The sequence below is a fragment of the Thermobia domestica genome, chromosome 5 (genome assembly GCF_964235325.1).
Source record: "Thermobia domestica chromosome 5, izTheDome1.hap1.1, whole genome shotgun sequence".
Taxonomy (NCBI): Eukaryota; Metazoa; Arthropoda; class Insecta; order Zygentoma; family Lepismatidae; genus Thermobia; species Thermobia domestica.
In genome coordinates, this window is record NC_137458.1 from 285,315,934 (window position 1) to 285,388,022 (window position 72,089).

At 33.3% G+C, this 72,089-nt stretch overlaps 1 protein-coding gene across 1 annotated transcript; it reads right to left on the minus strand.

The window, feature by feature from the left end:
• Window positions 1–18,951: 18,951 nt before the first annotated feature.
• LOC145685558 (uncharacterized) lies at window positions 18,952–58,672 on the minus strand. The gene is made up of 5 exons (XM_081757955.1): window positions 58,625–58,672; window positions 56,510–56,689; window positions 34,734–34,817; window positions 32,404–32,583; window positions 18,952–19,191 (listed from the first exon to the last, which is right to left on the minus strand). Exons 1-5 carry the CDS (start codon window positions 58,670–58,672, stop codon window positions 18,952–18,954), a joined length of 732 nt encoding a protein of 243 aa, XP_081614081.1.
• Between the last annotated feature and the right edge of the window lie 13,417 nt (window positions 58,673–72,089).

Below are 72,089 nucleotides of genomic sequence, written 5' to 3' on the forward strand. Positions count from 1 at the left end.
GTGTTGTTCAATTTATTCCTCACTTATTGATAAACAATGATTGTTCAAATATACCAAGATACATTAACTGATTGTGAAAATTTTCTACCACAGTGTGCACATTTTATTACAAGAAAGTGCAACATTATTCATATTTAATTATTATTCTGATAATAATACAACAACATAATGATCAGTGGTCACGAATTGAATTTTCTGAGTATTTCTGACATATGATCAAGTAACTATTAGCTTTGGTAATCGCATCCTTTTCGTTAAAGGAAAAACTCTCATTCTGTAAATAACACTAACTGTAATTGTTAAAAAAAATCTATCCAATATATGGCGCTGTACGTCTGACGCTAGTTGGTGATGCAGCAAAATGTAGATTTAAAACATTTTTTTGAAAATTTTATTGAATTGTTTTATAATGGATTTGTTTCTAAACAAAACGCAACAGTGATTATACTTAGATATCATAATTAACATTTCGCTATTTTTAAAGCGATTCATTGTTACGATTTAGTTGAAATTTGAACCGTATTGATTCAGTTAATAGAGTGAAAGTGAATTCCAATTGGCTGGATGTTAACATTTTCGATGTTTCCTATTTATCACATAAGCTATGAAGGCACTTGGATTCAAACATTAAATGAGTTAATGGGCAAACTAAAAGCTACAGCTTCTCATGGACGATTTTATCCTACAGTGTACAGCAAGCTGAGGGCTAAGGATAAAAAACTGTCTTGGGATGAAGTGACAAAAGAAAATAATGAATAGTGTTACTGTGAGTTGCTAGCTAAGCCTACGAAGTAATGTGTCATTGATCGCAATAAGTGATAGATAGACCAATGTCTGGAGAAAACGGAGGATGGGACATGAATTCCCATTACAACGTTTTAGAGTATATTTTGGCGGGCTTTGCAACATGGGGTCGAGCATTATCATCCTTCATAATCAATTTATCGTGTCTTACGTTGTATTGTTACTGTACGTTTTTAAATGCTCGAGTTTAACGCATTAATGGATTTCGATCAGACTACCTATGATTGTTTCAGTCGGCTTTAGCAGCTACTAATACACTCTACTGAGCTGGTCCTACCAAATACAGAGCGTGACATTTCAGCTGTGAATATTCGATTTGGTCGTCGGCATTTAAGAAAAGTAGGGAAGTCTCTATGATATTCTTTGCTTGAGGTTATCGAATTGAACCCATTTTTCGTCCGTGGTGACAATGCGATGTAGAAACCCCTTCCGCCTTTGCCTTTGAAGAAGCTGTTCACAAGCAAACAAAAGCCGTTCAACATCTCTCTGTTTCAGCTCGTACGGCATCCAATTTCCTTGCTTCTGAGTTATTCCCATGGTTTTGATGCATTTTGAAATAGTTTATTGAGTCACTCCTAATGATCCTCCTAATTCTTCTTGCGTTTAACACGAATCTTCAAGAAGTAATGTCTCAAATTCTGCATATTTGAAAATCACCTCTCTTCCACCGACGTGTCGACCACGGACATGCCGTTAAAATCACCATTCTTGAGCGTTGAAACTACACGTGAAATGTTCTTTGATTAATGGCGGTCTCCGCCTCAGATCTCTTCATATTCAAAAATAGAATAAAGACCTCATGCAAACGGCGAGCATTTTGCTCGCAAACTGAGAATAACTTTACGATGTGGTTACAAATCGACTAATACTTCGATGAAGTTATGTTGGCAAATGCCAAAGGTTATATGTATGAAGTCTACAAATTTCTACATTTCTATCACCAGTTGCTACTAGAGCCATCTATTGAATAACGATGTAAGCAAGGTTATAAACCTAATAGAGACAAAAGTATTTTGCCAAGCCCAAGGCATGAAACTTATGAGGTGTAAGTAAAAAGGAAATTATTCAGAAATTTGTTCTTCCTCTTTTGATTAGATAGCAAGATTGAATGCTGTTTCTATGTTATTTCCCTTTGAAGGCATTTTTTTTTATTCAACTGCTATACTAAAGTGGATGCAGATTGAGGTTTCCGTGCTTGGAAAAAGGAAACTTGAAGTGCATTCCTGATTTTGTGCATTAGAAAGTTTTAATTGAAAAATAAGAAAACCACTCATTTTATAGACAATAGCATAATAAAACTGATGTTAATATCATAATAAGCAATAAAACGTGTTAAGAGCTTAATAATATATTAATTCTACTTTTGTAAGACTGTAAAACTCTCTGTCAAACTCTAACTGCCTATGTGATAGTTATTTGAAGCTTCCATTTATTGCAAAATTAAATTGTAGCTCATGCATAAAATTAATTTTTGATTTAAGTGCCTGATAATGGTACAATTTAGAAAATAGAAATATCGTAATGTATTACTCACAAAATGTAAAATAAAAGAAAACACTTATTACACCAGCACCAGACGTGGCTAGATATTTTCTGATTACACCTGGCATTGTTCGTCAAAGAATATGATGGTCACAACTTAATTTACCCATACATGTTAATTCTTAAATAAAGGCATATTCGGCATGTATATGATTATAAATGTGTAGTAAAATTACAATGCACTAATGCGTGTTAGAATTTAAACGAATACTTACAGTGATTGAGTTCATTTTTGTTGTTATTGAAATGAGATTATCTTACACTGTGATGAAGTGAGAGATTTTTGCCAGTTTTATTCAGTAATGAACGGAAAGAAAGTAGTAATTAGTATCTTCTCCAAGGAAATAGCTAATTAGCTCCCTAACTATTTGATCTAATTTTAACTTTTTATAATAATTGAAATATTTCCAGATTGTAAATATCAAGTAACCTCGTGGACGAGGAACCTGATCAAATGAAGGTCATTTTCTTAAGAAGAAAGGATTCATATGATTTCAATATAATCATCGTATTTGCTGTACTATAAGATAAAATATTGATAAACGGAAAGTAGTTTCTATATCATTTCATTTGTTTTAATTAACTTTCTTTCCTGGTTTCCGTAAATGTTGGTATATATAAAGAGTAATTTATTCAAATATTACAGTTCATTTACAGCAACACGAAAGTTAACTTTAACAAAAAGGTAATGTATATGTGATTCTTGTTTAAACGATTATGAAAATAGTTTTTATTAAATTTATTCTTTATTAGGTGTTTTAATTATATTTTGTGTTTTCCGTCCCAATTTGCTGACTGGGTGAATTTACATTGGATATTATCTGTTCCACAATAAAATAATTCAGAGATTTCTCTGGATATCTTCAATGAAGAAGATGCTTCTATACCTATTGGATGTACCTTAGATATTTTATATAGTTTTATTGTCTTATTACTTATCTCTATATAAACAATATAGACGTAAACCATCATTTACGCGAGGGTAGTTGAGCTTGTACTGTTTAACTTGGTCAGCATTTCTGTGTGTTTATGTTTGTTTGCTTCACGATGAATATCGCAAAACTTATTCAATTTAATTAAATTTGGAACTTGCATAAGTAACCCTGTTTTCTGGATTTGAAACTCAACGAAAATAAGTGTTCAAATATATTGCTTATAGCACATTTGCATATATTTATTAAAGTTATTTATCAGTATAAATTATGTAAGGAACACGATTGGTTTCGATTAAAAAAAAGGGCATACTTTCAATAGGGTATTTTGATTGTTGCCATTGGTTACGGTTCTGATCCGTCAAAGATAATGAGTAAAAAAGAAGATAACTAACTCAAAATTTCTCAAGATTCCTTATTTCAAGAGTATAAAATACAAAATGTCCTTGATAATACTCAGCAAAATTATTTTAACTGACGCATATGAGATATGTTTTCTTTAATGCTAACGAGGCATAAAAAATACCTGTTGTCGAAGTTTACAAAAGAACGAAGGGTTCACTTTAATCACGTTTGAATATTAGGTTAATAATAATAACAATAGTAAAGAAGTTAAAAAGCTTTTACTCTCTTCCATTACGATAAGCATCATCACTAATTTTATTAAGACAGAACTAGTAAATTTTGTCAAATGTATTGTTTCCGCAAATTCTCCTTTCAAGTTTAGTGATAAATCTACATGTAATATTTAAAAAATTTAAGAATGTAAGATGAATTACTAATTGAAGTTGTGTTGAAATGAAATGAAATGAAATTTTGAGTTTTACGTCCCACGGTTATGCTAAAGGAAACGGTGATAATGAGTAATGAATGAAAATGATGGAATGAAGAAAGTGGGAGAACCCCGAGAAAACCCACGCACAAGGTGTTTGTCCACCACAAAGTTCACTTGGCGGGAGCAGGGTTTGAACCGGAGACCCCTAGCACCAGAGGTGAACGCTCTACCACTGAGCCACCGCGGCCTCCGAAGTTGTGTTAATTTACGTTAGACGGACGTGATAAGATTTTGAGATATGTTTCCAATTGTTGAGTATCCAATCCATCCAAAACACGGATAACTCTTTTTCATTAGTAATGGATATAATTTATGAGAGATGTTCTATACCAAAAAAGTTAATTCTGAATTCGAAAAATTAGTTTTCTTTCGATTCTTTGTTTTTCTTAAATGTAGTTTTAATGCCGATTTACATAAAAATAATTTACATTTTCCTTTTCCAGATGTTCTCCACTCTCGTTTTGTGTCTTGGGTTGTTCTTTGGAACTTCTCATGGTATGTATATAGTATTCACGTATTTACTAGTGTATAAAGTACCTTTTTTGACATAAACATTTGTTCGTTTCAATTTTAGCGTACTTACAAGTGTGTTAAGTACCTATTTTGACATAAATATGTGTTCGATATAATGTATTTTTCAATAAATCATTGCAAATGTCCATTATCAAACAAGGCTGTCTTACGCTCCAGCTTTGCAGCGTAAACATTACTTTTGACTACCACTACAATAACTCTCTGCAGAACCAATTTTGTAATTAGATGATGTGCCTTTTGCTCAGTTCAGATTAAATGCCACCAATAAAGTACCTCTTTTCCTTTTCCTTTCTTATTTCCCTTGCAGTTTAGTATTAATCTCTAGCATTGAGACAACATGAAACATACACGTTTAGTTTGAGATTGAGCTTGTTCCGTAGTAATGTGTTACAGATTACAACATTACTTACTAGAGCAGCGAAAAAGTGCAGAAATTTATTTTTCTCAGAGTACAACAATCTAGTAAATTCATGCTACTGAATAGTGAGTTTATTCTCATTGCTTTAGGAGTTCAGAAATGAAAAAATCATTTCTTAAAAATTGAAATATTTCCATTATTAGCTGAGTCTTTCTGTCTCTTCAATGCATGTACTTGTGATTACATTGTTTGTTTATGATTTCAGTATATTCTTATTTTCAGGTCATCACACAAACTCGTGGGCAACAAATCAAACAATATACTTCACGGTGCTTTCTAAGCAATAGACGTTTATTGAAAATCAAAGCAAAAATGAAAAAAAGTAAGAAATTAATCAAAAGAATCTGATGATACGGTATGAAGACAATCATATTCAAATAATAAATTAGCGTCAACGTATCATAGCGAAAATTCAACATAATTTTTCATTATTTTTGGGATAAAAGGTCCGAAACATTTCATTCAAAATTTTTGTAGGCCCTATATCTGGAGAACTACATACGATGTAGCCAAATTTAAATTATCACTTAATTCAGTAAGATCTTTTTCCGTAGAAAATACGGAACCTCGATTTAGGGGTCATTCAAAAATTTTGTAGCTCCTTATCCAAAATCTAATTATTGGCCAAGATCGCAATCTTTTGATTCGTTATTTTTTTATAACTTCTAAAATTCTTATTGAAAATCGTAAGCTTCTGATCCATTTTTTGTATCATTTCTAAAATTCTGGTTTGAATAATATCTTTCTAATTTATTTGAGAACTTAAGTTTGAAGGTAAGAACACTTGACAAACCTTGGAATATTTACAAATTAACTAGAGGTCTATGATTTAGAAACTTATATGGAATTTCCAACATTTGATTTCCCATTCGTTCAGTCTTATCTTACCAAATATGTTTAACTTTAGAATTTATGATAATTTATATGCTGAATAACTCGTGAATATAATTCTAATTTTTCTAAAACTCTTTAGCTGTCCTCTACAGCAGTGGTGTAAGTAGTCAAAATAACAACCGACTTTCTCTCACCACACTTCCCGTAGTCGGTGCTTATGGTGGCTACGGACTTGGTGCCGGATATGGTCTTGGTGGTTATGGACTTGCTGGCGGATATGGTCTTGGAGGATACGGCCTTGGTGGATACGGTCTTGGAGCTTATGGACGTGGTGGATATGGTGCCTGGGGATATGTTGGACAAGGTCTTCGTGGAATTGGTTACCTTGGTTAAGAGATTGATAAATATGTTTGTTTGATAGTAAATTATAGAATAAAAGCATTTAGAAACTGAGTGATATTTATTTTCTTTCGCTTTAAAGATCTAATTACAGTAAAATAGTTTACAACTAACAAACCGAAAAAGTAGTTTGGTTTATTTCGTAAGATGATAAAGACTATTCAAAGAGATATTAGTAAAATAAAGATGAGAGGATAGCATTTCTGGACATATGGTCTTCACCATTATTATATTTGTCCCATATTGAATACAGAAAATTCAGTGCTACAAATTTTCATGAGTTGATTGTGGCTTCTTTGTACATTATAGTCTCCTTGGAGGTTGGTAGTATTCTGTGCTGTCACTAATTCAGTACGGTATAAAAAGGTTTGTAATTTGTTGATTTAAGAATGACAGTGTTACAAGGAATAAAGTAGTTTCAATTCTATTTAAGATCAGTCACTTTAGAAATGTTTGCAGAAATGTTGTACATAACGAGATTGACAGAGATTCTCATGGATGTAGTCTGTAGGACTGAAGGATTAAGATGATTGATCTTTAGCGACAGAGCAAGTAAGATGTAAAATTACTTTATGTGGAAGACGAGAGATTAATTTGTGTTTCTAAGAAACATATGAAAAGAATAATAATCAGTTGTACCAAAATTACTTACAGTAATAATTGTCTTTGAATTTATTTTATCTGCTGTCATAATAGTTCGGATTAATTGTGTATACCAGTTAGCACTGAAGACATTATTTATGAATGAACATTTATTTTTCAAATTCCTTAATACATTGCACTCATTAAAAAAATACAATGTAACACAAAGTTAGATATTTCATTATTTCAAACGAAATGAAGTAATGTATAATATATATAAATCATTAGACGGAGAGAAGTACGAAACATACACGCATTAACCCTAGATGGCTAGACTTCATAAATATCACGTAAAGAGTAGAGATGCGTAAAATTTACGTATTTTTCGTTTTTTTTTAGCTTACGCAAGTCAAACTTAATAATACAATACTTTCAAATATACTGGATGTATTATGGAAATGAACAACTGCAAAATAAATTACATTTAGAGTACAATACATAAAATACACAACACGCAGTAAAAATACACAACAAAAAAATACACAATTTTAGAATAGCAGAAACTAAATAATCGTGAACAAAGGGGCTTCCAATCCAGTCTCTTTTACATTTTTACTTTAATACTGCATTTACAGCATACTTTCTCTAAAATTGCAAGTATATAATTTTTGCACGAAGAAACGTACAGAATTTTACAGTAGCAGAAAGTAGATAATTGTTCACAAAAAAGTTCCCAGTCCAATCTTTTTTTTCTTTACATCTTCAGTTTAATACCGCACTTAGAGCACACTTTCAGGTGATGTTCACCACAGATAGGTGTCTTGCAGACTTTGCACCCTGTCGTGGTATGTCTCCGCTTTTGTAACTGCAGAAAGCACAATACTTCTTCTCAAGGGAGACGTTGCCTTCAGTTCCGGATCCTGCTGTTGAGGAGTTTGCTCCAGGTATATCAAGTTACTCCTTTATGGTAGTTCTCAATGACGTTCTCAGAGTTGGGATTTCCAATTTTCTTCGCTGGTTTTCTTCGATTAACTCGTCGTGCAGTTGCAACATGAAATTCTGGCGACTTAGTGGTTTCTTGTTTCCATTCTCCCTATAGTAATTATGTACGTAAATTACAAAACCGTTAATGCATGCAATGTTGATCATATTATAAAATACGCACATAGGCCACCTTTGAGTCTTCCTATTACAACACATGCTTTTGCACATTTGATCCATAGTGTCCACGGAGCCTTTGGAGGCGTTATAGGTCATGATAATTTCCGGCTTCTTTGATGTTGAGTTTATTGTTCCATTGTCGTGCATTGTTGAAATCAAATTGACGAGTTTGTTGGGCTTTGTCTTGTAAGAAACAGCAGTGACATTCTCACTGAAGAGGTAAGCAGGTTAATTCACTTTTCTTCCCAAATACTTCACATCAATGAGCTCTACGGGAAATTCTCTTTTGTTTTTCTTGATTGTATCCATTGTAATCAGCTTATGGTCACGAAGGAGATACTCTGCCAATGGTATAGTGTTGAACCAATTGTCGGTTGTAATATTTCTATTAGTTCCATTCACTGGTGATACCAAGTTCTTGACAAAATATTCTCCAGCATGTTCGTTAGCAGGCACCATCTCTTTGCCCAGATATGGAATGGCGTTCACCAGGTAGTTTGTAGCGTTGCCCCACATTGCAACTATTTTAAGTCCGTATTTGTCTGGCTTAGATGGCAAATACATTTTGAAGGGGCACCGGCCATGGAATCCAATGAGCTGTTCGTCAATGGTAAGGTAAGAACTGAGTCGGCACATTTTCTTGCAGTTTTCAATGAATATTTGGAAGATTTCTTATACAGGAGCGAGCGCACAGCGCACAATATTTTCTAAGATGTCAGTTGATAAAAATAACTTAAAACAGTCACTAGGCGACTTAGCTTGTTGTGCATCCTGCTTGAGGTCTGGTCGGATGTGGACTATGTTCTTTTGAGGAGCCTTGCCAGCAACTCGAGTTGTTTCCGTTTTCCATACATATTCATTTCTTCCTACAAGTTGGGAATCCGGAAATTTTAGTATGTACTCCTAGTCTAGTGTGGAGATAGGATTAGTATTTGATCTTTTTCCTCTTTATTCCCTTTGTTTATACGCTGAAGGCAGCCTCTAAAACCTTTCTTCTACTTGTTCTTCATTGATTTCGACAGCATCCTCCGCCCGATTATGAGGTGCTTCGTAATCTGGATCATCCACATCATCGTAGCTTAGGTCACTAATAACGTTATCTTCTTCTTCAAAAACATCTTCGCCAAATAATATCGCCAACGCATTCTCGTCAGGCACACGTTCCATCCCGTTTCTCTCGGGTTAAGGTAGACATGCGAAAAAAAAATACGTAGATAAATGTATTCGTGTATGGGTAGATATGCGTAAAATTTACTCACTCTTTTTCAGAAGAGACCCAGCGAGGGCAGCAGCTGAAGCAAAACTGGCAAGTTTTCTCGGCTGCAGATAGAGATTGTTACAGTGGAGGCATTCCTGGCGGTAAAGCCTCCTGCGCCAGCTGGGTGCGCAGTGCCATACATAAACACAAGGTGAATGCGTAAAATTTTCGTAGTCTACCCATCTAGGGTTAAACTAACGTCAAGAAAATGAATAAAACTCTACTCAATTTAACATGCTATCTGGAACATACTGGAGATTTGCTTTATAATATTCTTCACTATATTCTGGAAATACAAATATTTATATTTATTACAAGACATATTTTTAAATGTGTATTCACAGTATTTACAATCTTAATTTAGCTCATACTTCATTTTTGTGAAGTCACTTATTATTTAACTTTTCCGTTCTCTTCCTCAAAAATTTTTTTCTAAGCCACTACTTTCGCTCTTCTCTGTCATTAAGGGATACATAACTATGATATCGTTAATTCCAGTTCTGCTTTTGGGCATCAGCAGCACTATTATTTAATGTAGAGATTCATTTCTTCCATTACAACTTTTTCTTTATATCTTGCACACAAACAAAAGAAATAAAGAAAGCATACATTTTTCTCATATCAAAGCCCAAATATATGGTAGACATTAATCAATTGAATACTTGAGGTCAGCCATGCTTGAGCCTTTAGTGACAGTTATAAGTGACCAATCTTTCTGGATCGTTCTCTTCTCCTAATCTATGTTACTCCTTTCGTGTTTACATGAACACGGTTTTCGCGTGACTCAATTGACTTTACATACATCAATTATGGTTGATGAATGCTTTCCCACACGTGGTATTGAATTTTTATTCGATATAAATACAGATGTCTCTGGTAAGACGAGTAGTGATTTAGATCTGATCGGACCATCTGACATATCTTCGGTTCTAAAATGAGATGTTAATTAGAGTTAATGATCCCTGATAATCCATTTTATTATTGTGACACCAGCTGGCATCCTACTTAGATGCATGTTTCTCTAAATCTTACAGTGAATTCTTTCGTAGATAAATGCGTACCGTACGTTCCTTTGACAAGGGAAACTAGTTCGATTCCAAGTGGGTATGATAACTCATATGGTAAGGATCTATGTTAATCTGAAAATTCACGTATCATATAGTATCAATGCCTAGAGGCGCTAAACTTAAAATAAAACAACTATCTAAATCCTACATCACACGCAAGAGGTAATATCTTAGGTTTCTGTATAGAAATGGATATGACCTATAGCCATAACAAATTATAGTTTGTTAAATTCAGAGAATTTTGAAATAACTTAATTAAACGCTATTATACATTACAATTGCAATCAACGTGAACCACATAAAGGGGGAGCAAAATCAAGTAGATCAAGTAGACAAAGTTTACCGGGAAGTATTAATAGCGTAATAAAATATTGAAACTAGAACAAAGGTTACGTTTACCTACAACAACTTTAGAAATGGTTGGGATTAAATACAGAAATGCATATTTAGTGATAAAGAAATAGATATTTAATCGCTTCCAAGACATAATTCATAGTTGAAGAAGTGTTTACACGCTGCACCTTATTTCCAATGACTACGTTGCTCATTATTGAAAACATAATACCAAGGTATAACCAACACATTGGACCCAAACTGATGGAACATTGAGAACTGAGCCTAGAAGTGCAAAATTGCTAAACTTCCGCCCTTCAGAACGCAAGAAAACGTGATGACAGTTGTGTGTAGTTGGAGACGGACAGTAGACTCACAAGGGAGTGGAGTCGTAGTAGTAGGCCCATATTTGGTGGTCACGACCGCTGTATTACAGGGAGGAATAGAGAGGATGAAACTCTGAATGTTCTCCTGGAGTATAGCAAATCATATGTCCTTGGCAAACCACAACGCATTAACTGTAACTGGCGAATTTCACCAGTTTATGATGCGTTGAGCTAATACCTACCAGAAGTGTTTAATCAGTGAAAAATCGGGAAAAGGCGCAAGGATAAAAAGAACATTGGATCGAAGAAGAAATTATATGCGATTGCGTAATATCCTGCTGGAATGTAGTCCCTCTCAGAACTTGCACTACTGATGCCAAAATTAGGTGCAACACCTCGGTTATGTAACGTTGGATAGTCAAATATCCGTCAATAAGTAAGAGACATGAACGATCACGCAATAACATGCAACCCTACAACATAATTCCTATTGTCGGTACAAACTAGTGATTCAAAATATGGGAAATATGAAAAAAATAAAATGAAATAAAATATTTCTGTTCTACGTCCCACGCCTACACCAGGCAAACTGAGAGGGACAGTGATGATTAGAGTGAATGAAATGACACAATGAAGGAAGTGGAAGGAAAGGAGAAAACCTCGGTAAAACCAACACACGGTATATGCTCACTTCCTGGCGAGCTGAATCGAACCAAAGAGTCATGTACCAGAGGTGAATTATTTACCATTGACAAGAGAAGTTCGGAAGAAAGCACTCTCCAGCAGAGAAACTGAGCATGACACTTAAACGACTAATTCATGCTGATTAGAACAAGCTATTAAAATTCCTGTTTAGTTGAGAACCTTTGAGAGATTCAACTTGGAAGTTTATATGAAAAAATGAGTATATTCGCATTTAAGAGCGTTACGTACATCATTGTTAGCAACGAATATTGACATACGAATTAAAATACTAGGTAACAGAAAAATAATCTGTTTTGCTATAACTAAGGGGCTAGTTAATTAAAATTAGTGATTATACTGTCCAAAATAATGATAGGTTAGCGATGCAAATTGATCAGTGTTGTTTTTCTGTTCTACGAAGAAATCACAAAGACAAAATACTTCGTTGTACCGTGAACATGTTATATGCCCAATTGCCTCCACCAAGGATACAGTTCGCAAAAGCAAAGAGTAAATTCGACAGGTGATTGTAAAGCTATATAATTTGTTTGGTAACTTGTCTTGTGGAACACAAACTGAAACAATCCAATACGTCGTGGTGATTGCAACTGATTCATTATCATGTACAGAAACTTTATTAGCTTGTTTCGTAGTACATCATAAAGATTATGATGAAGAAGTTTCCGGATGAAGAAGTTTCATATGTACAAGTCTCCTGCCATAATCTTTGATCGTTCGTAATCCGATCACATCAAACGATTGTACAATTAATGTACAGTACTTTGGTATATTATCAATTATTACACCTGTGCCATCCGTCATACAACTTGTAATGGATTATTTGTCCGTAATTGGACCCTAGTGATCAAGCAGTGGCGAGTTCAAACCATCAGGTCTCTAGGAGGCGCAATAGTGCATGTAATGTAGAGTCACTCCAAAAGTTCTCAACCATACAGGGATTTTATTACCTTGTTATATTCAGCATCAATTGGTCTTTCATATGGCATATTTAGTTACTCTACTGCAGAGTGCTTTCTCCGAAAATCGCCTTGTAAGTAGTAGGTTTTGGTAAATACCTACTATATTGGTATTCTACCGAGGACACCCAGGTTCCAATCCATGCAAGTTCAAGCTACTCAAAGTGTTTCAATATCAATTTTAAATCATACTAATTTTGAAATGTAAGAAGGAAAGAAGTAGGAAGGAAAGAATATTCGAATTACAAAAGTGATCATTAATTAGAGAAGTTCCGTAAATCGAGATAATGATTTTCAATCTTACTTGTTTGAATCGTTCCGTATTTGATATTTTCAGTCAATTTCAACATTTTCTGAAATCCGCATATGATCAGTGTTTTTCTTTCTTCTCATATTCAGTATGTTTAGTGTGTAATGAAATAATACATTATGTACACAACGAATTATAATATTATAGATACGTGGTACATTTAGAAAGTCAAAGATTTTTTTCTTTTATCAAATTCAAAGAATAAACATGTTTCAGTGCTGTCGAGGTTGTTTTGGTTCAGTTGTTTTTGTTCTTATAATTCTACTGTGGAAGTTGGTGTTATCTGTCTAGGTGCTTGGCATACCAGGAAAATACTGGATCTGATCTAATGGAGCTATAACAATCAGGTAAAAAATGCTTTGTAGTGTACACTTTATCTTATAAATAGTCAGAAAGTGTTATGGTTATTTATAATACTTAACACTTGCTTAAATAGTCCTACGTACCCACTCTAACTGACGCCAATAGATGATACTGGCAATTTGAAGATAAAGAATATTGTGACGATTTAATTACAACTCAAAAAATACTGCTCTGATACCAAATATTTGTTTCTAATCATGGGAAATACTAGTCATATTTAAATTTGTGAATCAATGTTCGTGAGTTTTACAACATATACTGTATAGTTTCAATTAGTAATTTGAAAATGGATAGCAGGTAAGTTGAACGCGAAAGTAATTTTCTGTTGTATTTATTAAGAAAACGGCCATGACCTTGTTTACATTTGTGCAATAATATTTGTTGACCACAAGCTAGTTGGTGCGAAAACTAAGAACATACATAAATGAAACTAATTATAGGTTTCAATTATAGATATTTTTAACTTTTAGTGTACAGTCACCCACATAAGTACCTGGACCCCTGACTTTTATAATTCCATTACTTGGGGTCCAGGTACTTATGTGGGTGACTGTATATTCCGGAGCGTTCAGATAGAGCAAACTAGTTTAGGATAAAAATCATGGAGTTAAAGTTGACGTAAGTTTAAAAATTTTTCCTTAGAATCTGGATTGTTTCTTTTGTTTCTTTTTTAAAAAAAATTCTTCTCTAATTTGCGATAGTTTTACGAAAGACTCAATACGTGAAAATCATGGGATTTTAATAGAAAAAGTAATGTTATTCATCTAAATTATTTCGTCACTTCATAGCTAAATCTTACCATAGCATATCGTTTTTATGTTGGTTCCCTCTTCTTTTCTCAATCTTCTTTCATTTATTTTTTATTAGAGATTCATTCGCAAGGATGATGATGTTGCATATTGTGGTATCAATGTTTATGAAGAAGAAAATTGGGAGACTACTAATGACATCGTACATTATCCATCTGTACCAGAATACACAAGCAACATCCTTCTGCAGATTTTAAGATTATAATAGCGTTATTCAGATTAAAAGAAGACAAAAATATCCATATTGGGTTTACTTTATTTCGGTAAAGGAGTCAAATCATCTTTGTCAAATTATTTCTAAATTTAAAATTTAGTTTATTCGTAACATGAATTTTTACTTTTAACGACGGGAAATGATACAGTTTAGATAGGATAATAGTTGTAATTATTTACTCACAAAACGTAGTCACGCTGAATTACATCGGACATAATTAAGTATTTTTCAGTTATGTCTGTGGTTGATCGTAGCACAACATACTTGTTACACCTTAACTTACTCATGCATGAACTTATAAACAGATAAATATTCAGTATATATTATTTTATTTAAGTATCAATATAATAATAAGCTAATATTATAAATTATAGCGATACTTACAGTAAATGAGTTCATTTTTACTGTTGTGCAGAAGAGAGCTCTATACAGTGTGATTGAATGAGAACATACTGCAAGTTTCATTCAGTAACGAGCGGAAAGAGAGTTGTAATTTCTCCTGGGAAGTTGCTCATTAATTTCTGAATTCTTCTATCTAATGCTTGAAATAACTGAAATATTTCTAGATAACAATAGTAATGTTGTAGGCAAGGTTGTTCTTCAAATGAAGAAGGTTGTTTTATTAAGAAGAAAGTACCCTTATGATTCAAAAATTTACATCGTATTTGGTGTATTATAAGATAAAGTTTGTATGTATGAGAGTAGATTTCAATAGATTTATTATTTATTTTAATTAACTTCTTTTCCCGGCTTCCCTAGACGTTTGTGTATAAAGAGAGCAAATAAACCAATTTTCACTCTATTCGAAGCAACACAAAAAATAATCTGAAAAAAATAAAATGTATACGTGATCAATATCTAAACACTTAATAAACAAAATTGGTATTTTAAAATTGTGTCTTGCATGTTACATATTGTGAATTGTATATTGAAATTCTGCATATTCTCCTAGTACTAAGCCTAAATGAAACGTACATCTGCTGTTTAAAGAGAACTCGAAACTCAGTACCACGTTCTGGATCACCGGAAGCAATGCGCACACGCTACTCACTAGAACAGCGAAAAGTTCTTAAAACAACTTTTGGTTCCTAAGTTTCGTAGATTCATGTAATGCATAAATTTACTTTCATTTCTTTTGAGATGTAACAATTGATCGTTCCGAAACAATGACGAATATCCTTCAATTATCACCTTAGCTTTTACTATCTTTGCTTTATCAATACGTGTACTTGTGATTTCATTTTTTTCTGCTTGTTAGAAAATAATATAAATACGGGATAAATTATTCGAACGGTATTTTCGTCATGATGAATGTACCTATATCCAAATCAAGAGTAATCTTTAAAATGTCATAGCGAAAACTCGAGGAATCTCTTCAGAAGTACTTTTACATAACATGTTTGTTCGATCTTGACTTGATTTCTTTAGGACCAACGAACCAACAACGTGTTTAAGAATACACAGTCGATAAACTTTGGTACGGTTCTAAATTATTAAGAGGACTATGATTAAAGAATTTATAGTCGAAATTTTAATATTTTGTTTCCCATTCACTCAATATTACTTTATAAATACATTTAACTTTGTAATTTGTTTTAAATTATATATTATACAATTCGTGGTACTTTTGCAATTCTCATTTTTAATACTTTGTTTAGCTGTTCTGTACAGCAGTGGTGTACGCAGCCGAATAACAGCCCGGTATCCCTTGTCAACCAGTGGTGTCAGTGTTTATGTATACTTGCTTGATGCTGGATACCGCCTTGGCTCTTATGGATGCGGCGGATATGGAGTGTCAGATATTGCGTGACGTTGCTAATTTCGTGAAAGATAATTTTGTTTTGTAGTATGTCTACAGGTCAAATAACAGATTCGACGAATTGAGTTACTGAAAGATCATATAAAGGGCATTTTACTCAGCAGAGTTTAGAGGATGTGTAACAAATGTTTGCACATGGCGAGTTAGGCAGATAACGTTAACATCTTTGGAACTGTATATAAGGAAGATATTCTTTCCAAGACTAAGATAATATTTTGTTTGAAGCAAAGTAAATAATATGTAAGGTTTCTATATAGAAACCGGAATATTAAAATTAAACAAAATATATGATAGCTTACTCTAACCGCACACCAGTATATGCGTAGGTTATTGCTAATAATAATAATAATAATAATAATAATAATAATAATAATAATAATAATAATAATAATAATAATAATAATAATAATAATATAACATCACAGCATTGCGTCCTTCCTCTTTGTTCACTGCACTGATATTAATGTGCGAAGTTTCCCCTCTACAAACCTGATGTTAGAAGAGACTCGAGACAGTGAAAGACGTCAGGGAAGACGCGGATCGTGATTTGGGAGAGAAGCAAGCATATCATTATCTTTGCTTGTCCTTTCCTGGTTAACGTCGTCAGAATGGTCCATTGATATTATCGCTACATGGCTGTGGAAGTTGAATATTTTAATGTCATAACTTCATTATCCCAATTCTTCTTTAAAAGCTTTCCACATTTTTTTTCGGAACGAGTGCGTGGATGATTTCAGAAATGAAAGTATATGGTTATATTCCTTGGTCGTTGTTAATGGATCCTAGTGTTATTAGTTGGTGGTTTCATTGGCATTTAGGATGTGATCTAGGAAAAAAAATGTAGACTGAGGGTAAATTGGAAGCTGTATTCATAATTAAACTTACAAATTTATAAACCTAGAAAAATAGACAATGAATTTTCTCCTCAGAGTCTATAGACATAATGTTGGACATAGTTCCTTTCCAGACGCCCAGGGGAAGATAATGGGAATTTAATGGAGTTAAAAACAGATGCTTAATGTCTGATTTTGACATAAATTCAGTCTCCATGAAAAGCGACTTCATTAAACATTATGGTAAGATTTAGTATCTACGGTATAATACTTCATGCATACTAGGATGAGTTTTACATTATTAAAAGTGCAAATTCTAAACGCTTTAAGAAGAATAAATAATAACCCCCCAAAATATAATACTATATTCTATCAAGTCCACCAGCACAATGCTGTCCACCACAAGCTTACTTGTCCGGCTATCGAACCAGAAACCCACTCACCAGAGATAAATGTAGTGTGGTTTAACGGAATTATGTACAATCTTCCTAGAAATGTAGGAAATTAAATGGAAAGTATCTTATCCTTTGTGTATGGTTTTGTCTGCTAGAATTGAAACCAGAATTTAACGGCAAGGATGTAAGACACTGTTATCCTTATAAATAATTTTGTCTAGAATTTAGAAGAAATTCCTTTTCTATCCTTGAAATATGAGAATCAGTAATAACCATTTTGAAACGTGTCAGTTAATCATTGAAGTAATTTAATAATGTTAAGACAAAAATGTATCGAGGTGAATCGTGTAGTCACAAAGGATGCAAGAGGTTGTAATAAAAGGCATATTCTCTCCATTATAATTTGACTTAAGTTAATTAGGCTGAAATCTATTATTTGTTATCTCTTATGAAGTATTGAATAAAATCTCGATATGTTCAACAGGAGAGAAGCAAGCCATGATATTGGAATTAATTGATTTGGCTGTATCGTGTCTTCTCAGTATTGTGGCTATATGAGAAAGAGATCATACTTAATGTGGCATCTGAATCTCTACTTGTGTTCACAATCCCATGTTTAGTATAAGCTATCGGTATATAACTCAAAAATACTTTAACAAAAGACGAGACATATAACCATTTGATTACGAGATAACATACATCCTACAGTATTTCCACTCGTATTAATGAAGTGAAAAGATGCAAAATAAGAAGTCAGGTTGTAAAATTATTATTATTAGATATATTTTTTTAGACACATTCACACAATTTATACCAGAATATCGTGGTTAAATCCATACATGGTACTAAATTCGAGATCGAGATACTTCAGCGGCACAAGACTAAAATCACTGTTAATAGGTATACATGAGGCTAGGATTATATCGTTTGATATTATTCTGTCCTGATTACATTCAAAATGAAACAGTATTATTATAAATGCTAAGTTTAGTAACATTTTGGGGGTGCTCTGATTTATTTAGAGTTTTAAAAGTTCTTTCTTATTATTGTTATATTAAGTAATATAAAGACGAACTCCGAAGTCTATTTTATAAACAGCATATTGAAACAAAATATAGTTTCTTCCTGTTATTCATAGGACGGTAGATATATCAACACAACTGCCAAAATGGCATTTCACTTCCAAACAAATAAAAATATAATGTTTTAATGAGACAACGACCGAAAAATGTTTGGAACAAGAACATCACAAACTACCACTGAGCTACAGTGCCTCACTTGGAGCAAAAAAAAAAATTAGCGAACATAATGTACATTTTAGCAGTATGCAACATAAATGTAAGCTATCGATTTCAGTTAAAATAACTACAATAAACGTCATGTGCAGTTCGATAATTGTTTAAACTTTCATAAATGTTTGGCTATTTGAATGTATTATGGAAATCACAAGTAACAGAAATAATGATAAACAATAACTTTGTTTTACTTGCTTAGAACAAATACATTATTACGTTTCAGAAAACTAGCCGAGATATCCATAACCTCCGACTCCACCGTGAAGATTGCCACCAACTCTTCTCACAATAGCATTAAATCCATTGATGCCGTCAGCGCCGTAAGTAACTTGTCTTACACTGCCATCAGGTTCAACAAGGCTGTATTGTCCTTCGACAACGTCGCCATCTCTCACTTCAGTTGGCTGTTTGTTGTCTCCTGTGAGGTGATCACTCACTGCGTATCCAAACTGGTATCGTGGGTAAGCCTTAAAAAACATATTTATATTATATTTTTGGAAATGTTACTTAATTTGTCATTATCGCTGTTATTAGTTAATTTCACTATTAAAAATACAAACTGCTAAAAATATATATGCTCAATTGTATACTTATTACAAAATGTATAGCAGAAAATATATTGTAACAATTTCTCAGATAGATGTAAAAAGAGTAGAATAACCGGCGGTAAGAGATAACGATATTTAACTTATGAGAATAATTCAGATTTTCTAAAATAAGCTCGTTAAATTTATAGTTCTATTATAATGAAATTTGTCAACTATTGATTTGAGATAGTAAAAGGTACTTTCCAATGTTGTTTGGATAATGTAAGAGCATATGTAATTTTGTTTTCTATTTCTTTTCTTAGAATAGTCTGAGAACTTCAATATTAGGATACTATAGATTGGTTACCTATTATATGCGTAAATAATGAAGCAAACTTTAATTATCTTAACAAATTATGGATGCGTACAGATCATTCTTAGCAAAGACAGTGTACTTTTTGCATGAATGTATTGAAATCTGAGATAGAGCATTGTTTACTATATTTTACATAACATATTTTACATTGTTTACTATACTACATCCGTATTCTCGACTGTGAAACGTCATACAACCTAATAACTGAAGGATATTGTACTGATGCGTGCAAGTGAAGTTGTGGGTAATAACACGGTTATTTCTCGATTGTATATTACTGATATCTTTTTCCAACTTCAATTTTTAATGAAATAAACTCTTCAGAAGAATATGTACCTATGAGTTTTCAGACTTTTTAAATAATTTTAGTTCATTACCTGCTAAGGGTGAAGAATGATTTGTTGTACTGAATTGATACAAAATTGATCGATATTAGTGCTCAGTTCATAATGTTCGGCATTGTTGAGATTATTATCAGCACTTTTAACGTCGCTGAAGTCCAAGCTAAGCCTTATCGATATCAACTAGTGTAGTACGCATGTTAAAATAATATAGAACATTCATATAATTGTTCAATCCATGAGATGAGTAGTGACACTATTCATGCCGCTTATATCCGAATTCAAACTTCATACATATCCTAAGGGATGGATGGGTATCAACAAATTTATATAATGGCGTTTTCTCTGTGTGAGGAATGGTCATGTCTGCTAGTAATTGCATAAATACAAATTCAGTCATTATAATAATTTTAATATTCAATTTTGTAACATTTTTTCTAAATTATAAGTGGTCCTAATACAACAAATAGACATTTTTACTTAAAATATTGTCATACATTTAAAGATCATTGCATACGAATTTTCCGAGTTGAAAATCAGGCATGTACGTAAAATTTGAATATCAATGATCTACTAAACTTTTAATAAATATTTATACTAGGTAATATGAATTCTCATTGCACTTACGTAGTAATCGAGCCCTCCACTAATTCCACCAAGAACACCAACTGCATAGGCAGAGGATGCAATAGTAACGAGAGTGAAGAAAATCTAGAAAAGAAAAAAATGCTTACAATATTCAACATGAAATATAATGTCTACAAATTAACCAAAATATAATACTAACATTGGATAACATTGGAATATTAGAAAAGCATATATTATATTTTGAACGTTAAGTTTCTTTATAATTAGGATACCATAACAACAATATACAGTTTATATGAAATTCTAAACCCATAGTATATATAACCACACAGCTATACTAACCGTTATTACAGATTGTTTACAGTAATTGTATTTAAAAGGGAGTTTTCAGGTGTTGCTCAATGTATTCAATACTTGTTGATAAACAATGAAAGTTTAAATATAAAAATATACATTACCTGCTTGTGGCTATTATAATTGTAAATATTCTTTTAATATAAAGTGAAACATTATTAATATTTTTGACGCAACAATATGATGGTTAACAAGTGCATAGATTATGAATTTTCAGGAATTCAGTTTTCTCTGCCAGTAGTAATCATTTTTGACACATAAACAAGTAACTTTAGCCTTGGCAATTCCACATTTATTTTAAAGAGAAACATCTCATTCTGTACGTAACGCTAATCACTTTTCTTAAGATACGCTCTAATAGATGGCAGTCTATCTGGCGCCAATTCGTGATGCAGTAAATTGCAGATTTGAAACAATTGAACAATTTCAATGAATTGCTTTAATAGTTAGTTGTTTCTATGTAAAACAGTAAAGTGATCATATTTAGATATATTAACATTTATCTATTCTTACAGTGATTTATTGTTTCGATTTAACTGCAGCTTCAACTGTATTGATCCAACTAATTAATTGAAAAAAAAATTGTGCTGGATATTAACACAATTTGATATTTCCTATTAAGACATAAGCCATGTAGAAATTTAGGTTTCAGCATTATTTTCGTTGAAACCAGGGGTTAATTTTTCAGCAAACTTAAAGAAAATACTGCCTTTCTTTATGGACAATTTTATCCTATAGTGTAGAGCAAATCAAACGGATTAGCGTAAACAACTGCCTTACTTTAAATTGACAAAGGACAATAAAGTACCCTGTTGTAGTGAGTTAGTAGTAAAGTCTACGAAGTCTAAAATATTTTTGTAAGGAAGAATATTTTAAACCAAATCCAATGAGTGAAATTATGAGGCGTATGTGAAAAGGAAATTATTCTAAAATTTGTTTGTCCCTTTTGAATAAATCGTAAGATTTAATCCTGCTTGTATTTTTTCCCGGTGGTGGCATACATATTCAACTGCAATAGTGAAGTAGTTACTGGTTGCAGATTCTGGTTCCTGGGACATTGCTGATTTGTTTATTTTTTTTTTTTTATTTTTATATTATTATTTTTTTTTTGCGTTAGCCAGTTTTAACTGCGACAATAGACCATCCATACATTTTATACAAAGTAGCATAGTCAAACTACTTTTTATGTCATAATAAAGGATTAAAAGGTGTTAAGACCTCTTCAATATATTTATTTAAACTGTGTAAGACTACCACTACCTCTAACTACCAAATTATTTTATAAATTAAAATGTAGCTCTTACATAAAATTAATTTTGATTTTAATCCTGAAAATTATACTATATAGAAAATAGAAACATTGCCATTCATTGTTCATGAAACGTGAAAACGCTGTATTTCACATGGACCAGAGATGATTAAATATTTTCCAGTTATACCTGGATTGTCAAAGATCACGCTTATATTTTATTTCATATACATGTTCATAAATAGAAGTATATTTGGCATGCGTATGATTTTATACGAGTGCCAAATTATAACATACTGATGGGTATTAGAAATGAAAATTATACTTACAGTGAATGAGTTCATTTTTGTTGCTGTTCAAACAAGATTATCTTGCACTGTGATTCAATGATAAAAATTCTGCCAGTTTTATTCAGCAATAAACGGAAAGAAAGCTTCTTCTCTAAGGAAATTGGTAGTTAGTTTCCGACTTACTTTATCTAATGTCAGCAGTTTGTAATATTTGAAATATGTCCATAATGTAACTTCATCCTCTATGATCCTGGTCAATTCAAGGTCATTTTCTTATGAAAAAAGTTTCCGTATTATTCAAATGTAAAAAACGTATTTGCCGTAGTATAAGATGAAATGTTTGTACACGGAATTTAATTTCTACATAACTTTTAAATTATTTTAATTAATTTCCTTTCGTGGCTTACGTAGACGCTAGTATATAAAGGAAGCAAGGTATTCATAGTTTACAACTCATTTAGAGGAACACAAAAATTAACCTTAGGAAAATGGTCATGTCATAATAATCTAAACACGTAATTATGAAAACGGTTCTCACTAAATGTATTGTTTATTAGATGTTTTTGTTATGCTTTGTTTATTACATTACAAAATTATTGTTGTATTTGTATTTGTATTGCATATGGTGTTTTCCATGATAAAATTATTTAGATGTCTCCCTGAAGATCTTTATGGAACAAGATGTTCCCATTGCTATTGAACACGTCTAAAACACTTTTATTTATTTGAATTTTCTTAGTATTTATCTTCTATATAAACAATAAGTACCTAAACCATAATTTACTCAAGCATAGCTAACATTGTACCCTTTGACTCGGTCGGTATTTGCGTATGTGTATGTTCGCTTGTTACAGGACAAATATCATTAAAAAAAATATTTACTTTAATTAATATGGAACGTGCATAAGGTTGTTGTTTGCTGACAAGCGTGTGGGTGACATACACTCTCTATAGAAATTTTGCACATATGCATAAAAATAAATGTGCAGTGTAAATTACGTAAGGAACATATACGATTTTGATACACATAGAGTGTATTTTTGCTAGGACATTCTAATTGTTCTTATCGGTTTCAATTGGACTTCGTCTAAGATAAACGTATAAAGGAGAGCAACTCCCTACAAATGTCTATATCTTTTATTTACATAGTAAGGAAAGAGAGGGATATCTTCGAAAATACTCAACAAAATTATTGTAACTTTCACGCAAGGTGGAATGTGTTTTCTTATAGCTATCGAGTAATCAAAATTGCCTGATGTTGAAGTTTGGAAGGAACAAGTGGGTTTGTTTCGTTCGCTCTATCGATTAGACAAAAAACAACATCATCATCAACAACAACAACAATAATAATAATAATAATAATAATAATAATAATAATAATAATAATAATAATAATAATAATAATAATAATAATGTATTTAAGAACTGAATAAGTTTTCGCTCTCTCGTAGAAGGAACACCAACACTCTCAATTTTAAAAGACAAAACAAGTAAATTTTTTCAGGTCCTATTATTACCACCAATTCCTCTTTTGGGTGCCCCCGCCAAGTGGACTTTGTGGTGGACAAACACCGTGTGCGTGGGTTTTCTCGGGGTTCTCCCGTTTCCTCCCACTTTATTCATTCCACCATTTCATTCATTACTCATCATCACCGTCTCCTTTAGCCTAACTGGCATAACCGTGGGACGTAAAACTCAAAGATTTCATTTCATTTTCCTCTTTTGGGTTTAGTGGTTAATCTATATCTACAATTTAAAAAATTTAACACTGTGAGATAAATTACTAATTGAAGTTGTATTAATTTGCACTAGACTAACATAGCATTTTGAAATATCTTTACATGGTTTTGTTATGACTGAAATGGAGAGGGAGAAAGGAATAGGGAAGGAAGGAAGCGGCCTGGGACCATTACTCTGGATACCATCTCGGTAGTTTTCTGGTGTGAGTGAGAAAAACCCAGGAAAGCCTCGTTTAGGATAGTTTACCTGAAAAAGCTGTTACACCTTTACGGTTAGTAGAACCTCCCTTCGTGATTTAAATATCATTATTAACCCTTACATTAAAAACATTGTAACTTTGTGCCCATTTGTTAAAATTAAATATATCTAACAAAAGAAACTAATTAGAAACCCTCACAAAATCTAGAGGGACTAAGGTGAATAGTAGGCAGGATGAGACTAACACTTATTTACTATGCTGCCATCTAGAAATCCCAATTCTAAATGTCAGTCATATCTCCTACCAACGGTTAAAATAAAAAAAAAAAAAAAAGACACTAACATTAAACTGAAAATGAACAGTACACGGTATATAACTAACCGTCAATAGTCATAAAAGGAGGAATACTTCTGTTTATTTTACTCTCATTTAGGAGAGAGACTACTAAATGTCAGCCATATGTCCTACCAACGGTTGGTACTTTGTGACACTAACTAAAAGTAGCAAATTTTATGAGACTCACATACATTCAGTTTGAACGACCGGATATACCTTAGCTAAACGTATTGAGCAATAATGTTTTTCTTTCTTTTTTTCTTTTCTTTTCTTTCTTTTTTTTAAATTTTAGACCTTTAATTGTCAAACATTGACAGCATTATCATTAAAATTTTTAGTTTGCTTTTATGGTTGAACCATGTCTTCCTGATCACAATTTTGTAATTTGTAGTGTTTTTGTACTTGGCTTGCAAAATACAGGATGTTTATTTCAAAGTAATATTGCCATAAATAGGTCTTATTTGTTGCTAGTGAGCAGCATTGCTCTAACATGGTCAAATATCGTAAGATTACTTACAGCAGCTAGCAGCAGTTTCGTTGAAATATCTTCCCACAGACCAAGAAACAACAAATAGAAAAAAAAAAAACATTCGCGGAAGGTAGGAGATAAAGCTTCTACAATGCGAAGTGTGTCTGTCCCCTGTTGATGAAGATTAAAAATATCTAAATAAGCGAAAAGCAAGTCTTGTATATGAATGTTGTATGAAAGCAATAATGCGAATTAAATGACCACTGAAGTTATAATTGTTGCGGATGACGCAACAGAATACGATGTTGCTTGACAGCAACAGTGCTAAATAAAGGGTTAAAGAAATGATTAGAAGAGCAATTACAAATGTATATATATATATATATATATACTAAGGTTAGCACAAGTAAACCCCGTTGGTTGTCCTGGTTTATCTTTTCTGTTTGTTATTGTTGCTGAAATTTAATGTTTCTCTGTATCACGGAGACTGAAATTTGCAGTTTGAGATGGAACTCGAACGATGGTAATGCGTCTCGTGCTGTACCAGCGGCAAATAAACTCGTGACCACCTGCATCGATGCGCGCACACTACTATACTGCTGTTAAAATGTCTTGAGCCGTGGCAAAAATGCGAACTAAAGCTCACACCCTCACACACCCACACGTTGAGCCAATAAGGGTTCAGCTGTTGCTAAGCGAGAGAAAGCGAGTGGAATTCCTTCAACTGATAGCAGCGCTTGCAACGGAAAAATAGGGATCAAGTCAATGTGGTATATCTTCAACTACATCAGTGGAAAGTGCTTAATCGTACTTTTCTCTCAGTGCAATAATCTTGTATTCAACTGAATTCAATTTTCATTTGTTTCGCAGTGACGCACTAGAAATGTCAACAAAAATATGTGTGTATTTCCATCATTGCCTGAGTGATTTTTCTCCCATTCTTCAATTCATTTATTTGTGATACCTGTGTTTATATTTGCAGTATATTAATATTTTGAGGTCATTTCATACCTCGTGGGCAGCAAAACGAGAAGTATACTTCATTGTACTTTAAAAACGGTAGAATTTTAATTCAAAATGAAACAAAAGGACACAATGAGAAGGAGAGTAATTAATCAAAGAATTTCGTGATATGGTATGAATGTACCATGATCAAATAAGAAATAAGTGGCTGTTACAGTAATTCAATCTTTCGTATTCGAAGTCTTAGTTACATTATATTCCAGAGAAGTTACCTAAGGTATCAAAGTGTAAAATCGAGGTAATTGTCCATTATCTTTGAATAATAATTTTGCAATTTACTCGAGAACTTGAATCTGAACTTAGTAGTGTCGTGCCTAAGAACACTCGATAAAGTTTGGCGCTTTTATAAACTAATGAGAAGTCTATGATGAAGGAATTTATACATTTAATTTACAATCTAATCTCTTACGAAATATTTTTAGTTCTAAAAGAAGCGTTAATTTATATATTGAATAATCCGTAAATAACCATTCTCAACCTTCAAAATTCTGTTTAGCTATCCCGTACAGCAGTAATGTAAATAATCAAAATAACAACCGGTTCCCCCTCGCCACAATCCCAGTAGCCGGTGCTTATAGTGACTACGGACTTGGTGCCGGATACGTTCTTGATGGTTATAGACTTGCTGGTGGATATGGTATTGGATTCTACGGGCTTAGTGGAATCGGTTTTGGTGGATACGGTCTTGGAGCTTGTAGGCTCGGTGGATATGGTGCCTGGGGATATGGGGAACAAGGTCTCCGCGGAATTGATTATCTTGGTTAAGAGATCGGTAAATATGTTTATTTACCAATAAAATATAGAATAAAAGCATTTCAGAACTCAGTGGTTTTTATTTTTCTTTCTTTTAGAAACCAAATCAGAAACTGTAAAACAATATATATATATATATATATATATATATATATATATATATATATATATATATATATATATATATATATATATATATATATATGTATGTATATATATATATATAAGGTAAGTTTGGGTGAATCCGGATAGTTCTGATGTTTCATTCTTTTACTACTACCCTGCTAAACGAAAATATCCAATACTTCGTCATATTATTTAATGATATGTTGGTATACATGTACGACTGAAATAGTTTTCCTTGAATCGTATGTTAAGAAATAAAAAATAATTTTCTGAAAGTTGACAAAATCTTTGATTGGCAAATTTTGAACTTTAAATCCGGACGATAGGTTGGCTATTCCGAACACTGAACTTTGAAGGAAGATATATACATGATAGGTATATTGTAGTTTACTATCTTGTTACACTAACATTATAACATAATAAGTACAGCATATAAAAATACAGATACATGACAAATACATACAAATTACTAACATAGCAATTTCTATACTTATTACTGTTGAAACTGTAAGTTAAATGCACAGTAGTGAAACTACCACTATCGTGTTTAATCATTAAACATAGTAATCACATTGTTTTTCATTATAAGTACATTATACTACTATTTTTTGCTAGTAGCAACCAAATTATTAGTAAAATGTATAACATATGTGCACTGAGACTAGCATTTATTATTATTATTATTATTATTATTATTATTATTATTATTATTATTATTATTATTATTATTATTATTTGTATTTTATTACATATTATATATAATATTATATATTATTAATATAATATTATAAAGTTGGACCATAATATATATACAGGGTGTTTCAAAAACAACTCCTTTTTCTAAGTATAAATTTAATTTAGAAATAAATGAAAACTTACATCAATGAATACATATTATGAAAGAGATATCCTTCAAGTTTTGTTTAATGTTGGTAGACTTCAACGTGAGATCAATTTGTGGCCCTGCACACGTCGAGACGATATTCCACTTCTCGCCATGTATTCACCAACATTTTAGATGTAACTGTCCCAACCGCCGCGACGATTCTTTTGCGTAAATGATTGATATTCCTTACATTTTCACTGTAAACGACATTTTTATGTGGCCCCAAAAGAAGAAATCCAGTGTGGTTAAGTCTGGGCTTCGTGGTGGCCAAGTTATTGGGCCAGCCTAGCCTATCCACCTTCCTGGAAAGCGGGTGTCAAAAGCCGCAAGCATGTAATGATGTTACTGTAATGAGGTGAGGCGCAATCTTGTTGGAAAAACACAAGCCCCTTTTCCGCCTCAAGGCAGTCCATTTCGGGAAAGACATGCCTTGTCAGCATGTTATAGTAAACGTCACCGTTTATTGTTTTTTTCTACAAAAATGAAAGGACCGATCCCACAATCTTCCATCAAACCGTACCAGACATTAAGTTTGGGAGACCCACGTTAATGTTGAATTATGTTATGTGGGTGCTCTGTCTCCCAAATTCTGCAGTTATGACGATTAACTGTTCCACAGACATGAAATATAGCCTCATCAGAAAAGATATTTTTTTTAAATGACATTATCATCAATTCTGTGTAGAAAGTCAGCAGCAAACTCATAAATTTCGATTTTATCAGTAGGTTTTATTTCATGTAACAGTTTCAATTTGTAGGTTTTAAGTATTTTACGCAACTCAAGTCTTTTACGCACAACATCATACACAGTGTCTTTAGGCACTCTTAATTGTACACTACGTCTGGTCAATGACTTTTTCGAGCTCCGAACACAAGAAAAACGGATCTGTTCAACAACATCTTCAGAAGTTATCGGTCTACGTGGTGATTTTGTTTTTAAAACTTTACCGGTTTCCTTGAAACACTTTAGCCAATGATGGAGAGTTTTTGCTGTAGGTGGTTCAACACCATACTGATGATTAAAATTATGTTGCACTGTTATAACTGACTCAGTTTTCACAAGCTAAATAACACACTGCGCTTTTTGTTGCGGAGTACGCATTGTTGCTGAGTTGTTCTGCAGTACACGCTTGCCTGGACTGAACTGTGGAAACAGAGGAAAAAAGCAGCACTGGTGCCGTTTCAAGCTCAAGCAGACCTGTCAACTGCAGGGGAGTCAAAATTGGAGAGTTGTTGAATCAACACCACTAACTAGAATAGTCTATGTCACTTTGTAGAGATTCTAGAACACATTAAAAGTAGGGAGTTCTTCTTCAAACACACTGTATATATATCCAGGGTGTTTCAAAAGAACACCGACAACGATTAGGAAGTGATTCCCCACACAAGATAAGACAAAATGTATAGACCAACTTGGGTGCACAAATGCTTCCTTTCGGAGTTATAGGCTGCCGAAGTCATGAAAAATGAAATTTATAGGTCCATAGCTGCAAAACTATGGGGCTTACCGTAGTCCGATCAAGATTGCACTTAGGAACTGGTATGTGCTCTATCCGAAAAAAAAAATAGAATTCTGCGATATTTCCGCAACATATTTTATCGAGGTATTTTGTGAGTGCTTTAAATTATAAGACCCTTATGCAAACTACCTCTATAAAAAATGTTGCACGAATTCCTTAGGATTCTGAAACATGGATTTTTAGGTAGGACACATTCCAGTTCCTTAGTGGAGTCCTGACCCAACAACGGTAGGACCAATACTTGTGGAGCTATGGACCTTTAAAGTTCATTTTTTATATATTTTCCGGATACGGCAACGAAAGGAAGCATTTGTGCACCCAAGTTGATCTATGCTTTTTGTGTTACCTTGGTATCAGGAATCAGCGCCCAAACGCTACCGGTGTTTTTTCAAACACTCGATATATATATATATATATATATATATATATATATTTGCTTTTACTTGAAAGAGATAATAGAACTGATCTAAAGTTGTTAACTTGAAAGTCGTAGAAAACAACGATCTACAGCTTTTACGTCAATCAATATAGATTTAAAGTTTAATTCAAGTATTTTTTTTTCTTTCAATTGCCTAAGCTTCCCAGAAGTGCCTTCCATCACCATCTACTAGTACTAAAACCACATTGAAAGAAAGAAGCTACGGCTTCCTGTTTCATTGCTGATCCAAATCTAAAGCAAAAACAACAAGATACATCAAGAAGCGTTTTCTATGAGTCGGTTTAGCATTTCAATATTGGTTTCATATTCTTTCCTAGTCCCGTATTAAAACAAAAGTCTCAATAACAAACTACTTTCGGTGTTAGTGTCGATATTCAGTTTGAAACAGCGCAATATTCTGCGGAAGGAGGTTTTATGTAATATATAAAATATCCAGAGAATATATATATCATCTACACTCTATTGCCTCTAGTAAAACAGAAATTGATACAAATAAAGCATTTTGATTGTTATAGTTGAAAAATATAAGAAATTACGAAACACAGTTGTCTCTAAACAATGAACCTTCCCAGGTACATATTTTACCTCCTTTCAAATCTTCCTATCGAAACCGATAGCTACACAGATCAATCATAAAATAGTATTCTCTATAGATTTAAAATTGTAATATCTAAAAATAACTTGTTACTGGCTATCAATTAAAATTACAGAAATATTTTGCATCTTCACACTAACATCTCTAAGAATACTAGAATTGGTAGAATATACTACAACATACTACTATCTTTGAGTTCAATATTAATTAAGAAAATATCAAACAATACAAACCAGACTAATTCACGTGGTAAACTGGCGTATTACGTGGTATTTGTTTCGTATATTCAGAAAAGGTGGAGCAGTAATCAATATAGAGAAAATCGTATACTTGAGAAAAAGTAGAAATTATCACTCTAATTTACCAATATTGCTTAATGTAGTGAAGATGGTTTTCTATGGGAAAAGCAGTCAAAAATTAAAAGGTGATAGTGTAAATCGTAACTTTTAAATTACAAATAATTTCAATGTGATAGTGGTGGTACCAAAGTTATTGTTTTGTCTGGAAGGGGTATTATACAATACTAATTTAACAGGAGTGAAATTAGTTACAATAATGGAAGGAATTGATTAGAGTTGAATGTACCATTTACGTTCCAATGTAACAAAAAATACGATATAAGCTTTAAAGTGGAATCCAAACCACTGTTGGAATTTTAATCCAAAGATTGATATGCCTAGCCGGGATCGAATCCAAAATCAGGTGCACAGAAAGGACATGGGTTAACCATTTCGTTACTAAATTTACACTGCCTTGAAAAATTTCTCAATCGAGAATAAAATGAAAAAAGTAAAAGAAAAAATACGAAACATCAGGCAGTAAAAAACTGAAATGAAATCTTAGAGTTTTACGTCCCACGGTAATGCCGGTTAGGCTAAAGGAGACGATGATGATGAGTAATGAATTAAATGGTGGTATGAAGAATATAGGAGGAAACGGGAGAACCCCGAGGAAACCCACGCACATTGTGTTTGTTCACCACAAAGTTCACTTGGCGGGGCTGGGATGGAACCCGGGACACCAGAGGTGAACGCTCTACCACTGAGCCACAGCCTCCGTCATCAGGCAGTAAGTTTATAGAGCTTATGCGTTTGAGAAGAGAGTGACATGAGCATGTGCAACGATCGATGCGACATCAAGACCGGAATGACAAATTTTAAGCTAAGATAAGACGAAATCGTGATTGCTGATTGTAAGTCGAGACGAGACCCAGGTTCTATTAACTTCAGTTTTGTTTCGTGTCTAATTCATTCCGAGTAAAATTTCAAATTTCAAATTCAGTTACTTCTATAACTTTTGAAATATTTGTAATTCTTATTCAATGATGTCATTAATTTACTAAAATAATTGAATTACAGTATTGGAGTTAAATAGGGATTAGAAAGAACATAATTTTAAACTTTGTAGTTTAAGAAAAATAATTGTCAGGCATTGATAGAAATACATAAATATCAACTTACAAGAAGCTAAATCATTTTCAACTCTTTAATAACAATAATACAGCTTTATTTACTTACTCTCTAAAAGAAAATGATATGTATTCTTCAGCAAATATGATAACATATCACGTAACAAGACAAATCTATAGAGGACATTTCTGTCGTTTTAAAATTTCTCAATGTGAAGTCCTACCTTCTATATGGGACATTATTATTACAGTGCTTATCAATCGAAATTAAGTAACTATTTCAACTTTATTAAAAGTACCTTTATTCTCGTAAATTTAGGGGATGAAAAATAATAGCAATATAAAGCATTATTTTCATGTATATTTCCTTAGAATACATATATGATGATGTTTAATACAATTAACCAAGGATTCCATAACCTCCAACACCAGCGTGAAGGTTACCACCAACTCTTCTCACAATGGCATTGAATCCATTGATGTCATCAGCTCCGTATGTAACAATTCTTCGGCTGCCATCAGGTTCAATAAGGCTGTATTGTCCCTTTACAACTGGACCATCACGAACTTCAGTTTGTTGCTTGTTGTCTCCTGTGAGATGGTCACTCACTGCGTAGCCAAACTGGCATCGTGGGTAAGCCTTAAATGTAAATAGTTTATTTATTATCTAATACGTATTATTTTGTTATTAAGATAATTTTCAATTTATGTCTCTCACACATTATTACATACTGCTATAATAGGTAAGAGTAAAAATTATTTATATTAGTTTATGGTATTTGCTAAATATTATCTTATTACATATATAAAATGGTTCTTTTTAAACTTTATTAAAAATAAGTATTACAAAGTAAAGTGGAAATCTTACACTAATAGAGAACAAGATTTGAAATTAATGTATTCAGCATTCCAAGAATAGGGTCACTGAATTTACTTTTCCTTAAAAAATGCAGATGCATTCACTTATTTTAGATTATATCCACTAAATTGGAAATCATAATAATATAGCTACGAAAACTTTCTGATACGATTTGAAACAATCAAATAAAGGATTAACCTTCGTTCTTATAATGTTCTCCTTATTAAATTTGTCGATGTATTTCCGGTTTGAGTTTTCGTAGTTTTGAAACGTATCTAGTTAATAATACATTTAACTAAATTATTTAAACAGAGGGTACAGGCAAATATTAGCTATTTTCCTTTAAAACAGAATGCCTTCTAAAAAAAGAAAACTTACAAAAAATACTTTCAAATTAAAAATAGGCTGCATTTTATTGTCCGTATATAGCTACCATACTGGCAATGCTACGAAATTTGGAGAGAATATTTACCAATTCCACATAACACTAGGTAGTCTAAAATGTGGTGGGCCCTTAATACTATTCTGATTTAAAAATAAAATTATGAAACCTTAACATAATACAACTTATACAGAACTTCAGTGGTTTCTCGTACAGAAAAATAACTGTATATATCGTTTGCATTGGTATCATTTGAATTTAACTTGTCGTCGTTCTGCAGATACAGCAACAAGTAGTAGTCTAAGTTTCCAGTTCCGTGCTATATTTCGGATGTCTTGAAACCTCTGAGTCGTCAAATATGTACATGATCTTAATTTGTCAGTGGTGTATACGGCACACTTTGTGTTGATTAATTTCGACCCTTTCTTCTCAATAGCTATGTGTATTCGTTCTTATTGTCAACAGTGCAGATCTTGATGCACGTGATGTACGATTTGCTTTCAATCCCACAGAAAGCGCAGCATAACCTTCTTTAACATCACAGTTTGCGCTTTAACCACGCTGCGGAAATTCTACACGATCCATTTTGACCATTGCTATGGCAGATTAACCTCTTTTTGTCACTTGTGATCAACCTCTTCAAAAATATTTCAACATTTTTCTGCTCTATATTAGCATCCTTGTCGAAATAAAATTGTAAAACGTAACGCAGTTTTACGGAAAGTTTGTTCATTTTGACGGCGTAGTATTTTATGTCTAATTCTACGAATTACAATTTTGAACATTAACTAGCTTCGACCCTAAGCTGTCAAAAGACGTTAAGACTGCCCAGCTACAATTCATCCACTCTATGAATAGCTATACTAATGGAGCGAAATTGCATTTTTTCCTATTAGATATTTAGCTCGAAATATGTAGAAACGATAATATTGCTTGATATTTAATTTAGTTCAAAGGAAAACTATTTTACGTCCCTTGTATCTCAAACTGATGTTCTGACGTGAAGGCAGTGCAAGTTGTTTTCTTATTTAAGAATGAGTCATCAACAGATTTTCTATCATTTATAAAAGAAAAAATCTAATTAACGTTGGAGAAAAACTCAGTCACAGCACATTATCATTACACACGTATTTTCACGGAATACATGCGTTTGATTATAGTCAGGAGCTCAAATGGTTCGGGTCTCAGTGTTTAGCTGCAAGTTCATGTCTCATGTAGCTTTTGAGTTGAATGGGACTCATATTCCAAATAACTAACAAACGATGGTTACAGTCAAAGGAGCACTAACTACTTTCCTAAATAAATAAAACTTTATATCTCTTATTCACATAAATATGTAAAATCAAATATCCAAATATGTTTCAATTTATGAGGAAGAAACAATGTTAACAAAAACGAATTTTTCCGATTTAATTGACTTCAAATGAACTATAAATTTGTTGTAAATAAAGCTTGAAAGTTAAAAATGGCCAACGTACAACAATCTAAAACAACAGTATACTTGTAATTTCTAACACATATTATAATTGTAAATTATTATTTTACTTACGTAATAATCAAGTCCTCCACCAATTCCGCCAAGAACACCAACTGCATAAGCAGAAGATGCAAGAGCAATGAGAGCAAAGATAACCTTGAAAAGAAGAAAAATTATATTCTGAGTGAAACTTGAATTAAGATAAAATATCCAAGTTATATGTGCAAGAGAACTTAATCACCAAAGAATTTGGTTATGTTTTAAAATTCATCTTCGTTCACAACTAGGACTAAGTATAAACACTGCATAGTTAAGTCTTTCCACGCACGATTTACACATTCCTGTAAACAACTTTTCTAACTGAGGTGATTATAAATTAGAATTAATAGATGAGAATTTATGTGGTGAGATATTGTTTAAATTGTTTGTAGGTAATTTCTAAGCTATACTAGAAAGTAACGAATCTTTTAAGTTTTCTAAGTAGGAAGAAAGAAGATTATGAGCACCATTGTGACACTTTTTGTTTGATATGTCGGAGGTGTCAAACTGACCATCATTAGTTTTCAAGAGTTACCACATACCAAGAAACATCACGCAACAATAACATATATCGTGTGACTTAACCAAAGTGTAGATGATTTTACCTAACGATAGGATATCAACACCATCAACATGCATCAAGAAACGACCGTTGTTTAGGTGAGGAACGGTGTAGACAGGATTACAGTTAGAGGTTGAGATATCTGTCCACGTACGTGGAATGCCACTGAAGCGATCAAAACTTTGGTTGAAAGACAAGACCACGCACTGTTATATTCCAAAGAAAGAACTGAAATAAAATGTGATGTGCCATTAAAACGAGTGCATTAATAAGAGTAGAGCTGTAAAAAGTTTCTGCACGGAGAGTGCTGGGAAATGTACTACACACATAAAACATAATAAGATAAGCACTTTCGAACTTTGCTTGTGTACCATAAATGTGAAAGTGATGTTTTTTTTTTAACAGCATTTTTATAGTAATGCAACTTTTATGTATGAGTAGTATATCATCGAAAACAAATGACCATACGTAGAGAAAAAAAAAAAAAATCTTTGAACAAATAGTTTAAAGCTTTGGTACTAGCAGGTAAAATAATTCTGATAATCTAGTTTTATTATAAATCAAGCCCAAAATTACAACAAGTATATCTGATAAGGTCTTTTATACTGATTCAAGATGGAAATCACGAAAATGATTATTTTGTCCGCAAATTGAAATGAAAAAATGAAATAAAATATTTCAGTCTAACGTCACTCGATTATAACATTTAGATTAAAAGAGACGATATTACAGCAAGTGAATGATGATGGAAGAATTGGTGGAATGAAATGTGGGGGGAGGGGAACAGAAGACGACATACACGATGTTGTTAACGGCAAACTTATTTGGGTAGGTATCGAACCAGAGACCCCACGCATCTATGGTAAGCGCTCTACCACTGAGCCACTGTGCATCCTTCGTATGCAAAAGTAGACTCGATCAGCTAGCACGCGGGTGAGTGAGATAAAAACTGAGATCAAGCGTTTTTCCTTCACTGCTGAACACATTTAATACTCCCAGAACTAGTTTCCTTTATCATGTCGCATTGTTTAAACTCTACATTCCTACAATGGATGTGTCATTTTTCCATTACACAAAATAGAATATCTCGCGACTTTCCCTATTTCGGTCAGGCGATTTAACTCACAACATAAATTACTCAGTATATATTTATATTACAAATATAAATTATTTGTTGGGATTATGCTATGCCAATTGGATTAAAAAAGAAAATCCTAAGGGAAAACCAAGCATTCAATTTTATGCTAACGTATTGTTTCTTACAAATTTTGATCGTTACATTTTAATTAAATCCTGAGTGATTGAACCATCTTGTTTTTCTCGTTCAAAAAATAGGCATTTAAGCTAAAATTTTAAAGTGAAAATTTAGCTCATCTGTCAAATGAATTTTAACTTTTAATGACTTAAAATGCTACAATTAGAAAGAAGTGAATTCATTTAAATAACTGCTGACAATAAACGGTAAAAATGAATTACTATACTCACTGTTAGGATTTTCAATTAACACTTGATTGATCGAGTAATGATATATATATATATATATATATATATATATATATATATATATATATATATATATATATATGTTGTACCTTATGATACTGATAGACACAACAATTTGTAAACAAGCTCATATTATGATCATTTGAGTATATGGTGATTTTCCAATAATAAAATTATATAATGCTAGCATGAAATAATTTCATAATACTTACGGTAAATGCGTTCATTTCTGTTGTTGTTTAGGTGAGACTGTCTTAGACTGTAACAGAATATAAAATTATCCTGGCAGTTTTATTCAATAAAGAACGGAAAGAAAGCTGTTGTAACCATGTTATTCGAAGAAATACTAATTGTTCTCTGATTGGTTTCATTTAATGTCAAAAGTTTCTAACGTTTAAAATATTTTCATTCCACAATAGTACAATTATAACATTGTAGACAAGATTTCTAATCAAGTCATTTTAAAAATGTAGATGAAAGTAATTTAAATAATAAATTCAAGGAAACCAGTCGCTACAAAATAAAATTTATTTGCCATACTATAAGATGAAATGTTGCAGCAGAGAAAATATTTCCTATATCCTTTGTTATTTCCTTAGAATATGGTATATAAAGAGAGCAATTGGTTTCCATTTTACAGTGCAGTTCGAACAACAGAAGCTACATTCAACGAAAATTAAATTCTAGCAAAATGGTAATGCATTGTATATGTAATCATTAAAGGTAGCGGTTTATGAATTCTCATCTTTTATAAATAACTCATTTTTGCATTTAAATATGCTATTTATACTATTTTTGCCGGAGAGAAATATCGTGTAAATGAATTCAATCTACCCCTGATATTTGTTTTATGATTCTCCTTTCCAATATTTCATATAGAAATCAATGATTCTAAACAATTATTACACGATTTATTTGCAGCATCATATGTATATCTCTGTAAACTCTAGGAAACACACCGTGTTACATAATAGAACAAAATGCGGGAAATAAGTGAATTTTGCGCTGATAAATTTGTCTTAACCATTAATTTGTTTATTCATATTTTATATTATTTGTTATTTTCATTTAAAATAACATTGAAATATTTTAACTAAAGATGCTTCCTTTTTTTCTGGTATCGGGAACACGATGTGCATCATTAGGTACGTTTTTTTTTACTTTTTTGAGTTATAATTACAAATTGGTTCATTTTCAAATCTTTAGGTTATTTTTCATAACGTTTTGGTCATTTGGCCATGGTTTCTACAGCATTTTATAGGTTACGTATCTATATTTTAAGATCATAAACTTTTGCTACCTAGTACCCATATTATAATGACTTAAGTATGAAAAAATATTCAGTTATGTAGTTTCTCAATTTGGATATGAAGAGTTTATTTAACACTCCGTTATTATTTTTACATTAAAAGGCTTGGGTGATTGCATTGTTATTTGGTAAATTTTTAATAGCTTTGTTTTTGTACTTATTATCTCGTATATTGTAGTAAATTTTATACCATCTTAGGCATGCCATAATTAAACAGATTGAAGCAATGCATCTTCAATTCGACTCAGCTGTTTGTTGTGTACCTTTCTGTATGTTCCGAATTGATTCTCAAAACTTTGTCCAATTTTAATAAACTACTAATACTACTACTTCTACTTCTTTTGCTTCTACTACTAATAATAATAATAATAATAATAATAGTAATAAACTTAACTTCTTAATATAATAACTCACAACTTATTGAGACACGTTTCTTTCTGAAAATTCTCATTTTCACTAAAAGAAGTTTACCTAAATCGTTTTAATCTAAGCAGGAACTAAAAATATTATTAACGTTCACATATGATACTCGGATGATAAATAGCAAATTTAAGATTTATTAACACCCTATCCTAATTTCAAATAAAAGCTGTATTAACTTACGCCAGTCGCGAACAACTAGAATGCAATAGGCTTCCCTTAGCAACCGCAAAATATTGTGAAAATGTAGTTATCAGCTCAATTATTCTATTTCGATGTTAATCTTATAAGTTATCAGAAAGCTTGAAAAGTTGTGTGCATGAATTGCTGAAAGTGAATTTTTACTCTTCCATCCTCTGTCTAATTTTAATAATAAAAAGTACAGTATTAAAGCAGATTTAAAGAAAATGTATACTTTCTTATTCACAGATGTCTTCTACTCTCCTTTTGTGTCTCGCCCTGTTCTTCGGAACTTCTTACGGTATGTATTAATTTAACCATTTAATAATATGTTAGCTGTACAGCATGCTATTGATATATACATAGAACTAGATATTTATCACCACTAAAATAACTATCAACTAACAATAGTTCATACTCCGTTATATTGACATGATCATTTGCTTTTCACAACTGCTTCTATGAAACCTCTGTGCTACAATTGTAATCAGGTGTGACTTTACCACTAGGCTAGTTGCAAAAGTGCAACGCTCATAAAAAAGCCTGTTGGATGACCATTTAATAATCAACAAGAAAACAAAAGTCACGAGTTGAAGAATAATAATAAACATAATTAAAGTAATAAACATATTTTCTTATTGTGTTTTGTAAAATTCTTGTCTCCTGTTTCATTTTCCTTTTATTATGACTTTAGTATGAATAAGAAAACATGTAACATTAAAAAACTTGGAAAGGAAATCAAAATAGTTAATTTGTATTACAACTCTAAGTGAGCAAATAACACGAGATCATGCCCGTAAAAAAATACTCTCAGGACAATACCACAAAGGATGCTTCATTTATATATTAGCGAAATCTCTTAAAATAAATGCAGTTGATATTGAGTTTGAAGATTGAAGTATGTTTTCAGTTTAACTTATCTTGTTAAATAAGAGTAACGCCAAAAATACTATATTTTACCTGTTCTTTAATTCATTCATATCATTATCATCTTCGCGTTTTCTTCAGCCGTTCTCCTCAGCAGTGGAGTCAGCAGCCAGAATAATAACCGTATCTCACTCGCTACAATTCCCGTAGTCGGTGCTTATGGTGGCTACGGACTTGGTGCTGGATACGGTCTTGGTGGTTACGGACTTGCTGCCGGATATGGTCTTGGAGGATACGGCCTTGGTGGATATGGTCTTGGAGCTTATGGACGACTTGGATACGGAGCTTGGGGATATGGTGCACAAGGTCTCCGTGGAATCGGTTATCTTGGTTAAGAGTTGAAAAGCATGTATCGTTTTTTGAATGAAATAAAAGAAATGAATGCATCTTAAAATATAATGAATGCATCTTATATAAATCTTATAATAAGTTTTAGAAAAGGTTTCTGTTCGATAATTAAAATATGAATCTTATAGTGATGTTTACTACTAGGATATAATATTAAATGCATTACTTTTAGTGATTTCTGAAAGGGAGAGAAGAACCATAACAAATATACAAGCGAAATAATGAATATATAATAACTTAGCATTCATGCAAATCTTACATCGCATTCTGTACGGTATGTAGGCAAATGACATAGAAACTTTCACGCTGAGTCTATGATGTTTTTCTAAGTGTCAGCTACTTGGAGGTGCAATACCACTGAGTACCGTTCCTTTCTATTTATGTAAAAGACAATACGATAAAGTAATATGCTTAAATGTCAACAATAATAAACTATGCCTGGCATGGTAAGACCAATATAATTATAATACAAGGTGAGTCAAAAGTCCTTGGACACCTCCAAAAGTTTGAAAATCGACGGGAAAAGTAAAAAGTCATTATGGGAACAGAGGTTTGATGAGAGGCCGCAACTTTTGGAGTGAATGTCATTCATGACCGCCCTCTTGAAATCCGCCATTTTGGATTCAAGTCTTTTTTTTCAAATTGGAAGTGGGTGTATGACACATCAAATAACACTAGCTTGAGCTCAGGAATTTAGTGGTGTAATTTGATTTTTTATCTTGTACAGTTTAGAAGTTATTAATGTTCAAATGTGGGAAGTTACCTTGATACTGAATGCTACAACAATGTCCATCCCATGCAATGAGAACGGTAGTCGCCGCAACCACTCTGACTACACACGGAGGAGAATGTCTCCTGAAATTTGGTCACATGCATGTTGGATGTCTCCTCTCAATTCAATTCCTCTAGGTGTCTCAATTCACGGATTATCTCAGCATACACTATCTGCTAAAGATGACCCCATAGATAAAAATTTAGGGACGTTAAGTTAGGGGGTCTCGGCGGCTACTCCACGGGACCACGGCGACAAATCCACTTCTCTGGCAGTTGATCGTCCAACCATTCACGGACACCAAGTCCATAGTGTGGAGGGGCTCCATCGTGCTGAAAATAAGATGGGAAAATGCCGTCAGCGTTCAATGTGGCAGGGAACACAAGGTCCTGCAGCATCATCAAATACTGTGGTGCAGTTAAGGTGTTGTAAATAAAAAATTGCCCAATGATGCGGGTGTCCCATATGCCACACCACACCATCACCTTCGCTGGACTATGTTCTCGACTCGGGTCAACCCAGTTTCGGATTTGCGTCACACTAGTCTCCATAATTATGTCGATTAGCCTCCCGTTCAAAGTGAAATAAGCCTCGTCGCTGAACAGTATGCCCTTGGCAAACGCAGAATCCAGTTTGTGTTTCTCACTAGCCCACATGAAGAACTCCAACCGGCGTTCAGGGTCATCCTCGTTCAGTTTATGTTGCATGTGCAGCTTGTAAGGATACCACTAATTCGCGTGCAATATTCGGACAACTGAGGATTGGCTTATTGCACATGCTAGGGACACACGACGGGTACTTTGTTTAGGATTTTTCACAAACGACGCAATAACCGCCGTTGCAATTTCCTCATTGATGGCAGTCTCTGCTCGCCCACTACGTGCCCTATCTTGAACAGAGCCCCTCTCCCGAAATTTGGTGATCACATGAGCCACCGTGCTGTGCGATAACGTTTCTCTATCTGGGTGCCGTCTGTTGTAGTCAGCTGCTATTGTTCGGTAGCTGCACTTCCATGATATAAGGATGATTTCGATCTTCTGTTCATGTGTCAGACCCATTTTAGATATTCTGGAACAAAGAGAGAACTAGGTCAGTATCAAGATAATTTCCCACCTTTGAAAATTAATAACTTCTAAACTGTACAAGATAGAAAAAACAAATTACACCACTAAATTCCTGACCTCAGGCTAGTGTACCCCTTCCCATTTAAAAAATTGACGTGAATCCGAAAAAGCGGATTTCAAAATGGCGGATATGAATGACATACACTCCAAAAGTTGCGGCCCCTCATCAAACCTCTGTTCCTATCATCACTTTTTACTTTGGATTTTCAAACTTATCCATGTGTCCAAGGAATTTTGACTCACCCTGTATATCCTGCTTCACGATGTTAAGGTTTTGTTCTTACAAGTTAGAACAAAAATAAGTTATTGAAAGAAAAAATGAAATGGGATAATATAAGGAATAATATTAAAATGAAATCAAATTGGTAGAGAAAAACTCGCCTTTATGTCAATTTTGCGATCTAAAATAAATGTAAAAAATGGTCGCAGGAATTTGGTTCAAATTTAACTCAAATTTAACCTTACTTTTCATGCGCAACACATACGTCAACAGAGATTCTAATTCTATTTAGTTTAATGTACTCTCTGTGTATTCTTCTACTTAATATTTTGCTTTACTTTAGCTTTCACTTTACAAGTGAATTATTAAACTTTCTATTTATAAAATAGTCTTTAATTCTATCTGAATAGCGTATAAATCAATGTAATGAATATTTTTCGTAAAATTCTCCATTCATCCACTAAATATCTTTCTCAGAGGCAAATTCAGGAAACCATGATCTCAGTTTATATCTGTCAGTAAGTAACCGAGAATTATGAAGTCATTAATTCACTCTTATATTTCTAATAATAAAAGCAATATATTTTTTCTTTCTTTCTTCTTCTTATCGATACGAAGTAGTTTGTTATATTTTTACCACTAGAATCTCCTTTATACAGCTTACAGAAGTTGTTTTCCTTTTCTAGAGGTCAAGATCAATAGGTAACATTATTCAAGGCAAGAGTAGGACTACCTTCCCTGTTCACTCTTTTCACGTGGTAATTCCTTCTAAGAGTTCCATATTCAAGTCCTTCCATATTCAAGTTTTGACAGGCTTCATGCATCTGTTAAAGGTAGTTTAAAGGCAGTTTATACACAGTTTAAACACTTTACACTGCTAACGTTGGTTTATCTTGAGCATGTGATTCCACTCTCGTAGTAAGTTTTCTTCTATATAATTCAAATTTCATGTAAATGCAGTATGCACCTTTAACTACTCTGGTGAGCCTCACAGACTCCAGATATCATACGTTCCTTTCTAAATTTAGACATTCTCAGGAGATGGCGCTGATTTCTTTAATACCTCACAGTTCAACGTGGACTATCATTCTGTTAATAGGAACGCAAATCAATATCGCTAATTTTCCAATGCAATGTAGCAGAAATCTGCGGTGTCAAGCAGTATCTTTTTATTAAATGTACTAAATGATAAACTGAGTTCATTTAAAAGTTATATAATCGGATCTTGAATCTTTGAACTTTGATATTTCCTTGTCTAGGCTGTAATCAAGAGTTTCGAGCCTAAACAGTTCGTCTGACTACTCCAGAAGGCACCGTGCTACATTATAAATCCTGCCCTTCATTTAATTCATAGTGCATGATGAATAATAATTGTAGTATTAACGATGATGTATCACATTTTAAGGATGTTATATCTTTGTTGTTAAAAACTTTGTCCCGATCCTAAAGACTCACATCAATTTCCTCTGTGGTTTGATGCAGATACTTGTTTTGGTCTTCAAAATAAACATCGTGCTTGGATGCTGTGGAATAAGTTTCCAAGTGAACACACTTATAAGTCTCTTTCGAACATCAGGTACATTTGAAACATCTCCTCCATATCAAATATAAGAAATATGTGAAAAATCTATCATATTCTTTCACTTCTTAGCCGATTTGTTTTTCTTCTTTACTTTTCTCTTTCTTTTTCTTTTTTTTTCTTGACTCTCATAAATTCCAAAAACCAACAACCCTGAACCTCGCAAAAAATAGAGTACAACTCGATTCGGTTGCATATATCATTAGTATTTCATTAGTGCTCATTAGTGCCGCAAATCACATAGTACTCCACAAGTAACGCTCACTTTTAAAAAAATCATTATCGGCTCTCTAACTTTGTACCACTTGCTTTAAAAATATCAGTATTGGCATTTTAACTACATGCCAACCGGCACGGCAGATCATCTACAGCGAAACACAATTTATTTCCACACATAGTTATTGCTTCGCTGTTGCCCTTTCTGCCGGAAATTCCATCGTTAGTGTTCCAGGAATGACTCCAGCTCATTAAAATAATATCTAATTGCCTACATGGCACTAGGTCTGGCAAGTCACCTACACCACACCACAATTTCGAGTTCATAAGTGCTCGGTAGTGCTACAAATCTCACTGGTAGTCTCCAACAAGTATCGCCCGCTTTTTAAAACTTCATTACCGGCCTTCTAACTTCGTGCCAACAGGCTTGGCAAGCCACACACAGTGGATCACAATTCTAGTTTCACACATCGTTAATTCTTGGTTAGTGTTCGTTAGTGCCGGTAATTCCATCGTTGGTGCTCTACAAATTACGCTAACTTAATAAATAATATCGCTAGGGCAGCAGATGCCTTCGTTTGTACTTCACATGTAACTCAAACTTTTCTTGGAAAGGAACGCTAATTTCCTGCTAACTTGATTACAAGATTCCTGACACATCGCATACGGCAGACTACAATTTTGATTTCTCACACCGTTCGTGCTACATTAGTGCTAATTTTTTTTACGCTAATAGTTTGTCAATGTTCTACAGATAATGCCTATTAAAAAGGGCTATTCGCCTTCTAACTTACGGTAGACAACAATTTCGAAATCACGCATAGTGTAAGGCCTGCCAGGCATGACAGACCTGTTGGAATGAAGGTAGCAGGCAAATAGTGATTACTTTTTTAACTACAGAGACCTGACGATGGAACATGCAGCATTAACGACCACTAACTAATCACTAGTTTTCGGATTTTTGCAAATTTGCATGTTTTTTTTTTTTCTGATGTGATATTGATATGCTCTTTAAACAGAAATTCGTTTCAGCTGTTTTCGGGTAAAATAGTAGAGTTTTATAGTGCATATATTTGCATATTTCGGAGGTTAGTGCATGTTTATGTCGTTATTGCCTACACATGCATATTTAAAGAAACGACCAAATTGATAATTTTTAACGTGCAATAACTTTCGTCATAAATGGAATTCCAAGTTTCTAAAATAAATAGACTCAAGACTTTCAAATGGTTCTTTGTTATCGGTTTATTTATATCGTTAAGATAAAATAACCGTGTCAAATCACCTAGAACAAAATTTTCACGTCACCCATTCTGTGTGTGTGTGTGTGTGTGTGTAGATTTGAAATTGTGTGGTCCTGTGGCAGTATAAAAATACCTAAAGAAAAATATTCCAGAAGTTATCTCCTGAAACGGGGTCCATTTAGTTGTAGTGTGACATCTTCAAATTCAATTTTAAATAGCCAGAATTTTGTCCAACTTAGAATAAATTTTGTAACATTCAAATTAACACAGAGAGAATATTTCAAGATTTGGGTCACTTTGATGATCTCTAGTGCCACATCTTCAAATCTGAAATTTAACTACCTCAGAATTTTGTTCAATTTTTGTCCATTCTTGTTCACCGATGAAAAACTTTACGTAAAATTCAAGTAAGCGAGGGAAGGCTATTTAAAAATTTGGCCACTTTAATGACCTGTAGTGAGAGGTCTTCAAATTTGAAATTGTAGTTAGCTCAAAATTTTGCTCAAGTTTCGTTCACTTTTGTCCACCCAAGAATTTGTTTTATAAAATTCAAGTAAAAGAGGGAAGGCCATTTCAAAATTTGGCCACTTCGATCACCTGTAGTGACAAACCTTCAAATTTAAAATTTACTAACTCACAATTTTATCCAATTTTCGTCCATTTTTGTTCACAGAAGAAAATAAACGAGGTAGAGCCACTTCAAGTTTTGCCAACTTCAATCACCTTTAATGCGACATGTTCAAAATATGAATTTTAAATAGCTCATAATTTTGTCCGACTTTTGTACATTTTTGTACCACCAAGAAAAAATATGTACCATTGAAATAAACGAGAGAGGGCCATTTGAAATTTTTGCTACATCTATCAGTGTAACATACTTAAATTCGCATTTTAACAAGCTTAGAGGTTTGTCCAATCTTTGTATCATATACAAAACATTTTGTACCATCCAAATAAACGAGGAAGGTCATTTCAAAATTTGACTAATTAGATCACCTGTAATTTTGCGTTTTCTAATTCGAATTTTAATTTGAAGATTTTGTCAATTTTTGTACATTTTTGTACCACCAAGAAAAATTTCAACACTCAAATTAACAAAGGAGGGTCATTTCAAAATTTTGGCCACTTCGTTCGCCAATAGTGTAACATTTTTAAATTCGAATTCTAACTAGCTTAAAATTTTCACTGTTTTTTGTTTAGTTTTGTACCACCAAGCTAGTTAAAATTCAAACTTGAAGTGTCTCACTACAGGTGAACAAAGTGGCCAAATTTTTAAATGTTTGTCCCTGGTTTATTTGAATTGTACGATTTTTCCTGGTGGTAAAAGTGTGCAAATATTCAAAAAATTCTAGCAAATTAAAATTCGAATTTGAAGTCTCACTACAAGTGATGGAAGTGACCAAATTTTGAAATGAACCTCCCTCGTTCATTTGAATGATAGATATCTTTTTGTCGGTGGTTCAAGAATGTGACACGTTGGAGAAAATTCTAAGCTTGTTAAAATTCGAATTTGAAGATATCGCACTACAGGTGATCGATGTAGCAAAATTTTTAATGGCTCTGTCGTTTGTTTCAATTGTAAAAAAAAACTTTCTTCGTAGTTTGCCAATGTACAAAAACGGGACAAAATTATGATCTAACTAAAATTCGAATTTGAAGATGTCGCACTAAAGGTGATCGAAATCGCCAAATTTTGAAATGGACCAACTTTGTTAATTCATATGGTGCAAATGTTTCTCTTGGATTGAAAAAAATGGACAATAATTGGACAAAATTATGAGCTAGTTAAAATTCGAATTTGGAGATGTCGCACGACAGGTGATCGAAGTGGCCCAAATTTTGAAATGGCCTTCCGTCGTTTGTTTAAATGGTACAACAGTTTTCTTGGGTGAAAACAATGGACCAAATTCTTCTCTAGTCAAAATTAAGATTTGAAGGTGTAGCACTACATTTAATGAACCCTCTGAAACAATCGATTGAAGTCGAGAGACGTTAACAATTCAAGGAGAAAATATATTTTTAACTGATACTATGTATATAATCGGGAGGTGTATATTTGTGGTAAATTTCATAGGAAAAAAATTACAAATACGAAAATTAGAATCAATAAAACAAAATTACTTTGGTTATTATTAGAAATTATATAACGGGAACAAAATAGTACTTGTTACTAATTTTTGCAAAGTGAATGCTAAACAAGTAATATTTTCAACATAAGTATGCTTGATTTTAGAAGAGGACATTTCCATTTTTTTTTTCGTTAGCAAAATCTTAAACTTCAGTAGCACCCTAATTTTTGGCCTTCTTATATAAGAGTTTCAAGTCTGGTAAGGATTTCTACAAGTATGAAACAATCCAGGTGTGGATTTGTTTTAATACTCGACAGAGTTCATCCCAATGAAACCCTTTAAAATGTATTTCGGGACGAAATGAATAACCGTTTTGAAAATAAACTCTACAATTAATTTAAATATTTGCTTTACAAAATCTAAAACTTGTCGCAGCAGTCACTTTTTGAGATAAGTTTCCGAGTTCTCCTTTAAGGAGTTTATGAGATTATTTAAATATAAGCTTGTGTTGCTTTGATATGCACCTCAGTCTATCAAAACCTAACTTACCTACTAAGTCTTCTGTGATGTTTTCGATAACTTAACCTTCTTCCCATTCATGCTACATGTCTCGCTCAAATCAGTTTTCCATTTAAAGTATCAACATTATACATTGTAAATTATTGCTGTTCAAACGGACAATGTTACGTTAGAAGAAAATATTCTAGGATTAACACATAATTGGATAAAGAAATTAATTTCAAGCGGATTTATTTTCTTTTAAGCAAGAACATAGGGTTTTAAATACAGGCTTTTAATACAGTAAAAATTGCCTTTAAAAGGCCCCTTATTAAACGGAAATATTTCCGGTTTCCCCTCTTAAAAACAAGTGTTAAATTCTCTTGATTAGTCGGAACCTTTGTTGCGAACAACGGATGTTAAAATATACCTTTTAACGGAAATTTTCAAGTTCCGGAATGCAGCGTTTACAAAATTTTTAGACATTCTGTGAGAGTTAACGTATATGAACTACGTTGTTTGTAAAGATCTTCGTTTACCTGTTACCCTACATATTTAACCTTTCGTCCCGCCATATAAGGCCCTAGATACAACGCAACTTTTTGAACGAAGTGCAATTTATATAATAATTTCCAAACCAATAACTATTTCTCTAGATGGTCTATAGACAAGGAACAAAAAGCGTAAAATAACACAATAGATCAAAGGGAGCCAAAAGCAGAGGGAGGAACGCTGAAAAGGGTATAGCATCTAATTTTTGCCTTAGCCTTGGAAAACGTATGTGGGCTTTTCTTTTACTTTATTTTATTTATTTATTTATTTATTTTTGTTCACTGTAAGTTTTATGTGTAGACCCTATTAATTTGTAGCAAAACTAAATGCTGTAATTTAATACGGTATGTATAACATTTTATCTTACCATGTCCATTATTTATTTATTTATTTATTTATTTGCATAGATCTATCTCCGTTAACTTTAAAACCTTTAAGATATATATATATATATATATATATATATATATATATATATTTTTACGAATCCTGTTCAATTTCTCTAAACAGATTTTAATATATGCTTATGCCAGAAATATTTATTTACTTCTTTGAGTTTTATTCTTTATTCACAGATACTTGGCGCATTCTCTCTCTCTCTCTCTCTCTATATATATATATATATATATATATATATATATATATATATATATGGGTAGATGAATTTATATTTCACATACCGAACTGTTTCAACCCGAAGAAACCAAATATATTCAAGAAGTCATGGATACTTGCGGAGCTGAAAACATTAAAAGCGAAATTCTGTTTATCAGTATACATTCAGTTCAATTTCAAAGATCATGGGAGATGAGAGGAGCGATGAATAGGAGTTTGTAGTGCATTTGAGCTGTTTGATTCAATAACGAAACAGGCTCCGCCAAGACCGATCGGAGAAGCATTTTTTTCGAAAAGCACAGTCAATAGACGAGACAAATCCTATATTCCATAAAATTATTGTCTAATGCAAATAAAGTGTTCCTGGGAACAACGACGCACGAATTACAGATTTATCGGCAAATAACATTGCTTCTTTGAAACACTATCCCTTAACGACCTGTGACACGGAAAGGACATTTTCGATGTTCAGTAATGCTTTGACTGACAAATGTAGGCTTTTGCCAGAAAATACCGAAATCTACATAGTTGTCTATTGTAGCATGAATGCATCATAGTTGTACACCAAGTATATGTAGTTTAACTAATACAACACTTTTCTTTACAGATAATCAAATTTCTCATTTAACTTTAGTTTTTGATTGGTGCATATTTATCCTTTCCAGTGCACATTTGCATATTTTCAGTGCATATTTTCGTGATTTTTAGCGCATATTTGCACCCATATTTTGCCGTTTTTTAGTGCATACCGATCCGAAGTCTACTAATCACTAACGATGGGTGAAATCGAAATTGTTGTCTGCCGTAAGTGTCGTTCCTGTTATGTTGGCATGAAATTAGGAGGTCATTAATGGCTTTTGTTAGAAAATGCAGCCATTGTCTCTGGAGCACTAACGATGTGATATGTGGCACTAACGAACATTAACAAAGCACAATTGACGGATGTAATCAATATTGTGGTCTGGAGAAAGTTTGGTCTGGTTTGCTGACATGAGTTTGCAGACTTATAAGGGTTTCTTCAAAAGTGTAGGCGTTAGCATGGGACATGCTGGCATGAACGATGGGACATGCGCACTAACGAAAACTAGCAATGTTATAACGATGGTTGAAATCGAGATTCTGGTTTGTTGTAACTTCCGTGTGGCTTGCTAATATGAAATTATATGGGGAAGTGATTTTTTGAAACAATATATATCCGTTGTGTTAGAAGGATTAATGATGTGATATGCGGTACTAACCAGCACTAAAAAAGCACTAACAATATATGAAGCCGAAATCGCGGTCTGGTACAGGTGACCAGCCAGCTCCATAAAACGGACCTAATTTGTTAAACTAAAACCTGTATAATAAAAGGAAACACTACCTTTAATGTTTATGGCACTAGCTCTGCTCGAACCGGCAATTTCATTTATGGGATGGTTTTGATATGTTCACCTGTTGGTATTAAGTTAGCAGGCCAATGTCGGCTCTTAAAAATTGAGATATTATTCTTGTAGAACTAACCAGGGCCGCCCACATGGGGAATGTATGGCGCAAGCTGCACCATTGAGAAAAATTTTGGGGGGGATTTTACTCTACTTTCGAACTAGCAATTTTACTGTCGGAATAGCATTAAAACACGATTTTGAGAAGCTAATTTTCAAAAATTTTCCGGGGTGAACCCCCGTACCCCCTACTTCGATACTCGATGAATGAAGTACCGCGCAAGTAGCCGTATGAAAGGAAAGGTTGGTTCGTTTTAAGAGAGAAGGGCCGCCCACAGGAGCGATTAATGGCGCAAGTTGTGCCATCGAGAAAAAAATGGAGAGAATAAAAAAATTGGGGAAGAATTTTACTCTAATGTCGAATAAGTAATTTTGCTGTCGTCAGAATAACAATGGAACACGATGCGATTTTTTTTTAAATCTCGAGAATGAATCCCCCTACCCCCTGCTTAGAAACTCTATGAATGAAGTACCGCGCAAGTTGCTATATAAAAGGGGCCGCGGTGGCTCAGTGGTAGAGCGTTCACCTCTGGTGCTTGGGGTCCCGGGTTCGATCCCAGCCCCCGCCAAGTGAACTTTGTGGTGGACAAACTCCGTGTGCGTGGGTTTTCTCGGGGTTCTCCCGTTTCCTCCCACTTTCTTCATTCCACCATTTCATTCATTACTCATCATCACCGTCTCCTTTAGCCTAACCGGCATAAACGTGGGACGTAAAACTTAAAGATTTCATTTCATTTCATTTTTTGCTATATGAAAGGATGGCGCCAAGTTCTGGTGAACAACAGTTACAAACACGCAAGGAATCACTTTCAAATTTAGATTTAAAACTTGCCTATGTTGTCTGTTGAAAATTATAAAGTAGTTTGACATAATTGTGAGCTAGTGGTAACCATACAGACAACAGCCAAGTTTCAAATCTAAATTTGAAGTGAGCCAGTGAGTGTTTGTAACTGTTGTCCACCAGAACTTGGCGCCTATTTTTGTGATTTCAATTCTTTTTAAGGCCACTCATACTTGGCTGTTTTGCAAGAATGTTTTTTGTTGGATATCACTTCTTTTTGTAGGCTAATTTCGAGGATAACATTTTCTTTTGGTATCAAACTCAATAACTTGTAACTTGCGTCTTACTTTTCATGTACAAGGGAATTATATCAATATTTTGTAAAGAAAAAATAATACTACTAGTTGTAAAAAAAGAATATCTGTGCCATACACAGTATGTAGAAGCTTTTATATCCTTCAATATCCTTATAGAACATATTTAGTGTTGTACACTACCAAGACTACTAATAAAAGTAATGCCATTTTTATAATTACTACTGCCCCTACTACTACTACTAGCATTCTATAATACTACTACAGGAAATAAAAACAACAACAAAAATAACAATTACTAGTACTATAAAAACTACTGCTACATTGGGCAATTGTTTTTAGAGGACTTGAGTTTTGAGGAGGGAAGAGATTATTAGTTTTGGGGGGAGTGCGCCATCAGCTTTGGGGGGATGGGCACCCCTGGAACTAACGATGGGATTTGCTGCACTAACGAGCAGTAACGGAGCACTAACAATGTGTGAAATCGAAATTATGGCCTGCCAAATTCATGGACATATTAAGCACCCCAAAAATATATTATTCCATCTTTACTCTAATTTCTCTGAAAAAAAAAGCAGAAGTATCTGTTATCACTTTTAGGTTCAATATTTATTAAGAAAATATCACGCAATGCAAACCATACTCCATCACTGCTACTTGTTTTGTAAATTCGGCAAGGGTGGTGTAGAACACAGTTGAAGAAAATCATATACAATATCAAGCGCGTATAGTAGAAGTAATTGGTCACTATTTCTTAAGGTAGAGAGGATACTTTTCTGTGTTGAATATGACAATAAAAAATTAAAAGGTGGTAGTGAAAATCGTAACATTTTAAATTATGATTACTTTCAATGTAGTACTATTGGCAAAAGTAACTATGTTGTCTCGAAAGTGTATTACATACTGATAATTCAATAGGAAAGAAATTTGTTAGAGTAATGGAAGGAATTGATTAGATTCGATTGCTCCATATCAGTATGAATGTTTCATAAGCCACGCTCTAATCCACTACTTGGAATCCGAACCACTGTTTGAGATTTTAATCCAAAACTTGATACGCCTAATAGGGATCGAATTAGCAACCACGTGCGCGAAGGTCATGTGGGCTAGCCGTTTCATCACGAAATAGCACAATACAATAATTTCTCTGTACACAATAAAGTAAGAAAAAAATCCAAACGTCATTTAGTAAGTCTATACAGCTTATACGTTTATCAATTTCATTCTAGTTATTCCTTGGTGATTGAGATGAGGCCGACATAAGCAAATCATATGAATCGAAGCAAGATCAAGCCGAATAACAGTTTCCAACTCAAAATGAGACAAGATAGAGACTGCTGTTTGTAAGTCGAGACGAGTCCTATTCTATAGGGTTTAATTTATTTTTGAAATAAAATGAAATAAAATTCTTCATTTGAACGTCTCACAATTATACCCTGTAGGATAAAGAAGGTGACGATTTAAGAAAGTAAATGATGATGCAAGAATTGGTGGAACGAGAAAGTGCGAAGAAACGTTAGCACGAAGATAAAACCCACGGACACGATCTCATCCACCACAAATTAAAATTTACTTGGCCAAAAATAGAAGCAGGAACACCACTCACAAGAATTAAGCGCTCTACCACTGAACCACCCTGTCCAATACTTTAGTATTGTCTCAATTACTTCTCTAAGATAATTTTATATTTGAACTACTTGTTTAACTTATAAATTGTTAATAAAATTTACACTCAATTTTGTTATTAATTAGTAGCATTAGTGTAGAATAATTATATTACAATGTTGAAAATTACGCTGTTCTACAAAAAATGAAAGAAAAAAATATATTTCTGGGTAACAAATAAGTGATTCTGAAATTATTTTCTCTCCTGAATTCAAATCTGATTTTAGTTTTTCAGCATCGGGGATAGTTTTGGAATAATCAGCACGTAATTTTGTGTTTGTAAAGCATTACTATACATTGTTGACACTATACATTACATAGAATTGTAGGTATGCGATACAACAGTTGACCGTACATAATGGTTTACTTTTTTCTTTTGTACTAAGTGCCTCTCTTCTCTCTAATGATACACCAGCAATAGTCTGCGACCATGCTGGGCATCCACGAAACTTCATAGCGTTTTTCGATGGTGGATATATCTTTAAGAAATCTTTCTTCGTGTTCATCGGATATGTCACAGCAATTACTGGGGAAGTAATCCAGATGTGAGTCCATGATATGCACCTTCAAGGACATTTTGCACCCTAAATCCTGATACGCTTCAAGCATTTTGTCCACCATCTCCTTGTATTTAGGGTCCCATCTTCTCCCAAGGAAGTTTTGGGTTACTTTCGTAAAACTAGTTCATGCACGCTTTTCTTTCTATGTGAGACATGCCTCGAAACCTCTATCTTTCTGCAGTTCACGTTTCTGCGGACCTACTATTACGACCTCTTATTTTTGCAGCTGACAGTCGAGACAATTTGTCAGCAAGATATGCAAAAGCTGACCCATTGGGATCCATTGCCTTCACAAGCTGTTTAATAAGTCCAAGTTTTATAGGTAGGGGTGGAACAAGAACATTTCTACGATCTACAAGACTATCCCGGTGCACATTCTTATTTATTTATTTATTTATCGTTATTACCTATTACAGAACTATTGCTCCCTTTACAATAGGTATTACAGGTATTTTCTTATAAATTTACACAGTAAAAACCAACTGTCTTTTCACCAACTGTCCAATTGCGTTTAGGCCACTCCTTTTTCACATAGTGGGAAGTTCTTTCCCAACTGTTCCATTTACACAAAAAGCATGCATACTTCGTGTAACCTTGTTGCACCCCTAATAATAATGCTATTACCTTGAATTCACAACACAACTTCCACTTATGTTCACTGTACTTAATTAAGGTCAACATCTGAAAATTTCATAACTCTCTTTGGTAAAAGTGGCATATGCAACTCGGATTGAAGGCAATTTATTCCCGATATGCAGCAATACAACTTTTAAGCTATTCTTCGAGGCATCCAGAAATAATCTCCATTCACCAGGTTCGTATGTTATGTACAAGGCTGTCATTAATCCATGAACATCATTGCAGAATATCACGGAACTATCACTTGCAAAATAAGACACAAAAGCACGTTCTCTGTTCCTGAAGGCTATGCTGGTTGTTTCGTGGAGAAAGTTACATTCCTGTAACCTGGAGCCTAACAATTCTGCTTTCTGTTTACTGAGTCCTAAGTCTCGCACTAAATCATTTAAATCATCCTGCTGTAATACACGTAGCGTGGGTGTACTCGTGCCTTGATACGGGGTATCGCTTCTTTTTCCGGAGAAGATGTCAGTTCTGTAGTGCTACTTTCTTCACTATCACTCATCTCTTCTATATCTGTGGGCCTTGAAGGACCTGGTAAAGCTTCAGAATGTGCCACAGGTCGTCTTGCTGACGGCAGATACGGATAAACAATATGTGTCTTTGATTTGCTGTTCGTGAATCCCTCAATTTTGGTTAAGCAGAAATAACAGTCTGTAAAATGGTCCCTTGGTTGCCTCCAAACCATCTGTATAGCAAATAATGAAACATTTTTTTTCCTTGCCACCACTTAATTAATTTACAATAACATGTAGCACAACACATATTAGGTGACCGTTTACTATCAAAATCACCAGCTTCGACGCCAAAGTACTGCTTATATGCTTTATTGATGATGGGTTTGATTTTCTCCCTGTTCCTAACGAAGGTGAACTCGCCACAAGCATAATAGAAGTTGTTAGCTGAGTACTTACAACCACGAGTGCGAGGCATTCTTTTACTTCACTTAAACACAAACAAAATGAATCCACAGCATTCAGTTTACATACAGTAAGTAGTACTAGCACCCGATAAAATACCAGATTCACACGGTCAGTTTAACTCACAAACTACTCCCAACATTACATTGCAACAACAAAACACTATCGGGGCAAGTTTTGCCAACCTCTGAAAATCGAAAGCTGTCATTGTTGCAAGGTCTTACTTTCCAAATTCCCTTTTGTCACCATATACTGTGTTTGGCATGTATATGAATATATGAAGTACATGAATGCTGGATTTGCCCGTAAACTATCCCTGACGGATCAAATCGGATGTCTTACTTGAACTTCCATGTCACATTCCTTTCATAGTACAAAATTTCATTTCAGAAATACAACCCTTGTAAAACAGCGTTATTAAAGAGCTGAACATGGATCGTGACAAACAATAATTTTTAGTGTTGATAGATAGGCTTAAATAGCTCCTTACAAGATGTATTTATTTTCAAGGTTTTAGTCACAATATTTATAGCTTCATTTACTTACCTTTTAAAAGAAAATAATGTTTGTGTCTGAGTAACTGATAAACCGACCAATAAATGATTGCAACAATATAACAAGACGAATCTATAGAGAACGTCTCCTACACTCTAATAATTCCTTATATAAACGCCTGCCTTCTATACCAGACATTATTAATATCCTCATAATATATATCTGCACGGGTCCGGGATGTGCACAAGAGCTTAGACCCGTCTCGGCCCGTATGCCGAGAACGGACCTACAAAGCATAGATCACTACGGGCTCTATGCCGAAATGAAGAATTACAAAGTGAAAAATATTTATTAGTAGAAAATAATCGCTGCTAATGCAAACTGCATAATTAAACCACTAACTGTTGTAAATAAAAGTACAATTTTGCCTTAATTAGTAAGTTTCTAAAATTTTGGCTTACTTCGGACTCATTTGATTATCACATGGGTTCTGGCCGAGTTCGGGCCTAAAGGTTAAAACATATTTCGGACTCGAGTCTGGCCTCATATTACGAATTCTCGGGCCGGGTTCGGGCTAAATATTCCGGCCCGTGCAGAGCTCTACTACATAAATCACAGTTAAGTAACTATTTAAACTCCATTAGGTGTGCTATTATTTTAGTAAATTTTGGAATTCAATAATAATAACTGCAATATAAAATATTACTTCCATTTTATTTCCTTAGAATACATACAGGATAATGTTTAAAATAGTTAACCAAGATATCCGTAACCTCCAACTCCAGCGTGAAGATTACCACCAACTCTTCTCACAATGGCATTGAAACCATTGATGTCATCAGCTCCGTATGTAACAATTCTACGACTGCCATCAGGTTCAATAAGGCTGTATTGTCCTTTTACAACTGGACCATCACGAACTTCAGTTTGTTGCTTGTTGTCTCCAGTTAGGGCGTCACTCACAGCATAACCAAACTGGTATCGTGGGTAGGCCTTAAAGGTAAATAGTGTATTTATTATATAAAATGCTGTATCATTTTGTCATTGGAATAATTAGTAATTTATTTGTCTGTCATAGATACTTACTAGAGACCGGATGGTAGGAGAAAGTTTTAGAAAAATTAAAGATACCATAAAAAAATATCGTTTTAAGGTTTATATTGGGAGTTACAGTTTCAATTTAAGCCAATTGCATTATGCACATTTTGCATATTTGGCACATTCTTACCTAATTGCTTTAGTATTTACTGTTGTCTATTCTATGCATTTTCTTTAAAGTAAAACTTTATATTGGAACTTTATATAAAATTTGGTATTTCTAGAAGGAATCTGATCCTTCGGGGAAAAATAAGTGTTAATTGTAATGATAAGATGTCGTAAAACTTTACTGTTATTTGTACTGGTAAAGTGCTGTAAAACTTTGGACTTTTATGTGTACTGATAACTGTATAATATCTGCAAAGGGAATACATGTCAAGCTTCGTTTTTCTATATACAGTAAAAGAAGATTAACATATAGTTTTTTCTATATTCTTTGAGCACTATCTATGACTTGACTTTACTTTTTAATTGTACTGAGTATTTGTGTCCATTATTTCGAGTCTAATTTCAGTGTCTGACTTTTTCCTAGCGTTTAATGCCTAAACATCTGGCATCTATTTCTTACATACTCCCGAAAAAACTAAAAGTGAATAATTATCTATATAGTCTGTGGTATTTGCTAAATATTATCTGATTATATAGAAGAAAAACGTTACTTTTTGCAATTTTAGTTTTAAAAGAAGACGTGCGAGGTATCAGAAATCTTGCATTACAGGATAAGAAGATTTAAAAGTAGCCTATACGTCATTCCAAGGATAGGGTCACTAAATGTATTACTCTTTAACAAAACAATATTTTCGATATATTCATTTATTTTCCTATATTACATACACTTAATAGAAAAATATTACAGTATAGCGAGAGACACTTTATGATATGATTGGGAGGAGTCAACGTAAGTTTTATCATCGTTATTACGTTATTCGCTCTGTCAAACCCGTACTTGTATTTCGGAGTTTAGTTTTCGTAGTTTCAGAACTTATTTACTTTAATAATATGATAAAAACTTGTTTGTTTGAACTGACGGCACAGATGAATATTAGTTATTTTCGACTGGAGTGCCTTCAGAAAAAATAAAACTTTCATCTCAGAGAGAGAACATTATAATATGTATAATGGACCAAGATTCTCGACTACGAAACTTCGTAATATTGTAACGAAATGATTTTTGTACTAATTTCAGCAATTACACAATTCTTTCTTGAGAACAGTAATCCAAAATATCAACTTCTAATACGTTCGTCACCCCTAGAAATATCGCATTATTCCAATGCTTCCTAATAAGCACTAAGCGGAACTTTATCACTGTCCACCTACAATTCGTATACCCTACAAATAGAGACACTAATGCCATACGGTGCGCCAAAGACTAAACACATTTTAGACTATCTGTTACGAACATTAAAAACTCTTCACTACTAATTCTTGTTATCTGGACAGTTAACCTCTTATACTAGACCTGTCCCTTTTATTTAAAGAACCTAGACTTCTTTACAATTCCACAAACTTCAATAATCAACATATTTTCCATCCATATGCTTTTGTGGAAATATAAGAGGAAATATAACAGGAAATATAAGAGGTTAACTAAATAAAATGAGGACAGGAAAGTATCTACATTTTTGTCGGTGATGGGATTACCAGCATATGAGGAGTTAAGGAGTTTGTGCTCACCAAACCTGCCGGCAGAAAAGTCGTTCAACGAGTTAAAGCGACTGATGTTAGAACATTATAGCCAAAAGACGCATGAAATTGCTGAAAGATATAAGTTTCACAAACTTAAGCAATTAGAATTCCAGTCAATATCTCAGTTTGTAATGGCCTTACGGAATCAAGCAAGTTATTGTAATTTTGAATCCTGTTTGGAACATTCATTGAGGGACCAATTCGTTTTTGGATTAAAGAACAATGTGGCAAGACGACAGTTGTTGGCAGCAAAATCATTAACATTTCAGCAAGCTGTAGATATAGCAACTGCAGCAGAAAATACCGAAGAACTGATAGCAATTTTTAGTGCTTCAGATTTGGAGCACCAGCAGATTGGTAAAATTGAAAAAAACCAAGGAAGAGGGAAGAGAAAGGACATAAATCATTGTGGTAGTACATCGAGTGCTTACCGTTCACCTAGGAGCATGACTCAACGACATGGGTATTCGTCGTTGTCAGAGCCCACCGAACTAGAGGAAGGAAATTATGTTAAGTGCAAAAAATGTCGAAGAACACATGTAAGAACAGAATGTCCAGCTTACGGCAAGCGTTGCTTCCGATGTACAGGACTCAACCATTTTGCTCCTGCGTGTGTACTGCAGTCTGTTGAGAATAAGATGGAACAACTACAGATGAGAAGCTGCGAAGATAGCGATGACAAAGTTACAAAGCCCGGTGCAGATGTAGCACTATTAGACCAGGAGGATGTTAGTGATTTGTACCAAACTTTAACTATGAACACCTTGCATCAGCAAACTGAGGTGGATAATTTACAAGGAATCGTGCATAAGGCAGAAGACGATTTAGTAGATTTAAAAATGTTAGTAGGCGAATCGAAATTACTGCCCTCTAGTGGTATGAATATTGATGAAAGTTGTTCTAGTAATTGTTCACAGAAGGACGGCAATGCCCGACTAAAGATGCCTCTAGAAGAACGGAGAAAGTTAAAAAATCTCAGCTTTAAATATAGATGGTTATCTGATTCAAAAGAGGAAGAAGATAAATTTAAAAATGACAGAGAGAGACGCAGCAGTCATAAGGTTAGAAACATAAGAAGAGGTCACAAGAAGAAGGAAGACAGCAAGAGGTCTACGGTTCTTCAAAGTAAAGAAAAGGAGAAAGAATTGAAGTTAATATGAAACAGGAAATATTATTCTGTATGTTTTCAGAGCTTAGATGTAAGGATAGAGAAATACAGATTCTAAGACATAAAATTATGGAACTAGAACAAAAGTTGTTGAATTTAGAGAGGAGGAAGAAGAAAAGTAAACACAGTTAAAAAATGTTCTGGGTTAGGTTAGATGTTAGTTTATGGTAGTTTATCTTCTTTCTTTCTTTCTTTCTTTCTTGGCAAACCCCGGAAGGATGTTAGGGTTTGTAAAGCAGTTAGTAATTTTATCGGACAAAGTGTTAATTTTTAAAAGAGACAATTGAAGAGCGTAATTATGTTTACGTAGAATTATCGGTTGTGATGGATATGTAATGTTGATGAATTGAGTATACAGTGGTTGTAATATTGGTAATGGCTTTTGTGGAATTGTATGTTAGTATTAAAACTTCCTATGTTTAGTTCCACAGGTCTCTTAGGTTAAGTTATATTCCCCTAATCTGTAAGGTTAAATTCAGTTCACTTTCAAAACTCTTTTAGGTTCATCTTCCAAAATTCTAACCCATGAGTTACTAACAACACTGATAAAATATCCTCAAAAACTTCTGTTACACTTTTATTATTTCTCAAACTGGTACACTTAAAATTCTCTCTTACCATCACACTTTACAATTAACAACATTTCTTAATCTATCAAACCTAAATGCCAATAGATCCGTTCTTGAATCAACTCTAACATTACTACATTTTCAAATCAACAACATAAAACTGTCCATAGCAACATAAACATCTCTTTTCTTCCTTTTCTTCTTTTTTGGCTAGTGCTTTAATATTTTCTCAACGCTTACAACCTTTTCTTATAAACGCCTATTTTTTCTACCCCTAACACTACCTTATAAATCACATTTGTTTTCTATTTGATATTTAGCTAGAAATGAGTAAATACGATAATATTGTTTGATATTTAATTCGAGAAAAGTATTTTACGTCACTTGTATCTCAAATGTATGTACTGACATAAAGGTAATGCAAGTAGTATTCTTATTTTGGTATTAGTTATCAACAAATTTTCTATCATCTATAAAAGAAAAACTAATCAACGTTGAATAAAATAACTCTATACGGACCATTCGGATTTGGTAAATTCAATTGCTGAAAATGATTGCTGACACTAGATTCAGCAGCAAAAGAAACAGAGAAAAAGAAGGTGTTTAGTGGTAGACCTATGCAAGGTGCAAGATAAATGATGGCAATGTGCTAAGACATAACGTAGAAAATATCTAGAAATGTCATGTTAATTTTGAAATGAGAAGAGGGATTGAGGCCAAATGTTGCATGTGAGGAATTGATGTAGAGCTCCATTGAGTAAGCATAATGTGAACAGTATTTTAACTGCCTATTGTATGTAACAGTTTGTGAGAGAAGTCACCAGTGTTACTACCGCAGCGTTTTGTTGGAGGTAGTCAGTAATATATCAGAACTTTGAATGGGTCAGGTATCTTTCTGCATGGTACCACGCTAGCATTCCTCCTATAGAAATACTTCTCATTCTGTTAAACGCTGTAAACATTCTTCTTCATGTTCCATGAATCGATTCCATCTCTTTCTACCCTTTGTGTATACGTGCCCACGGACATTAATACAGGGTTTCTAGTTCCTCATTCACGTCACCAATATGGCAGTAATGTTACATTGCCATACTGTAGAACGCCTAGTGTTACAGAGGTTTCAAACTATATTGGCGACTATTGATTTCAATAGACGATGTGCGCGAGGAGCCATTTGTCATATTACCCCTTTCGCGTATATTGTTCTTGCGTTAAGTCCATTGTAACAGCTTTTCAGTTGCTCCCCATAATTCAAATTACTCCTATTCAGTGGAGCTCTACATACATACCATACATACTTCATATTCAACATTTGACTACAATTTCTCTACTCGTTTCAAAATTAACATAGCATTTCTAGACATTTTCTACGCTTTACCTTCGCACTTTGCCATCATTTGTCTTCCACCATGTATCCGGTCTGCTACTAAACACCCTCTTTTTTTCTGTTTCTTTCGGTGCTGAACCAAGTGCTTGCAATCATTTTCAGCAACTGAATTCATAAAACCCAAATAGTCCCTTCCCATTCATGCTTACATTATTATCATACGCGCATTTTTACGGAAGACGTGGATTTGATTATAGTCAAAAGCTGATGTGATTCAGACCTCAGTCTTTAACTGTACGCCCTAGTTTCATGTATTAGTTCATGTGCGCTGAATGGAACGCACAATTCCAAATCAAATAACTGATTATTTTCAAAGTATTCTCAAAGAAGCACTGACTACATTCTTAAATAAATATATCTTTACATTTAGAAAAATAAACACACTGCTGAACAAGACTGCACTTATTTAATATAAAAACACGTTTACACGTGCCGTTTCGGTTTTAACCAAGATCCTCATCAGACGTACATTGAATCAGTGTACGTCAGATGAAGATCTTGGCTAGAAGATCGAAGCGTCACGCGTAAATGTGCTTTTGTTTTAAATAAGTGCGGTCTTGCTCAGCAGTGTGTTTATTTTGATGATTTTGTCTGATAGACGTATGACTATGATTGTGGGTCATTTTGTATTTAATACTCAGACAACTAAGTTACATCAAATATTCAAATATGTTTCAATAAACGATATGTATGATGAAGAAAAAATACTAATAAAAACGAAATCTTTCTATTTAAATTAACTTCAAATGAAGTATAAAGTTGTTGTAAATAATGTTGAAAGTTTAAGATGGTCAACGTACATCAATCTATAACAATAATATACCCTATAACTTCTAATTCATATTGCAATTGTAAATTATTATTGTACTTACGAAATAATCAAGTCCTCCTCCAATTCCTCCAAGGACACCAACTGCATAAGCAGACGATGCAAGAGCAATGAGAGCGAAGATGATCTTGAAAAGAATAAAATAATATTCTGAGTGGACAGCATATCCAAATTATATGTACAAGAATTATTTAGTTACTACAGAGCATAGTTTCCCTACAAAATTCATTTTCGTTCAAAATTAGCACTATGAACACTGCATATAGTTGCACGCGGATGGTTAACTCATTCTTGTAAACATCTTTTCTAACTGAGGTGATTATAAATTAGAATTTAGTTGACTATTTATGTACGTTGAGATATTGCTCAAATTGTTCACAGGTAATTTCTAAGCCAAGCTAGAAAATAATGATCTTTTTATGTTTTGTAGGAAGTAAACAAAACTTATATTATGAGCACCACTGAATCGCAGTACTGACACTATTCATTTGATATATTGCAGGTATCTAACTGATCATATGTGGTTTCCAAGAGTTACCGCATACCAAGTAACATAACAACGATGCGGCTGAACTAATGTGTTGGCTAACTAGAATTCATTCCACAATAGCATGCATCTACCATCAACATGCATCGGAAAATGTTCGATTTTTAAGGAGGGACAGCGTATACAGCACTACGTAAGAGAATAAAACATCTGTGTGCATTACATGAACCGGTAGTGAATCGAAAAATACCTTCGTTGAAAAACAACGAAGTGGAGTTCGAGTTGGCACCATGGCATTGTGTTAATGCGTCATAGAAACTTATCAGCAGTTTCGACGGTGCAACCTGATAGCATATATACATGTCCTGTAACACCTCTTAGATTGTAATTGTCGGCACTTGTTTCAAAAGATGCTATCTGAGTAATTAGGTCACTTGTAGCGCAATTGCTAGTCGGTTATGAGTGACATTGAGAAATTTCTTACAGTCACAATCAGTGTTCACTGATGTGATTTTGCAGTGAGCTTTGAAGGATTTATCACATTGAAAAATATCCCTCTCGATACAAATAACACACTTGCAACTTTGGCCACACCTGCATCACATAACGTAAAAATTTACCATGTTTAAGTCACAAAATTGTCTATTTGTTACCAGAAAGTTCATCTTAAAGTACCGTTCTGATGATTCACAATATACTATGAAGTTTTAAACACACCACCATTGTGTAAAATTGTACTGTCAACAGCTTGTGAACCGTGGCAACCAAGATGTGGGACGTGTTTCAAACATAAGTATTTTTCATTAAATTAATAGGTATCTGTGTATAGATATTCAAGAAGATATTCTGTAACGTCGACCCACAGGAAAACTATCGAAAAGATTACAATTTATTTTTTAAACTTTTGAGTGAATCTTAGGATGCGGGATATTAAATATACCGTTCAGAAAAACGCACAAAACTCAATGTATAATCCCATTAAAAGTAAATGGGAACAATATTTTGCTTTTCTGAAAATTCTTCTTATCTTTGGGAAAGAGAGTTTTATACTTTTCAACACTTTATATTTTTCTATTTTGAATTCGACGTGGTTGGCTGTATTTTCTCGCATCACTTAAGAACGGATGATCAAATCAAAATGAGTTTTTGAACATATTTTGTTCAACCAGAATTAGTTCTCTTTATCATGTTGCAGTGATTAAATTGGACATTTCAAAAACTGAAAGTAGCCTTTCTTCAGTACACATAATATAATATATATTGACTCTTTCAACTTCGGCCAGATGATTAAACTCAGTATATAAATAATACTGGATTACTCAGTATATATTTATATTACAAATATAAATTTTTGTTTGGATTATGTCATACCACCTTGATTTAAAAACAAAATCCTAAGGGGAAACCAAGCTTGTAATTTTATGCTAAAGTACTATATCTTATAGATTTTAACCGTCACTCTTTAATTAAATCCTCGGTGATGAAATAAGGTTCACGATTTTCCTTTCAAAGAATAGACATTAAAATCATTTTAAAGTTAAAATGCAGCTCATGCATAAAATGAATTTTGACTTCCAATGACTCCAAATGCTTCAATTAGAAAGAATTGAATTAATTTAAATGATTGAATACAATAAACGGTAAAAAAATGAATTACTTTACACACTGTTAGGATTTTTAGTTAACGCTTGGTTGATACAGCTATCAAATATATATTTTGCATCTTAAAATTCTAATAAATATATGAATTCATAAACAAATACATATTATGATCATCATTTCAGAAAATGCTGATTTTCGCATAAGAAAATTATGCAATAATAGCATGAAATAATTTATTAATACTTACGGTAAATGCGTTCATTTCTGTTGTTGTTCAGACGAGATTGTATTAAACTGTAATTGAAAAGAAATAATTCTGGCAGATTTATTCAGTAATGAACGGAAAGAAAGCTGCTAAAACTGTGTTTTGTACAAGGAAGTTACTAATTGCTTTCCGATTGATTTCATTTAATGTCAAAAGTTTCTAACATTTAAAATATTTTCATTCCACAATAATAGAATTGTCACCTTCTAGGCAAAAATTTGTGATTGTGTGATTCTAAAACTCTATAAGAGTAATTTAAATAATTAATTAAAGGAAACAAATTTGTTCAAAATAACAGAACCCTATTTGATACAGTATAAGAGAAAATATTTGAGCAGAGAAAATATTTCTTATATTCTTTGTGGGTTTCTTATATTATGGTATATAAGGAGAGAGCAAAATAATTGTTTTACAGTGCAGTTCGATCAACAGAACCTGTCTTCAAGGAAAATTAAACATTAGCAAAATGGTAACGTACTGTATATGTAATAATTAGGGGGTACATTTCGATTAATTTTCATTCTTTCGAAATAATTATTGCTTTTAAATTTTTTTATTTATTCAATGCTCTTTATGTTGCTGAAAAGAAAGAGATAGTCTATAGGAATTCACCTCCCCCCCAAAAAAATTGTACACGATTTTGACTTTCCAACATGTCATATAGAAATTGTTAATTCTAACAATACTTAAAGAATTTACGTAGAGACGTTACTTCCATGTCTTTGCAGAACCACTGAAACACATCACACTACGTAGCAGCCCGAGATGCGTAAACTATAAATGCATTTCGCTATGACTTAAAATAACTTGGAAACAATTTGAACAATAGCTCGAAAAACTTTAATACTTCTATTCTAAATGTTTTTAATTCTAAATTATAATTGCCTGTTAGAGAAACGGTTTACAGGAATGTCTAAATCAGGTGCGTAACGCTTAGAAACGATGCACTGTTCCTACGCAATACTAATTATTATTTGGTAGGTTTTGAAAGCTTTGTCTATACCTTTTTACTTATTATTCTTGTATATTATACTGTACTCGAACCATGTTAGGTAATACGTAATTCAACAGAGTGTATCAAAGCTTCTAGTAATCAACTTAACTGTCTATTCTGTGTTTTTCTATCTGAAGTAGTATTGTATTAAAGTAATATTGTACATTTTGTGATGACCCTCAGTCATCTCCGCTGCATAAATTATAAATGAAAGGAAAACATAGAGGTGGATTAATAAGCCAATTGAGCTATATGGTCTAAGATTATCTGGTTATATGTACGTATTCCGCTTTTTAGTGGAATTTCATTGCGTTATTCTGGAGCTTTGCAATTATTCTCACCATTTCACTTAGAATAGCTCAAAACTGTTGGGTGAATTTAATCTCCGCCACAACCACAAGCGATTTACGAAATATATACAACGGTAACCTTAGTAATCGAAAATCCTATTCGGTTTTGATAGAATACGGTCTACATTTTTTTCAGAGTTTCCCATTCTCTTTGAAGCTAAATAAAGAGTAATAAATTGCACATACCGTGGATGAAATAAATCTTCAGAGGAAATTTCGTAAAAAATACTTTTGTAACTACTACTACTACTACTACTACTACTAATAATAATAATAATAATAATAATAGTAATAATAATAATAATAATAATAATAATAATAATAATAATAATAATAATAATAATAATAATAATTTTATTTAGCTTCTGCAATCTAAATTTCAATAGTTAATTACAATTCAATAATGCATCACTTCTTGAAACGGGCTTCTTTCTGCAAATTCACATTTTCAATTAAAGCATTTTAGCTAAATTATTTCAACCTAAGTAAGAAATTAAAATATTTTTATTGTTTACATTTGCTACACGTATGATCCGTTCGAACACTTGTAAAATTTATAATCGCCTGTGCTAATTCATTAATTAAAATTATAGTAATTTAGACCAGGTATGACTGATAACTATACATCTAGCTTTTCTTGGTAACCTTAGAATTTTATGTAAGTGCACTTAGCACTTCCATTATTCTTTCTCTATGTTAACCCTATAAGTTATGAGAACCTTTCAAAAATTGCATACATGAATAGTATTTAATACGAATCATTATCTTTTTCCTTCTCCATCTAGTTTTAATAATAAAACGTACAGTATTAATGTTGATTTAAAGAAAATATATTTTCTCATCCACAGATGTCTTCTTTTCTCGTTTTGTGCCTTGTCTTGTTCTTTGGAACTTCTTACGGTATGTATTATATTTTACTATTTAAAACTTATAAGAACCTCGCTTTCCAAGGTAAATTTTAGACTTTCAGTTAAGCAGGTACTCCTTTATTCCTATTTACCATACAATCATAGTTTGTACCTCGTTTTTTTTTAACAATAGAGCAACCTTTCAAACGGTACCGCTGGATAGGTCGTATCACACAACAGAAGCAGGAAAATCGTGGAAAACGGGGTAATTTTCCGGAACAAAATCGATTTTGGGGAATTTGTGGAACTGGGCCAGGCCTGTATTAAAACAAGGACGTCAAGATCACTGAAAAAGTGTGTATCTACATGCACAATACATGTACAAAATTCCAATTTGAAATCTTTAAACCTAAGGGGGAGAAAACTTAAAAATCTCAATATGACTTTTTATATATAAATATATGCATATATGTTCACGACTTGTAAAAATTTTCTAAAGTAAGACTATTTGTTCCTGCTCATACATCATTATCTTCAAACTAAAGCACCCTTTCCAAATACATATCATACATCACAAATGGAAAATTAGGTAATATCCGGAACACTTTCTTACTTTAAAAAAAAATGTGTCCCTTGAGCTTCGACCCAATACGTAGCACATAATGTAAAATTTCACTGCGTCATTATTATTTCTGCTCGGATCATAGTTTACACTTCATTCTCTTTAGAATGAAGCAGCCTTTTAACAGACCACTTGCATGCCCATATCATATGCCTCGAACGGGAAATTAGGAAAAATCCGGAAAATATTCTGAAACAAATCCCCTGTTTGCAACCTATGGTCCCTTCGTATCCGGGCCTGGGTAGAGATTTAAAAAAAAACTTAGAAATAGTAGGGGAAGTACAATCAGTATGCAAAATTTCAATATGATATCTTGAAACGTAAGGATGTGAAACATTTTGAAATATGCCTGTAGAAAAAAAAAGTGATGTCACAGTCTCCCCGTAAACATTTGACACAACCAAGTTGTCAATCTGGTTCCAAGACATATCTGAGGTGGCCTTTGGTCCATGTCTAACTTCAACAACAACAACAACAACAAAAACAACAACAAAAAGAGATCTTCTTAAATGCTTGTAGTAAGATCTAAATAATCGGTTAAAGACAAGACTGCTCTATGGTAGGAAAACATACCACGGATCGTTAAAGGGTATTGAAATATGATTGATAATAGACCAAAATGTAATAGATTAAATGTGATACAAACATTTACTATCCCTACAATCACTATCAAATAATAGTGGTTCATACTTGAGTTTCATTAGTGTGAACAACTGCTTTTCACCAATCCTCTTATGCATTCGTGGCACTACCTTTCTATTGAAGGTCATCTTTAGTATTTTAATTAGTAAACATAATTAAAATAGTAAATATGTTTTCTTATACTATTTCGTAAAACTCCATTTCCTTGTTTCATTTCATTTATATCATTTTAGTATAAATAAGAAAACATATAATATTGAACAAGATCGTTCAATTAGGATTAAAATAGTTACTTCATATTACACTAAAAATTAAATGAATGACACGAGAACATGTCGAAGAAAAGCTCAAATATATATCAAGGAGGGCACCTCAAAGAATTGAAATAAGATGAACAATGCAAACAAATTTTAAAGTATTCTATAGAAATAAGATTCTGGCCTCACTCTGGTGTTATAGATACAACCACTTGAAAATAAGGAAATTATTTAAATACAGCATGCTGAAACGTCTTTAGACATTCTTTCTTAAAGATACATGTATAATTCACTCTAAAATTGGGTTGAGTCAGTAGACTGGAAGTGGTCTTAGGAATAAACATCAAAGTGTGTATCATTTATATATTAGTGAAAGATCTAAAATAAATGCAATTAATATTGAACTTTTACCTGCCCACTTTAAGTAATCCTATTAATTAAGTTTAACTCTAAAAATACTTTATTTACATGTTATTAGTTTGCTGATATCATTTTCATGTTTGTACTCTGTACAGCCGTTCTACTCAGCACTGGAGTCAGCAGCCAGAATAATAACCGTATCTCAATCGCTACAATTCCCGTAGTTGGTGCTTATGGTGGCTACGGACTTGGCGCTGGATACGGTCTTGGCGGCTATGGACGTGTTGGCGGATATGGTCTTGGAGGATACGGCCTTGGTGGATATGGACTTGGAACTTATGGACGTCTTGGATACGGAGCTTGGGGATATGGTGCCTAAGGTCTCCGTGGAATTGGTTATTTTGGTTAAGACGATGAAAAACATGTAACCTTTTTGAATAAAATAAAAGAAATGAATGCATCTTAAAATATTAACTTTTAGAAAAGATCTCTGTTCGATAATTAAAATATGAACCTTAAAGTGATATTTACTATTAGTATTATAACGATATTATGCAGGGTGTCTCACACAAAACCGGAAGGCCTTACTCCTGAGATTCAAGACACAAATTAACAGCAATAATGAATTAACTCACAATGAATAGATAATGGTAACAATATATAGTTGTCTCTCTTTTTATTTTATAAGAAATGCTGGAAGCGGTAGTCATGGACATCCAGGCATCACTGAACTCGTTCAATCAGATTTAAAAACAATACGTTGTAATTCTGTAGGCATGATGTTTATTTCTTTAGTAATGATCCGTTTAAGATCTTCCATTGTGAGGATTGCCCCATAAATAATTTGGTTTTAATTGTGCCCCATAAATAAAAAATCACACGATGCTAAGTCTGGCGATCAAAAATTGTACTGCGCCTCCTAAGGTATAATGTGCCTCCAAATGAATTTTGGTTTATTCGATTATCATTCGTCCTTTTAAGAATTACTTTATAATTATCTTTTTGAGTTTAGTAGAGAATATTTTTTTCAACACTTTATCTGTATACTTTACCGAGATGTATCTAGTGTATATATTAATTTATTTGGTATTAGGTTTGCTTTAAATGAGTTTGAGATGATAATACTTGTACCATCAATTTATTTCTACATCATTCATCCCATCTATATACAGTAATATTTGGTCCCCTACTGAAATATACAGCAAATGCAACCTATCTGTTACATAAAAGATAAAATGAAGTTAGTCTCGTGGTAAATCCAAAGAGGTAGTAATTGTTGCAAAATTACATTTAGCTAAAAAAATAGCATTAATTGATGAAAGCAGTGGCAATAACTATCAATGATCAACTTAGTATATTTGTAATGTTTATAAGTTGATACACCAGTGGAACTGTTTTTCGTAAACTTAAAGAGTTGAGTCCTTCAGCAATATCAAAGAGTGCTGTGAGTTCTTCCTTCCTAAAGGTTGGAATTGTTACGATTTTGCTCTCGTTACCAACTTATACATTTTAAGAATTATGCTATTATCAGAGAAGATAGTCCTTATGCAGTCTATACACACTATAACCTCTATCAATTTAATTCGATATTAAGGTATATAAGTTGATACACCAGTGGATTATTTTTTCGTAAACTTAAAGAGTTGAGTCCTTCAGCAATATCGAAAGCTGCTGTGAGTTCTTCCTTCGTAAAGGTTGGAAATGTTACGATTTTGTTGTAGTTACCAACTTGTACATTTTAAGAATTATGGTATTATAACAGAAGATAATCCTTATGCAGCCTATACACACTATCACCTCTATCAATTTAATTTGATATTATTGCATTCATGTTCATCTGGGAAAGGGAAAGATTTCTTTTTCTTTAGTTTTTTAAATAACATATAATATTCTTTTTATAAGTGTTTCTCACGGGAGCCTTCAATACACTGGTACATCATTGTTTCTGAAACATCTAATTATTAAAAGATTCATAACCCCAGCCCTATTCCACGATTAAACATGGGATCGTGGAATAGGGCTGGGGTTATGGAATCGTGGCTTATTACCTTTGTTATATACTGTACTGTTGCGAGGATATAAAATCTTTAAGTTTTAGGTCCGACGCTTATGCCGGTTAGGCCAAAGGAGACGGTGATAATGAAGAGATGAGTGAAATGGTGGAATGAAGAAAAAGGGAGGAAACGGGAGAACTCCGAGAAAACCCAAGAGCACGGAGTTTGTTCACCACACGAGATGGGATCGAACCAGGGACCCCAAGCACCGGAGCTGAACGCTCTACCACTGAGCCACCGCACCCCCAGTCGCGAGGATAAGTGAAATTATGTTCTGCAGGAAGTTTCATGATTTGGCAGTTTTACGCTAGTTGTTACTGGTAGATGAGTTGCTGCAGTTCGCCTTTTTTACATTTGCGCATCCGTTAAAGCTTTGCAGGTATGTTTTCGTTTCTTATTTCGTAGAGTGATTTTATAAATTAAATGATCAACTTTACAGTAGCGTGTGCGCCTCATATTGTCATTCTAAGGAACAGAACGAAATGTCACGTTGTGTGCACGATTTATTTCATGTGTCAGTGTTTTACAAAATGGCCATGTTACGGGGTTATTGAATACTTCTATTGTTGGTATTTCACAACCTCCTCCCAGTTGTATGAAAACGATCAGCATAATCATAGATCTCCAACATAGGTTTCTGACTTAAGTACGGCAATTTAAATAAATTAAGACGATGAATAATTTAATAATATCTACGAATAGATCTATTACAGCTAAATCAGTGCAGTAATAATTAAAATTACGCTCAAATGAAAAGAGGTCCAGTGCAGATCACGATATCACACCCACGTCCGTTGGACGAAAGTCTCCTCTGCAAGATACTTCGGAGCACAAGGACAAGGAACCCTATGCGGCAGAATCGATACCAGGTTAGCAGATTAGGTAGGTCAGTCTGGTCTAGTTTAGGAATACTAGATAGAATAGTGGTCTATACCTAGGTAGTAAACTAGACGTAGATCACCTTCAACCATCTCATAGAAATTTACAGTTGTAATTGATTAGTATAGATCGTGTTTTTTTTCATGACCCAAAAAGTTTTTGCATCATTAAGAGCGAATCACATTGCCATGAACGAAACGAGTCCACGATTCTAACAAAAATTTGAAGTCTACAGTAGGTAGGTAGTCTACATGCTTTTGAATGAGTAGAAGTGATAGTAGACTAGCGTATTA

Coding starts and splice junctions, on each gene's coding strand:
- LOC145685558 (XM_081757955.1), bottom strand. CDS start 58,672: ATGAATGTTCCAAACAGGATTCAAAATTACAATAACTTGCTTGATTCC. Junction 32,584..34,733: donor GTGGAGGACTTGATTATTAC/GTAAGTAAAATA, acceptor TTTACATTTAAG/GCTTACCCACGATGCCAGTT. Junction 19,192..32,403: donor TCAATGGATTCAATGCCATT/GTGAGAAGAGTT, acceptor ATGTTTTTTAAG/GCTTACCCACGATACCAGTT.